The 53,825-nt window shown below is 36.3% G+C and overlaps 1 protein-coding gene across 3 annotated transcripts; it reads left to right on the plus strand.

Annotated features, from left to right (window-relative positions):
- The first annotated feature begins 6,547 nt into the window (after positions 1-6,547).
- abcb6b (ATP-binding cassette, sub-family B (MDR/TAP), member 6b) lies at positions 6,548-53,590 on the plus strand. 3 transcript variants are annotated; one of them, XM_051119596.1, is made up of 18 exons: positions 6,548-6,959; positions 7,052-7,250; positions 13,523-13,615; positions 13,714-13,906; positions 14,022-14,143; positions 16,113-16,222; positions 16,323-16,388; positions 16,678-16,803; positions 16,893-16,969; positions 17,591-17,654; positions 18,221-18,306; positions 18,406-18,463; positions 18,577-18,681; positions 41,023-41,197; positions 41,500-41,612; positions 41,689-41,783; positions 48,356-48,424; positions 48,542-49,383. In XM_051119596.1, the coding sequence occupies exons 1-18, from the start codon at positions 6,873-6,875 to the stop codon at positions 48,564-48,566; spliced, it is 1,863 nt and encodes a 620-aa protein (XP_050975553.1). In that variant the 5' UTR covers positions 6,548-6,872; the 3' UTR covers positions 48,567-49,383. The 3 variants fall into 3 exon arrangements, with proteins under 3 accessions (XP_050975553.1, XP_050975552.1, XP_050975555.1); XM_051119595.1 differs by lacking the exon at positions 48,542-49,383 and adding an exon at positions 51,453-53,590 and having other exon boundaries at positions 6,549-6,959; XM_051119598.1 differs by lacking the exon at positions 48,542-49,383 and adding an exon at positions 51,453-53,590 and having other exon boundaries at positions 6,549-6,959; positions 7,052-7,174.
- Positions 53,591-53,825: the final 235 nt, after the last annotated feature.

Below are 53,825 nucleotides of genomic sequence, written 5' to 3' on the forward strand. Positions count from 1 at the left end.
ATTTTCATTAAAAAATGCAACAATTAAACAATTTAAATACTTTTTAATCTCAAATGCTCATCTTGCCTTTCTCTCCATGAACTCTTTGTATTCTGACTCAAGACAGTAAGGGTATGTCGAAAAACTCCAATCGTATTTTCTCCCTCAACTTCAAAAATCATTTTAAAATCATCCTACATCGCTGCAGAAGTACCGACCCAGTCTTTACAACGTGAACATGCAAAGAAGATCAAACACCCTTAACAAAAAAGGTAAAACAGCGATATAAGATGATTTCGAAGTTGAGGGAGAACATGAGTTTGAAGTTTTTCGACATACCCTAACTGTCATAAACCGGAACCAAAACAGTCCAAGCAGAGCAAGATACAACGAGTGTTTGGCATTAAAAAGTATATAAATTATATATTTTTTTAATGAAAATAACTGATAGTTTCTCTAGATAAGACACTTCTTCCTCGGCTGGGATCATTTACAACCACATTTGGGATCGTTTGAAGCTGCATTTAAACTGTATTTTGGAAGTTCAACATCGGGGCACCATATCAGTCCATTATATGGAGAAAAATGTTGAAATGTTTTCCTCCAAAACATAATTTCTTTACGACTGAAGAAAGAAGACATGAACATCTTGGATGACAAAGGGGTGAGTACATTATTTGTAAATTGTAGTTCTGGAAGTAGAGTTTTCCTTTAAGATTAAACTCAGTGCAATAACAAATAAAATCAATTTATTTTATGCAAGGCAAAAGGTGTTTCCATCCTGCAAAACAACCACTGCTGATGCAGCTGACTGACATCTCTTCCTGATGTTGCGTTGTGTAAAATAATCAATTTACAGCACAGTTAAGGTTTTATAAAAGAAATAAAATGTATACAAACCTTTCAACCTTTATTTCGCTGAAGAAGTGCAAATCAGCAGCGCTGAGAATTGCTCTCTCCTGTAGAGGACTCAAAAAGCCCGCTCTCTGAATGACTGTAACTCAGCAGCTGGGTTGTTTCGTCAGAGACAGGCTCAACCCAGCGGTTGGGTAGAAAAAAATCCCAACTTTAAAAATGACCCAGCAACTTAGTTACAAAAAAGCTACCCAGCACCTGGGTAAAAAATATTAAAATTAACCCAATAAAATGACCCAACAAGTTTAACCCAGCATTTGGGTTAAAAAAAATAAACCAGCATTTTTTAGAGTGTAGGAATTGATTTCAAACTTCTTTTCTATTCATAGTTCTCTCTCTTCCAGATAAGTAGAAACTGTCCACAAAGCTTCTACTTGTTGCAGGTCCAAATCAAGACAGGTGGCACATTCAAGTTTCGACTGGAATGACTTCTTCAGCTGCTCCAACATGATACATTTTTCTTTTTCACCCTGGTCAATAGTTAAATTAGACTCTTTAGGTGCTCAATTAAGCATGCACTGCCTTTAAATGCCGTTTGACACCCTGGAATGGGCCTACTAAGCCTAGTCCCATAATATGAACAGCAGACCAGGTGAAAGACACAGGACATTATGAGGTAACAGCTCATATGTTGGAGCTGAAGAAATTATATCGCCCAACTTGAATCACATTTCTTGATCACATCATAGCATTGACATCATTGAATTTTCCCATGAATTATGTGACAGTTAATCACTGTTAATTAGATATCACTGTTCTGTCAAACCTACCTGTCACCAAAAATCGACTTCTCTTATAAAAACAGCATTTTATTCTGTGTAAACTCCAAAAATAGACCAATCCAAAATGAATGTTTGATGGCAGAAATGTTGAAGATAGTGTAGTGAAACCTCTCCTCCACTGTTATCCTTTCAAAAGGAACAAAAACGAGGTTTTTGTCTCCTTCTCTGTGTATCAGAGCATTATGTTTTTGTTTTGTTTTGTTTTTTGCTAACCTTGGATGCTTGCCTCAAAGCAGCTTTGTCAGAATCCTGTGTGCAGCGCTTCTTAGCTGTTTATAATTGAACTATTACTCCCTATCATTTTCAAGTGACAGATAATATTATTGCCAGATGTTTGTTATTCAACTAAATAAATTAAACACAGTATGTCGAAATAAAGCCTTGAATAGGTGTGGGATACCCGGGATGCCACTAAAAAGCTTTAGCTGCATTAATAAGATGTATCCACAAGGGGGCGATACACACTTTAAAATAAGTGTGGAGCTGCTCCTATCAAAGTGTTACACTCAGTGATGACAGGAATTTTTCTAAGACCAAATACAGTGTAAAATAAACTACTGATGAGATTGTGATTGAAATCATTTATAGACCAAGACAGTGATATAGAAATGTTCAATGTTGGTTTGCCAGTTTGGGCCAGATGTGGGCCTGAAAAAAAAAGTGTTGAGTCTAAAACTCCAGTCTAGTCATGTCTAAAGTGTCTCTCTCTGTTCATCTAGATGGCTGTTTTCTTCAGTCCTTCTGTAGCAGCTGTTGACATTAGTAATGACAGGTAAGTGATGCTCTACACTCACATGCTGTTAGATGTTTTCCTCACTGAACAGAGGCTGATCATTTCTACACACATAGACAAGTTCCCTCTTCTAAACTCTCTGACAGCCTATTTATTGGACAATCTATTCGTAACTGTTAATCATGAACCTGAAAATAGTTTGAAGGTCTGTATCACGTTCAAAACCGAGTGCTGAATCAAGTTTGTGAGTCAAAAGCATGTTCATGTCGTTCCAAACCTGTATGACTTAATTTCTTCTGTAAAGATGATGTTTAGAAGAAGGTTTGGAAAATTCCTTTTGTCCATATAATGAAAGTCAGTGTCTCCAAGACAACATTAGACCACAGTGAGTTCATATGGACAGAAGAAAAAAAAAATTTTTTTTTTTCAAAATATCTTGTTTTATTATGGGTGAACAATCCCTTTAGGGGCAAACAGAGTAATATCTTGCCTTTTACCTTGATGCATAAAGACAGATTTAAACATAAGACATTATGAAATTAAATGAAAGTCAGAAAAATGACAACTTGAATGAATCTTTTTTATTATTTTCTCACATATTCCACCACATAAAACACTCAGACAAACAACACAACATTATAGTTTTGAGCCTCTGTTTTGATTGTTTGCATGCTGTTGTTTATTTTAGTTTATTTTTTCAGTGTTTTATAGCTTTACTTTCTCATTATATTTATTTATTATTAAACGTATTTCACTTTTAGCAAGGCTTTGTTTGAATAAGTTAATAAAAAAAACTTTTTTACATATTTTGATTTCGTTCCTTGAGATAGAGCTAAATGGATTTTGACATAAATACATATACATTTCAGCACTTTCAAAATCTGTGATTAATGTTGATTAACTCTGAAAAATCACCTACACTGTAAAAAATAAACACAATTTGTTGAGTCAGCTTAAAATAATTTGTTACCCTGCTGCCTTAAAGTTTTAAGTTCAGTCAACTTAAATAAGTTTAGTCAACTTGAAATGTTAAATTGTACTAAGTAACAACTTAGATATTTGTGTTTGCTAAACTTAACAGATGGGGAAGTAACCCAGCTGCCTTAAAATTTTAAGTTGATTCAACTCAAATATCTAAGTTGTCACTTAGTATAATTTAACATTTCAAGTTGAATAAACTTTTTTTGAGTTGACTGAATTTAAAATGTTAAGGCAGCCAGGTTACAAATTATTTTAAGTTGACTCAACAAATTGTTTTTTACAGTGTAGTTAATTGTTATTAAATAGTTTTTAGCGACCAATCATAAATTGAAACCAAAATTTTACAGATTTCATCATTTTCAAATTCTAATAAATTACTAACTTCAATTGACAACTATTATGTACTGTTTGTCTGTCTGACTTACCCGTAAACAGAAGATTGTGATCTTTTGGCAGGAACATCAGGTCAATCTTCTGCTGTCCAGTTCAGGTGGTTTGTCTTCGTCTGGCATCTCAGCTGAGACCGGTCCACTAGGGGTGACCCTACCAGTAGTTGTGAAGTACCAGTGGCGTAGCTCTCAGCATCACTGATGCACACAAGCCCTTACAGCACGTCAAGCTGCAAACCGTGTGGGGGACCCTAACCTACCCTAACCCAACTGTTTGAAAACAGCATGTCAACCAGCCGCTCAAAACATCCTAACAACCACGTAACAATGCATGAAAAACAGAGGAGTCCAGCAACTGCAACGCAACACGCTAACAACCGCACAGAAAATCTTGGCAAACGCAAGACAACACACAGGAAACCACCAAAAACATCACGACAACCACAAAGCAAATCAATAAAAGGAACCACACTGATAACCACCAAAAACACCCTAACAGTCAAACAGCAGTGTGATGAAAACTTGGGTTAGAAAATAAAGTTTACTCAGCAAATTATAAACTTACTTTATAACTATAAACTTACTCTATAACTATGTACAGTATATACAGTATTTACATACGTAGGTCCCGCTGTGTGATGCTCCATGTGACACTGTGATGACTCAGTGTCTGGGCTTCTTCCTTCGGGGTTCCTCAGGCAGAGGCTCTTCACTGACGTCCACGTGGATTCGTGGAGCAACGCTTCTGCTGGTCGTGAAGCTCTCAGTGATGAGGACGCGTCCGTCTGGCTGCTCCGTCTCCAGCAGTGAAGGGCAGTTGAGCGTCTCCCACAGGCGCTGCTTGATCTTCAGTCCCAGCTCAAGGCTGTAGGGACACTGTCGACCGCTGCGTGTCTTCATCATGGGCTCCACACAGCGGTAGATGTCCTGATAGCCCTGCACGCTGCAGCCGTGGATGGAGACAGGCTCTTCCTGCTGATGCAGAGGTGCCGGACGCTCATCATCTGAAGAGGCTGATGCTGCTGCACGGATGTCAGGAAGGACAGCAGCATTCTTCAGGTAGCACTCCTCCAACCTGTTGGGACTACAAACTTTGGCAGAGATGCAGCTGTAGGTGTGATCTAACCTGATTACAGCTGCCAGCTGTGAAAGCTCACAGGCCTCTTGAATGGAAGAGACGCCCTCCACCAAGAATCCCCTCAGGTGTCTAGGAAGAGCCCTGCTTCGTCTAGGGCGACGCTGCTCCATGAAGATACCTGGAGAAACACTTTACAGAATTGGACAAATTGATGAAACTCACCAAACTGTAGAGTTGAAGAGCTTGTAGCACGTGTGATCAGCTTCAAGGCTTCAGAGACAGTTTGTTGATTTCAAATATAAACTCAAGCTGCTGTTACTGACATAGAATGTTGAGGTTCATTTAAATGTAAACAACACTTGACATCAGCAGTCAGTCAATTAGAGCAGCTTGAGCTCTATGTTACATGTGCAACATGCTTCTCATGATCATCTTCATTTACACCAGGGGTCACCAGACCCGGTCCTGAAGGGCCGGTGTCCCTGCAGAGTTAGCGCCAACCCTAATCAAACACACCTGAACCAGCTAATCAATGTCTTACTAGATATATTTGAAACTTCCAGGCAGGTGTGTTGAGGAAAGTTGGAGGTAAACTCTGCAGGACACCGGCCCTCCAGGAACAAGTTTGGTGACTCCTGATTTACACCTATATATATCTTAACGTAGTGGTCTCTGTTAAGGCCAGCATCACTGTAAGGAACTGCTCTATGTTACTCGTTTTGAAATGATGAACCATTCTTGCACTGAATCATATTCACTAAAGTTCACTAAAATCTTTTCCTTTTTGATGTGCTTTGGTGGCTTTTCCTACCTTCACAAACTGTCAGTCATCAGCTGAGAGTCTCAGGTCTGGCAGGGATTGTAGGTGGGGGGAGTAATTAAGTTACCAGCACTCTCTCCACCCTCAATACCACGACTGAGGTGAGGCACCAAACCACCAACTGCTCCCTGGGCACCGCAGCATTGGTTGCCCACTACTCCGGGTGTTTGTTCACTACTCACTACTGTGTGTGTGCATTTGGATGGGTTAAATGCAGAGCACAAATTCTGAGAATGGGTCACCATACTTGACACACTTCACGTCCTTTTTTTAAATTGACTGTAGTTGTAGACTGTGTAAGTTGTTAAGATTCGACTGTGTCCTGTGAAGAAGCATTTCATACTGAACAGAGTGGCAGTTAAACATTGTTTTAGCTGACAAAGTGAGACAAAATGTAATGTCTGCGTCCACTAATCTTACTTATTGACTAGGGCTGGCTAATTAACCCAGCCTTGCATTAATATTAATTAATGTTATTTGGAGATTTTGACCAGTAGAGTGGAGCATATGAAATTAAAATATAATAAATGATGATACTAAATAAAAAAAATAAAAAATAAATAAAAAACGAAAGAAACGAAACAATAATAAAAAAAAACTGTGCTATCATGTGATACGTGTTACTTTTCTCAGCGCCTGTCAGACTGAGCCAATCACAGTATTTTATGATGACTAGGTAAGACATTTAATAGGTGTAATTTAACGAATTGCTTCTTTTGTGTTTCAGTTACCATTCCTTAGAAATAGAATTGGTTTAAAATATTCTATATTGTAGAGTTCACAATTTTATTAAGAGAAAAAAGTTTGTTTTGAATGCCGTCAAGCGCCCCCTAGAGGAATCTTGTTTTAGAAACCGCTAGCGAGCAACATTTGCTGCTCGAAAACGGTTCTTTCACAACACCTAAGAGAGGAAAACAGCCTTTTCAGTGTTTAAAAGCGTCAGCGTTTTCATTTAACATCTGAGCCACATGACCACAAGTCTAACAGTCATGTGAATGCTGCTTCCCATATGACACGCAGACAGCGTTTGCCGTTCGGCTAAATACAAACGGTTAGTGTAATCATTGGAGAAACCGCAGTCGAGCACATATGCACTTTAAACCCCCTGCAAATCCTTGTACTTCAATACACTTCGATGGAATAATGCATTCAGACTGTATTTTTGATAGCTTGTTTGGTCATACGAAGTCAGACAATGGCAAACAAGTACTCTAAAAGACACACGAAACAAAACGCACTGGGAAATGAAACTGAGCAAGCATCACTTGCACTGACTGTAGAGGTAAGAATAACAATCACTGTAGTTTTCATTAGTCTCAGGTTTTATTACACCTAAATTTCTAAATTGTATTTTTTTTTCTCTCTGTTCATCAGAAGCATCAAAGACAAGCCCATGTGGAGGTGACCTCTGGGTCAGCATGGCAGGACTTCAGGAGGAAAGTGTCTCTGCTGGTGCCGTACATGTGGCCCAGAGGAAGTGTGAGGCTGCAGGCTCTGGTGATTCTCTGTGTTGGGCTGCTGGGACTTGAACGGGTCATCAATGTGTTTGTACCCATTTACAGCAGGAATATAGGTGAAACCAGACTCGTCTATGTGTTAAGGATTCCTTCAGAGTTTAAACTACACTGTGTGCATAATTATTAGGTATGTTGATAATCTGGTCATATTTTTTTACCATGCACATTTTACCAATTCCAAACCGCAACAATCGTAATAACTACTATTAATTTCGTACTTAATCATATATAAGTGATCTATAACTGTACATGAAGGCTGGAAATGAAAAACTCCTTATATTCAGGTGTGCATAATTATTAGGCATGTTTTCTTTTACAGATAAAATTAGACAAAAAAAGATATTTAACCCAGACTGAAAAGTCCAAATTATTAAATGCCCATGAGAAGAATGCAATACTAATACATTACAAGAATTTGCAAAGTTCAGGCTTGACCAGTGGACAGAGAAATGCTTGTTGAGTCTGCATGGTCAGAAAAATCAGGTGGAGAAGAAAAGACGCATGTTAACTGCAAAAGAATTAGGAATTAAGGTGAAGAATTAGGTGTGACCCCAACAGGAACCGTTTAGTCTCCAGCGCCACCATTTTCCAGAACTGCAACCTACCTAGTCCTCAGAAGTGCAATGTGTCAGGTTCTTGGAGACTTTGCTTGGTAAAAAATCCTTAGAAATGACCCTGACTTATTAAGAATAACAAGTTGATGTGTTGTGAAATACATGAAGACAGTTTAGGCTTTATAGACTGATAAGATGAGAGTGACTCTTGAAGGACGAGCATCACATCCTCTTGTACCTCTGATTCAAGAATTTATCTTCCAGAATGGGGCAGTACATTTTTGGAGTTCATGTTTAGTGTCCTATCCTGAGAAGTCTGACGTGCAGAGATGGACTAAAATGAACTCCCAAAACTTGCTGCCTATAAAAAAAAAACTGTCTTCATGTATTTCACAACACGTCAGCTTGTTATTCTTATTAAGTCAGGGTTATTGTTTAGGATTTTTTTTTACCAAGCAAAGTCTAGATGAACCTGACACATTGCACTTCTGAAGACTCCAGGTAGGTTGCAGTTCTGGAAGATGGTGGGGCTGGAGACTAAACGGTTCCTGATGGTTTCACACTTTCTTAATTCTTTTGCAGTTAGCATGCGTCTTTTCTTCTTCACCATTTTTTTCTCACCGTGCTGACCCGACGAGCATTTCTCTGTCCAATGGTCATGCCTTAACTTTGCAAATTCTAGTATTGCATTAGTATTGCATCCTTCTCATTGGAATTTAATAATTTTTGACTTTTCAGTCTGGGTTAAATCTCTTTTTTGGCTTATGTATGTGTAAAATAAAACATGCCTAATAATTATGCACACCTGAATATAAGGAGTTTTTCACTTCCAGCCTTCATGGACAATTATATATCACATATAAATGATTAAATACAAAATTACCAGTAGTTATTAAGATTGATGTGGTTTGGAATTGGTAAAATGTGTTGGGAAAAAAAATATGACCAGAATATCAACATGCCTAATAATTATGCACACAGTGTATTTTATACAGGTCTAGCATGTAAGTGGTGTACATTAATTCTACAGCAGGGACAAAAATGTCCCACCTAAAAATGGACTTTGACATATTTCATAATACTCGGTTCTGTGCCTGTATAAGTTGGTTTTAGCACTTTTATTCTATATTCTGTTCAATATCTCAAAGGTGAGATTTTATTCCTGTGTAGCTTATAAGGGCCATTCTACAGTATTGGTGTAAACTGCTGTATCACAACCAAAAAACACATTTAAAAAGCATTGAAGTATTACAATTTTAGATGTTTAATAATATCTTTCTATTGTCTTTTGAAACCTGCAATAATATTTTTTAAATATCAATAAGTTTAATATATATAAAATCATCATTTATTGGATACTTTCAATTGAGAGGTGGCTGCTCTGAACCCTAATGTCTCAATTTCAACTTATGAAAATTATATTGAAATAATTTTTGCTTTTTATTCCATTGTTGTTTGTAAAAATATAATTTTGATTTTTTTTTTTAAAAAAGATTTTAAAAGAAATCATATTTTCTTTGTAAATCAGGAGAAAGTGTCCCGCATTTTCATGTCGCTACTGAAACAGTGTATGTTTTAGTCTATTGGCTGAGACTAATTTTAGCTACACCCTTTCATTTATGATCAGGAAATTTTCATGTCCCCCTCTCTCTCATAGTTGCATGCTGAATTGATAGGTCCTAATAAGGGGGAATAAGCAAAATTTTAGTACAGGTATGCAAATTTTTAGTTTTGTAATGTGATGTGGTTGCTACCAAAACATTGCAGTCCCGACCGAAACATGGGATATTTTGTCAAAAAAGTATAGTGAATTGTCAACTCAGATGATATTATAGTTTTGTTTCAGTAAATAATCAAACTAATGAACTTAAAATCGGTATGATTAACTTCAAGCCTTTTACAAAGAAAAATTGGATTCAAAATACAATGAAATATTGTTTAAATTGTAATTGTTGTTTTTTTTCTTGTGAAAACTTTTTAAAGGAGAAGTCCACTTCCAAAACAAAGATTCACATAATTTACTCACTCCCTTGTCATCCAAGATGTTCATGTCTTTCTTTCTTCAGTCGTAAAGAAATAGTTCTTTGAGGGGAAAAAAATTCTGCATTTTTCTGCATATATAATGGACTGATATGGTGCCCCGATTTTGATCTTCCAAAAGGCAGTTTAAATGTGGCTTCAAACAATCCCAAATGCAGTTGTAAACGATCCCAACCAAGGAAGAATCTGGCAAAACGATCAGTTATTTTCATGTAAAAAATAAAATTTAAATACTTTTTAATCTCAAACGCTTGTCTTGCGTTTCTCTCCCTGAACTCTGTGACTCAAGACAGTTAGGGTATGTCGAAAAATTTTCTCCCTCAACTTCAAAAATCATTTCAAAATCATCCTACATCACTGCAGAAGTACCGACCCAGGCTTTGCAAAGTGAACAAGCAAAGATCAAACACCCTTAACAAAAAAGGTAAAACAGCGATATAGGACGATTTCGAATTTAAAGGAAGAACATGAGATGGGAGTTTTTCGACATACCCTAACTGTCATGAACCGGAACAAAAACAGTCCAGGCAGAGTAAGACAAGACGAGCATTTGACATTAAAAAGTATATAAATTGTATTATTTTTATGAAAATAACCGATTGTTATGCTAGATAAGACCCTTCTTTCTCGGCTTTACAACCGCATTTGGAATCATTTGAAGCCGCATTTAAACCACATTTTGGAAGTTCAAAATCGGGGCACCATAGCAGTCCATTATATGGAGAAAAATGCTGAAATGTTTTCCTCAAAAGACATAATTTCTTTGTGACCGAAGAAAGAAAGACATAAACATCTTGGATGACAAGGGGGTGAGTACATTATATGTGAATCTTTGTTTTGGAAATGGATTTTAGTAAAACAGCAAAAAAATATGTATTTACAAGGTGGATGTGAACAATCTTATAGGTCAGTGTAACCCTTCTTATAAAATTATATATAACTGTTTTGGTAGTGACAAATTTGGAGAGAGGACAAATATTCCAAAACTTTCTGAAAATACAAGAATTAACTGCACAACTACTAGAAATATTATACTTGGATATTGTACAATTTGCATTCATACAAAATTTGTGGAAAAAAACACTTTTTTTTTTCAAGATTTTTCCAACTCTGACTTTGAACTACTTCTGTAAAATGGCCCATCTTTTGACTTTAAAGAAAACACTCCCAACCTCCAAGAGAGAAAAAAAAATCAGGATTTCTTGAAAAATAGAAAGTTCAAAAGAACAGTATTTATATAAAATGGAAGTGTTTTGTAAAAATTTAATTATTGCATTTCTTTACTGTCACTTTTGATCAGTTTAATGCACCATCAGCTGAATAAAAGTATGAATATCTTTAATAACAAATCTTATTGACTGAAAAGCATTTAATGGTAGTGTATATCAAAATGTGCAGCTAGTTATTGAAAATGTGTGCTAGCAAAATTAACACTTCGCAAACAGCTTGATTGATGGGCGATCTGACAAATCATAATGCAGAATCCACCATTCTGTCCGACAAACGAGTCAGACAGGAGAGTAGATTAACTTCAGTGGATTCAAACTTGAAACATTGTGTGTATTGACGTCTTTCTGTGGTTGAAAGACAATACGTTCTGATATTCATTCATGTATTTGTCACTGCGTGAGAACGTGATGTGTAGTATGAGAGCGGAACTGTTAGTCAGACATAGAAAAAGTAACCAAGGAGGGCGGGTTTTTGTGAAGGGTCAGTTGAATTACTCGATAAAAAAGGAATGAAATGTTTTGTTTTGTGGTTCATAGGAAAAGAAGTCTTATTAAAGGTTAAACAAAATTCCCCTGAAAATAATTTAAAAGGATAAATTCTGCCCCCCTAATAAAAATAAACAAATACAAAGTAAGTTAATACTCTACAGCATTTAATAGCCAAAGGATTTGCATTACCATACATGACCAGTAGAGGACAGCAGCTTTCAACATTTGCCTGTTACCTGGGAAGGTGGGAGCTGCTCAACATGCGTTTTTTTTTTAAATTTTATTTGTTTGTGTGTTTTTTTTTTTTTTTTTTTTTTTTTAAGATGATCAGTATTATTTATTTATTTATTTATTTTTGTGTAGGAGTAAATGATTGAATTTGTTTGCAGTAATTAAAAATGCATTAATTGGTTTGAAACAGATTTACATAACCTAAAAAAACCCTTAAAATAATATTTGTTGATAAAGAATTATATATACATAAAGGTAATTTTGAAACGAGTCAAGCATGTATATGCGGGAGTGTTCTTATGCTTGTGAAGTCGGATTGCCCCTCCCTTGCCAGTTTTCTCAGCCCCTTGTTGTTGTGGGCCAGCTGGATGGGTGAGCAGCCCCCAAAACCTCTCAGAGAAGTCAAAGCCTTTGGTTCACTTAAGCCAAGAAGTATCGAACTTTTACAAAAGAAACGTGGGACAAAACCCAACTATGCTAAACTCTTCTGCGGCTCAAGACTTTGTTTCCATCCTTCTTTCTCTGCCCTTTTTTTTGTTCTGTCTTACTTTCACCCATTTTTGAAATTCTCTGTTTTGATTCATTCATTCATTCACTCTCTTATCATCCTCGTTCTTCAAGTGTACGTTGTTCATTTGATCTCTTCCTGAAGTTGGTGGTGTGTATGTGCTTCATTATCAGAGACAAGTAACAGCTTTGCATTTGGAGGCACATGAAAGCCGCTCTGGGAGAAAAGTGAGCTTTTGTGTGGCAGAGAGAGATTGAGAGGGGTAATAGGGGAGGTCACCAACCCTGCCAGTCACGATTAGGGGGCATTAGGGGCTTTTAGCCGAGTTAACACGCTGGTACAAGGGCCTTTTTGTCCGCAGCTCTCTCTGCCCCCATGCCAAGGATAAAAATCAGCTCTCTCACCATCCATTTCTACGCCCCCAGCTCAACAGAGAGGAAGAGAGTTTTTGCTTTTGCCCCTGGCGTTTTCTTGCATTGTTTTGAATTTTTTTTTTTTTTTTTGCTTCAACCCTCCACCTTTTCTTTCCTCATTTGATTCTGAGTGCACAATCAAAACGGCCATGAATGTAAATGAATTGGATTGAGGATCTTTCTCAGCTCCCAGGACATTGCAGTGTGTTCGCTCTTTAGATACATTATGCTGTGGCTCCTGGCTCAGATTTTTTTTTTTTCCCCCCTGTTGTTGTTGTGGATTCACATATAAGTCAGTGAGATGGCAGTTTTGGGCAGCTGTTAAATTTTGGTGTATTGAACTTAATTCATGTAGTTATGCATGACTCAGGATGTTAAAGTTTTATTGTCCATGTGTGATTAAAGGGAAGATGATCTGCACACACTCATTAATAGGAAAACACAGCAGTGAAATGTGTTGTCAGGATGTGCTTCCTAAAGCCTTGGGGTTTTGCATACAATTAAAGGGATGGTAAAGCAAAAGTCATACTGTTCGAAAGTTTGGGGTCAGTAAAGTTGTTGTTGCTTTTAAAGTTGCTACAGTATAAAAACATTTATAATGTTCTTTTGAACTTTCTATTCATTAAAGAATCGCAAAAAAATGTACCATTGTTTCCACAAACATATTAAGCAGCAAACCTGTTGTCAGCATTGGCATTAATAAAAAATGTGTTTGAGCACCAAATTATTAGAATAATTTCTAAAGGATCATTGTGTATTTTTGAGTTAATACTAACAAAAATATTTGCCTGTGGATGCATTCACATTCACTGCAAGTAGATGCATTCACATGTTCTCTGTGTTTTTGCAATTATAATATTCTAGTGAACCAGCTGTCATCGTCAGAGAGCTGGAGAATCCTGGCCATCACGGTCTGTGTTTACGTCTTCCTTAAGTTTTTGCAGGGCGGAGGGGTAGGTGAGGATTGATATTCGAAATTATATTGTAAGGATGTTTTAAGCTTGTTTTTTTTGTTTTTTTCTGATCAAACTATTAACTGGTTTTCTCCTTTTTAGGGACATCGGGGTTTGTCAGTAACTTGCGCAACTTTCTGTGGACTTATGTCCAGCAGTACACCAGCCGTGTGGTGCAGGTCCGTCTTTTCGCTCACCTGCATGACCTCTCTCTACGCTGGCACCTGGGGCGGCGTACTGGAGATGTCCTGCGCAGCATTGACCGTGGAACCTCCTCCGTTAACAACTTGTTAAGGTCTGATGATTTCTTTTGATTTTGTATCACCATACTTGATGTTTTAAAGAACATGGTTAGTAAGGCATGCAGTAAAATGGTTGATGACAATGATGTTCATTGATTTGTTTTACAGCTATATTGTGTTCAGCATTGTACCCACTATTGCTGACATTGTCATTGCCATCATCTACTTTGTGACGTACTTCAGTGCCTGGTTTGGCCTCATTGTCTTTATTTGCATGTTTCTCTACCTCAGTAAGTGCAGCACAAACACTCATTTTCATATTGTTGCTGATAAAATAAAATATTGACAATTAAAATATGTTTAATATTTTTAATAACTTTCACTTATGTTCACCAAAGCTGCATTTATTTGATAAAAATACAGAAAACTCAGTAATATTGGTGAAATATTATTACAAACTAAAATAAGTTTTCTGTTTTAATATACTTTAAAATATAATTTATTCCTGTGATGCAAAGCTGAATTATCAGCATCATTACTCCAGTCTTCAGTCTCGCATGATCCTTCAAAAATCATTCTAATATGCTGATTTGGTGCTGAAGCAACATATATTTTTATCTGTGTTAAAAACGGTTGTGCTGTTGAACATTTTTGTGGAAGCCTTTTTTCCACGATGCTTTAAAGGAGAAGTAATTTCAAGAACAAAAATTTACAGATAATTTGCTCACCCCCTTTGTCATCCAACATGTTTGCTTTTTTTTTTTCCTTCAGTCAATAAGAAATTATGTTTCTTGAGGGGAAAAAAACATTTCTGGAATTCTCTCCATATAATGGACTTCAATGGTGCCCCCAGTTTGAACGTCCAAAATGCAGTTTAAATGCAGCTTCAAATGGCTCTAAGCGATCCCAGCTGAGAAAGAAGGGTCTTATCCAGCGAAACGATCTGTCATTTTCGAAACAAATTGACAGTTTATATACCTTTTAACCTCAAACGCTCGTTTTGTCTAAGTCTGCGTGAACTCGTTTTTTTTTCCGGTTCAATACGGTCAAGATAGTTAGGGTATGTCGAAAAACTCCCATCTTGTTTTCTTCCCCAACTTCAAAATCATCCTACATGGCGGCAGAAGTACCGACCCAATGTTTACAAAGTGAACATGCAAAGACGATCAAACGCCGTTTACAAAGAAATAGTAAAACAGCGATGTGGGATGATTTTGACGTTGAAGAGGAGAACGAGACAGGAGTTTTCCACATGCCCTAACTTTACTGACCCGGATTACACAGTCTACACATGCCCATCGCAGAGATGAGACAAACCAAGCATTTTGGGTTAATAAATATATAAATTGTCAGTTTGTTTTGAAAATGACAGATTGTTTCGCTAGATAAGACCCTTCTTCCTCGACTGGCATCATTTAGAGCCATTTGAAGCCACATTTAAACTGCATTTTGGAAGTTCAAACTTAAGGGCACCATTAAAGTCCACTGTAGGGAGAAAAATCCTGAAATGTTTTCCTCAAGAAACATAATTTCTTATTGACTGAAGAAAGAAAGACATGAACATCTTGGATGACAAGGGAATGAGTAAATTATCTGTAAATTTTTGTTCTGAAAGTGAACTTCTCATTTAATTAAAAGAAAGTTCAAAAAAACAGAATTTATTTAAAATAAAAATGGAAATTATTAAAAAAACAGCATTGATTTAAATTATTATTGATTTGAACATTATACTTCTGTGACTTTTGATCAGTTAAATGTGTACTTTCAAAATAAAATATATTTTTATATATTTTTTTTATATATTTTATGAAGCAAAACCAGCTAAAACCATCTGACATTTTTCTTTAAAATGAGCGTTTCTTTCTGGCTGATTTGTATAGGTTTCTATGTAAGTACTGGCACTTCTGATTGGGCTGAGGCTGAAATTTAGCGAGTTTGAAGTAAAAGTATTTGATGGATGCATAATATGTGTCAGGAGCATTCACTCATTATCTCATTTTTGACCGAGATGGCTTTTAGCTGGTTTTGCATCTGAACTCTTCATACATTTCTTAAATAAATACTATTGATCCCAAACTTTTGAATGGTAGTGTATGTCAGGACACAGCAGTGTTTTAAATAATGTTGCAAAGTCATAACTGAAATTGGTTCATTTCAATGTCTAGTTCAATTTCGCCTTTATTATTATTATTATTATTATTATTATAATTATTTTATTTTTTTTATTTATTTATTTATTTATTTATTTTTTTTTTTTAGCTCTTACCATCATCATAACTGAATGGAGGACCAAGTACAGGCGGGAAATGAACACACAGGACAACATTGCCAAGTCAAAAGCTGTGGACTCACTTCTCAACTTTGAAACCGTAATGCATGACCAAATGCAATAGCCAAGTTGCCCTAGATTGGTCATGGAGTGTAACAGTATTAACATTGAAATACAACAAAATTTGTCTTTGCATTCAGGTGAAGTACTATAATTCAGAGGGTTTTGAAGTCAGGCGCTTTGAGGATGCTATCCTGAAATATCAGGTAATAGCGATCACTTGAAATGATAGTTCACTTAAAAGTGAAAATTCTGTAGTTAATTACTCACCCTCCCGGTGAGACCTTTGTTCATCTTCTGAACACAAATTAAGATATTATTGATGAAATCCGAAAGCTTTCTGACCCTGCATAGACAGCAACACAACTACCATGTTCAAGGTCCAGAAAGGTTGTGAGGAATTTTCATTTTTGGTTGAACTATCCCGTTAACATACTTAGACTTCATTAGCTATTGAGTGGAGAGATGCTGAGTTGGATTGTCTGTCTTGCTCAGGCATGTGAATGGAAGACCAATGCTTCCCTCGCCCTCTTGAACCAAACCCAGAACATGATTATTGGATTGGGGCTGTTGGCCGGATCCCTGCTTTGTGCATACTATGTTACAGTGGACAAGTTTCAAGTACAGTAATTACTACTCATAACATTTGGAAATCTAGTTTTTGCTGATTATTCTTGAGCGTAATTTTTGTTGTTCATGCTCTATAATAGGTTGGCGACTATGTTCTCTTTGGAACCTACATTATCCAGCTCTACACTCCACTCAACTGGTTTGGTACATATTATAGGTGAGATTAGAAACAGAATTAAATCTTCTTAACAAAAAAGAATGAATAATCTCTTAAGTTTGTAAGAATGTTCTTAAGTGTACTTCTTGAAAAATTAAGTTCAAATGATTTCTTATGTTTTTTTTTTGTTTGTTTTTTTTTGCTGATCAACTCAATATAAAGTGTGTATGTCTGTGCATATCCCTAGTAATAGTAAGATGTTATATTGTAATGCTAGTCATATTGCTAGTGTTATATTGTAATGCTTTAACGTTAAAAAAAGACATTCATTAAACATGATGTTTAGGGATTTAAGATAAATTGGAGGCTATACTAACTTTAAGAGATTATTTGCAATTATATTTAATAACATTCTTTTCAGGAATTCAAATTCCTCTCAAATATTGTATTTAAAAAAATCTTGAGGAAAAACATTTTAGGAAATATTGTGATAATATAAAATATTCATAACTTTAATACGAAAGAAGAAAATAGCAGGTAATCAAAATTTAACTTTTAAGCATGCTTCATGAATTCAGCGTCTGAATTTTTAGTTTCATTTATTTTCTTGCCTATATATTTACAACTTTATTTATTTGTTTATCCCTTGACTTATTTCATTTCGCTGTTGTGTTTTCACAGAATGATCCAAAGTGCATTTGTTGACATGGAGAGCATGTTTAATCTGCTAACAGAGGAAAAAGAAGTGAGTGGCCACTATGGACATTTTAAGTCATTTTGTAGTCAAGTCAAAGGTAAATCACTTTCAAATAGTATTTTTACTAGTCAACTAGTTTGTACAGAACCAGCACTCATCTAGTCAATTCCTAAAAGCCGCATTGCGGCCCAGCATTGATCTTGGTGACCAGTGAGTGTTGATTTATTGTCATGACCTCCTGCACTGACTCAAGTTACCCCCGTCCTTTGGGAACCCTCTCCCCAAAGTTGCACAACCAACAGCCGGCCATTCCTTGACACTCCCAGTCCCTTTAGACTCTATTCATATGCAAATATTCTTACTAAAACCCTTATTTGATCTTCACATTTCTTTTTATATATTCGCAAAAGCTGTCTGAGCTAATTTGCAAACTGATTCTTGAATTTGACCAGAAAGAGGCCTCAGTATTTTTGCCGTAGATTTAGTTTTAATGCATTCTTCAAGTTTGCTTAATTCACTGTCAGCCCAGTGCCATGAATTTCTACATGTCTCATGTGTCCTGCGATACATGCCAAAATTGCCCTTTCTAACGTCCAGACTCCTCTCCGCTGTAGGTAAAAGATGATGTGAATGCGGGAGACCTGTTGTTCACAGAAGGAAAAGTTGAATTCCAGAACGTGTGCTTTAGTTACACTGCTGGGTGAGTCACTGTGTTTTGTTTTTGGAGAATAGTGCTTTCGACATCTGTATGTTTTTGAGACAGAAGTTTTTATTTCCTGTTTTTTTTTTTTGTCTGCAGGAAAGAAATTCTCAGTGAAGTCTCATTCACAGTGATGCCTGGTCAGACAGTGGCACTGGTTAAGTCACATCTAAGTTGTTCATTTGTTAATATAGTGTACTGAAATGTTTATAGAATAAGGAAGTGTGACATGTGAAAGACGTTCACCCCTGCTAATGTCTTATTTAACAGGTTGGTCCATCCGGATCAGGAAAAAGCACCATCATTCGTTTGCTTTTTCGTTTTTATGACGTGCAGGGTGGCTGCATCCTCATCGATGGTCAGGACATCTCTAAGGTGAGAAAACATGAAAACAGAGACTTTTATGGTCAGATAGTGAAACTTTTATAGAAAATTTTGTAAAACTACCAAAGCAGAAACTGTAAGATTTTAGAGAAATACTTGGAATTTGAATTTAAGGTTAGTTACATTTTGTTATCATTGGTTAACATTCCAAACCCAAAAGACTTATGTTCATCTTCAAAACATAAATGAAGATGTTATTAACATTTTCAAGCCTTCAATCAGAGCAAGGTTACAGCATGAAATGTTGCATGCACTGCAGAAAAATAAAATAATACTGAGAAATATATTCAAGTACACATATCTAAACATTATTAAGTCAAGACACATTTACTTGAGATGCAAAATTAAGATATGAAGTCTTGTTTTCTGAGAAATTGACCCAAATTTTGTGAGTTAAACAAGAGCCGATATCTGAGTCGTTTATGGAAACTGCTTTTTCCGTTAGAATCAAGATATTTGTTCTTTTTTTTTTTTTACCATAAACTCAATTAATTACAGTCAATTTCTCATATAAAAGACTTATTTTGCCATTTTGCTTCTCAAGTGCATGTGTCTTGAGTTTAGAATGTAGACATTTGCACTGAAAAACAAGACAAAAAATATTGAAGAAGAACATCACTTTTTTTTTTCGAGTGTGAGTAGGTACAGTAAAAGTAATTTCCGTATTCTAGTGTTTTATGCAGAGCTATTCAAGCTTCAAGTTTTTGTTTTGTTTTTTTTAATAAAGTAATGGAGAGATCTGTTGGATGTACAAGACATGTACATTTAGAGACCATATTGACGTATGTATTGACGTATTGTGTTTACTTCAATTTTCTTTATTTTCATAAAACCTGCAGGAACTCTGAGAAAGACATTGTACGATTAATCTATATGATTTTGACTATATGAAGTAATATGTGACCCTGGACCACAAAACCAGTCATAAGCATTTTTGAAACGGTGATTTATACACCATCTGAAATAATAAATTATACATCAGCTGAATAAATAAGCTTTCTATTGATGTATGGTTTGTTAGGATAGGACGGTATTTGGCTGAGATACAACTATTTGAAAATCTGTAATCTGAGGATGCAAAAAAAAAATCAGAATATTAAGAAAGTCGCTTTTAAAGTTGTCCAAATGAAGTTCTTAGCAAAGCATATTACTAATTAAAAATTAAGTTTGGATGTATTTACTTTAGGAAATTGACAAAATATCTTTATGAAACATGATCTTTACTTATTATCCTGATAATTTTTGGCACAAAAGAAAAATCAATCATTTTGACCCATACAGTGAATTTTATGCTACAAATATACCCATGTTATGTAAGAGTGGTTTTGTGGTCCAGAGTCACAAATGAACATGAAACCAAAATTCTTTCCAGGATGTATGGGAGCGAGTAAGCTGAGTTCACCTTTGGCTACGTCTACTTTAATCCAGATACATTTGAAAACAGAGTTTTCATTTTAAAACGCTCTCCATCCACATTAGCGTTTTCCAAAGGTTTCATCCACACTGAAATCGTTAAATTCACCTTACTGCGCATGTGAAAAACCTCATAAAAGCTCACTGAGATGATACAGATGTAACAGACATAAGTTTTCAAGGAATTCTTCTGGCAGGACCATTTTATTTACAGAAATATCTCATCATTTACTGACCTATCCATGTCGTGCTCACTCATGTTTGGTCTAAAAAAGCAACTGGCCTCATGTTTTGCCGCAGAACGGCAATTGTGAGTACATTTTCTGTCATCTTTTTAGGACTGTAATATGAAGAGTGTACAAAGTAAATATCTTTAGCAACAGTGTGAAAGTGAATAGCACATAACAGGAACAATTACTGATATAAACATAGATGTTTATTGTAAATGCCATTTTCAAATTTATATACTTTGGAGAGTTTTTTTCAAAAAGCTCCTTTTTCCTTGACAAAAAACGCTGTTTCAATGTGGACGGAAGGCCAAAACGGAGAGAAAAATATTAGGGCTCAAACGATTAATCGCATGCAAAATAAAAGTTTGAGTTTGCCTAATATATGTGTGTACTGTATGTAATTATTATGTATATATAAATACAAACACATTCATGTAAATATTTAAGAAATATTTACAAGTATATGTATTTATTATAATTTTTATATAATTTATATTATATATAAATAAAAAATATTTTGTACATAACATATTTTTCCTAAATATATACATTAATTTGTGTGTATTTATATATACATAATAATTACACACACTACACGCACATATATTAGGCAAACTCAAACTTTTATTTTATATGCAATTTAATTGCGATTAATCGTTTGACAGCCCTAAAAAAAATGCATTTTCAAACGAAAAACGTATTAGTGTGGACATGGCCTTAGCTTCACAGGTTGCATTGTTGCCTGTATTTCTGTATTTCTCTTCGTGTTTTTAAAGTGAACGTCATTTCTTTGTTTTTGTTTTTTTTTTAAGATTTATTTTTGGGCTTTTTATGCCTTTATTTGGACAGGACAGTGTAGATCAGACAGGAAAGCATTGGGTGAAGAGAGAAGGGAGTGGGATAGGCAAAGGACCACGAGCCGGGATTCGAACTCAGGTCGCCGTGAGCACAATTGTACTATATGTCATCACACTAACCATGAGGGTATTGGTGCCGACAGTGAACGTCATTTCTATCATGACAACTCTCTGAAGATCTTAGCATGGTAAAGGATATGACAATGTTAATGTATTTGGTTTTGGCAAAATAGATCTGCTATGCTGCTGAATTGCTGCTGCTATTGGTTATTGGTGTGGTTGCAAAGCAAATACAGGAACTTGCTACTGCCAATACACAATATGGTGCTGTGAGTATTTAAGACATAATGCTGCTGCACAAATAGCATATATAATAACCCGTAGCAGGTCTATAAAGGTGGAGGTGGAGGTTTTCAGAGGAACTCTGAAAGCGTGCTACAAACTGCTCTAGTGAATGTTTTCCAGCCGTTTAAATGTAAACGGCAAGCTCATTGACTGCTTATGCAACATGAACCAATCCTGCTTGTGCCAAGTAATTTAAAGCTGTGAAAATAATCGGTTTGCATTAAAGGAGAAGTCCATTCCTGAACAAAAATTTACAGATAATGTACTCACCCCCTTGTCATCCAAGATGTTCATGTCTTTCTTTCTTCAGTTGTAAAGAAATTGTTTTTTGAGGAAACAATTTCATACATTTTTCAACATTTCATATAATGGACTGCTATGGTGCCCCGAGTATGGTACCCTAACTATCATGAACCGGAAAAAAACAGAGTTCAGGGAGAGTGAGAGCGTTTGAGAATAAAAAGTATTTAAATTGTATTATTTTCATGAAAATAACCGTTCGTTTCGCTAGATGAGACCCTTCTTCCTTAACTAGGATCTTTACAACCGCATTTGGGATTGTGTTTGAAGCTGCATTTAAACTGCATTTTGGAAGTTCAAACTTGGGTGCACCGTAGTATTCCACTATATGGAGAAAAATGCTGAAATGTTTTCCTCAGAAAACATAATTTCTTTACAACTGAAGAAAGAAAGACATGAACATCTTGGATAATAAAGGGGTGAGTACATTATCTGTGAATCTTTGTTCTGGAAGTGGACTTCTCCTTTAATGACCCATCAACCTGTACAGTTCTGTCACTGGGGTGGTACCCTAAGGTAAAGAAGTGAAAAGGTGCAAATATGTACTTTTAAAGCCTTTAAGGTACCAATATGTACTTTTAAAAGTACTAAAATGTACCTTTAAGGTACTGATATGTACTGTTTAGGGGTAGCTAAGGTACAAAGATGTACCTTTTCAGTTTCACTGTCCCAGTGACAGAACTGTACCTTTTTTCTGACAGTGTGTGTGCCATCTAGAGTTTCATGACAGAACTTGGCATTTCATGCATAAGAGAAGCTGCATATTTTATAGGTCTAGACTGTGGCTATAAAAAAACATTTTAAGATTATGCCAGATATCTCTCTCAACCCCACCTGCATGTCTGCTGACCCCAAGTTAGCAGACTGACAGGGCTGGTGTTAAAAAGCAAGAGTGTCTGACTGACTAAAGAGGACGAAGAGATTGCATTAAAATGTGAAAAATTAATTTCCTACCAAGCTTACGTCAAGACAGTCTGCTTAAGAAGAAATCGCCCATGAGTTTTAGTCACAATTTTATCTCTGAGTGCTCTTCGTAGTGCATTAGTAGCATTGATAATGAATAATGTTGTTATTGGTGTCTCGCATATAAAGTCTTATCAAGCGCACAGTGAAACTTTTAATACTCTGGTCTCACACAAACCTGACTGTTCAGTTTACCTCTCTGATTAGCTGGGGAATAAAAATGCTCAGTTATTGTACAGCATAGATTAATGTGTAACAGTAGCCTGTTTGTGGTGATGTTATACCACACCGTACAAGCTGACCCACTGTTAACTACAATGCAGTGACACCAGTGATGTAAGATGCAACCATAGATCATATAACCTCCACTACACATGACAAGCTTCTAGGAATATGATTTAGTATTCCCTCTTATTTCCAAGTAAACCTGCCCCCTGTGAATTAATCATAGTGAGAGAGATGTAAATAATGAATATGGAGCTGTAAGCTGCTTTTACTCCAGTGTCCTGAGGGAGATGGTGGCCTCTTGCACAGCACTGGTCTCTGCTCAGAGCTGCTAGATTCACTTTTGGACTGCTGGTCTGATTCAAGACAGAAGGTTGTTTCTGGTGCTCACACGCCTGTGCAGCATGGCTTAAATTTATTTCGTTTTGGTGCTTTAATAGCGACACTACCTCAATTGTAGTTCAGGAAACATGGGTTTATGCAACCTCCTGTTTTTTCTCCTCTTGAGAGAGTTGAGATAATCGATTGGCTGAGAGTGTTTAGAGATGGAAGCTGTGGTTTGTCATTTAAATGGAGGAAGCACTGCTGACAAGCTGTGCTGGCAGAAAGAAGAGTAGATGGAAAGGGAGGACAAGTAAATTGTTGTATCTCTCTCGCCCTCTCCTACACTCGCATTCGCAGCCTCTCCAGTATCGTGTCAAAATCTATGAGAACCGCAACCCAGCATTCAAACAAGCGCCTTTACACTTGCACACGATGGCCACACATTCCTGCTGCGTTAATGTGTTTGGAGCGCAGCAGGAAGCATGAGGTAGGTCAGCGTGCCAGTACACTCATAGGGAGTGAGCGCTTTCTCACAGTACAGGCATGAGGGGAGATTTACTTTTATAGAGCAGCTGTCATCGGTTCAGCATCTCATCCCTCTCACTACTGGCCAGATAGAACTCATTAAACTCACTGGAACATTAGCGTTTGGACTCCTAAAGCATGAGCTGGCAAATGAATAGATCTTTCGCCAAGTATTGCACTATATGAAGTATGGTGCGTGAAATTACATAACTATCCATGAATGCCAAATATTTATTAGACTGAGATGCACTCTTTGACTCTTGGGACTTGTTCAGACAGGCATCAGAAATCAGTGGTGCTTTGAAATCTGATTAAGATCAGATTTTTCTTAATGCTTCTCAGTTGGAACGATCATATCGGATTTGATGTGGGGTTTTTGTCGTTCGTTGTGCAATGGGTTGTTAGGTCAGGTGTTGCAACAAGAACACTTGAAACAACATTACTGCTGAAGTCTCACGCATAATATTAAATCACGTTTGTGTTGTTACTGTCAATGTGTTCAAAGGTGAATACAGTTTGAACAGAAAAATAGTTCGATTTTAATGTGTTTTTTGACCCAGAACTGTTTAAATAGGGTTGTGGAGATCAGGGAAAGACTAAATGTAAATGAAACTAAAATTCACCAGCCAGAGGTCTGTACTCCCGTGCCATTACTGACAGATCTTTAGGACCTGACTTAACTGCGTGGGACAAATTTTGCGAGTGCAGTATCTTCGGGGTGGAAGATACTTGTATGTGACCCTGAACCACAAAACCAGTCATGAGGATTTTTTTTTTTTTATTGAGATTTATAAGTTTTCATTCGATGTATGGTTTGTTAGGACAGAACAATATTTGGCTGGAGAAACTATTTTATGAGTCTGGAATCTGAGGGTGCAAAAATATTGAGAGAATTTCCTTTAAAGTTGTCCAAATTAAGTTCTTAGCAATGCATGATACTAATCAAAAATTGTTTAATGCAGGAAAACTCCCATCTCATTTTCTCCTCCAACTTCAAACATCTGTGGTGCCCCTGAGTTTGAACTTCCAAAATGCAGTTTAAATGCAGCTTCAAAGCGCTCTAAACGATCCCAGCCGAGGAATAAGGGTCTTATCTAGCCAAACGATCTGTTATATTATTATGTTTTTTTTTTGTTTTTTTTTGTTAAAAATTACAATTAATATACTTTTTTAACCTCAAATGTTCGTCTTGTCTAGCTCTACATGTACTCTGTTTTTTTTGGTTCAAGACAGTTAGGTTAGGCCAAAAAACTCCCGTCTCGTTTTCTCCTCCAACTTCAAAATTGTCCTAAATCGCTTCAGAAGTACCGACTCAGTATTTACAAAGGGGACATGCAAAGAAGGTCAAATGCCCTTAACAAAAAAGGTAAAACAGCGATGTAGGATGATTTTGAAGTTGGAGGAGTTGGGAGTTTTTCGACATACCCTAACTGTATTGAACCAAAAAAAAATAGTTCACGCAGACCTAGACTAGATTGTTCAAGTTTAAAAAGTATGTAAATTGTACATTTGTTGTTGTTGTTGTTGTTGTTGTTGTTGTTGTTGCTGTAGTTGTTGTTTTAAAAAAAAATAATTGATTGCTTCGCTAGATAAGACCCGTCTTCCTTGGCTGGGATCGTTTAGAGCCCTTTGAAGCTGCATTTAAACTGCATTTTGGAAGTTCAAACTCGGGGCACCATAGAAGTCCACTATATGCCGAGAAATCCTGAAATGTTTTCCTCAAAAAAACATAATGAAAGAAAGATGTCAAGAAAGACATGAACATCTTGGATGACAAGAGGGTCAGTAAATTATTTGTAAATTTTTGTTCTGGATATTAAAATCTTCTTTAAAGTTGGCTTGGTGTGTCTCGGCCTATACAATGTATTGTTGGCTATTGCTACAAATATACCCGTGCTACTTACGACTGGTTTTGTGATGCAGGGTTACATATGTGTGCGAGAGAAATAAATGACTTGTGGTATTTCAGCAAAATATAATTATCCAGAAATGTTAAGTACATTTATTATTATTTGTTTATTGCACAACTAAAAATAAATGATTTACAAGTGCAGGGTTAGATATTCTCATCAAAAACACTTTTTTTGTGGGAGAGGATGGGAACGGGATGTCAGTAATTTTATGATCATGCATAGGTGAGAAGTCAAACGTAAAGTGGACTTAACCACTTTAAAATGGAGGAGAAACCCCTTAAAGGGATAGTTCACCCAAAAATAAAAATTCTGTTATTAGTTACTCAACCTCATGTCATTCCAAACCTGTAAGACCTTCATCTTTGGAACACAGATTAAGATATTTTGGGTGAAATCTGAGAGCTTTCAGACCCTGGATAGACAGAAACGCAACTTTCACCTAAAAAAAAAGGCCCAAAAAAGGTAGTAAGAACATTTGTTAAAATAGTCCATGTGACATCAGTGGTTCAACCGTAATGTTTTGAAGCTACAAGAATACTTTTTGTGTGCAAAGTCTTATCTTCTGTGTCAATCTCTACTATGCGTTCACAAGAGTACCACGACGCGTGTGTGTGGTGCTGCTGCTGCTGACGCAGGAGTGCCTTGTTTACAAGTAGAACGCGTCTCGAAGACTGACCCTGAGGAGAACAAATTGTTGAATAAAGTCATTTTAACGGGTTTAAGCACGTAGCGCTGAAACCCTATTGTAATTGTTAGAAAGGTCATGGATCAGCGATCTCCACGTATAACTGATTGTGCAGACCAAACCTTAAGTCGTAAAGACTTGAAACTTGGAAGGATGGTAGTACTCACACTGCCTACAGTTTGACCAAGGCATGCCTCAATCGGTTTGACGGGCGCTACAGCGAACAAAAGTACGAAATCACTCCTAAACTCGCAGGCTCAAGTGTTGTATGTCGTCATTGGTCCTTTTGGAAAAATTTACTTTTGTGAACTAGTCCTAGGTTTTTTGCCCAATCGGAACCAAACCAGTGCAGAAAGATTAAAGAATGAATATAAATACTTGGAAAAAAAAATAATAATAATAAGTTGGACTTCCAACCAAAACATTCCAAAACATTTGAAAGAGGCAGGACCACTTTTAGTTAAATGCATATAACTCCTGAATGGAATGAGATATCTACACCAGAATACATATGTATGATACAAGAGGTCAATCTGAGGTCACATGGAAAAAAATCGTAGAGCTTGGCCACTTGGTGGCACTATTAGAGGGGAAAACATAAAAATGGCAATAACTGCACAGCCATTTGTCCTTTCAGCATGGAAATCTTTGTGCACGGTCTTGGTCCAAATTGCTACAAGTGTATATAAGGACATTTGTGTATCTCAAAAAACATGGCCGCCATTGGCCGATGACGATTGAGCACCTGTTACACAAGGTTAACGGAGGCCGATCAGATTGAAACTTGGTGGACCTGTTCGACACATGGCCCCAAAGGTCTGAGAGAAATTTGAAAGAAGTCGGTTACTTGGGGGGCAATATCACATTTTTCAAGTGCGTAAAGCCTAAAGGAAAATTTTTTTTTTTTTTTTTTTTTTTTGTGCAACAAAAAATATTCTCATAGCTTCATAAAATTAAGGTTGAACCACTGAAGTCATGTGGACTATTTTAGCAATGTCCTTACTACATTTCTGGGCATGAACATGTCAGTTGCATTGCTGTCTATGCAGGGCCAGAACGCTCTTGGATGTCATCAAAAATATCTTAATTTGTGTTGTGAAGACGAACGAAGGTCTCACAGGTTTGGAACGACGTGAGAGTGAATAATTACTGACAGAATTGCATTTTTGGGTGAACTATCCCTTCAAATGTATGCATGTTTTATATCAGCTAATATTTCATAGATTTCCTGTAACTTTAGAAGTAGTTGTCATCATGACCCAGCAGTTGTGCAGCAAATCTTGTAATATTCCAGATATCAGTCTTAGGACACATGTGTCAGCGAGAAACATCTGTTGGTCATTCTTCATGCTCATTTTCTCAGGTAAGCACTTTGGCAGAAATAATAGATCAACATTTGAATTCCATGGCCTTTGAATGCATGGATTCTTAGAGGCAGTTTTCATTCTGTCGGTCCATGATTCCACATTCTCCATGCAGCATTTAATGCCCTCGTGGTGTGAGAGCTGCACGTGAGATGGGAATCCATCCTGTGACAGACGACAAGGGGAAAGTATGACTCAGAAATATCAGAGCTATTTCTCATCGACTTCACAGCTGAATGAGTGTTGTTTTATGAATGTTGTCACTGAAATAAATGCACAAGTGCATTCCGTCTCTCTGAATTTCCCGGCTCGTAAAGCAAACAAAAACGGTTCAAACGCAAACAGGATGGAGAGAACAAATAATGTCGTAGGAGCAAGGCAGGGAGGACGGAAAAGATTGTAGTATGCTAATAATGACTAACATGAAAGCTTTGTTGACAGCGATTTCGAATAAGAAACTTGGAGGGTCGTAAATGGTTCTTTTCAAAGGAATTACAAGTGGCTTTTGATGGTAGAAAATTAAAGTTGTTTGCCAGCGTGTTTTAGGGGAGGGTGGAGTGGAGTGCCCGCTGGGACTCATTGATCTTGTAAGCGATGGGAGCAGAGCAACACAGACACCATACTGACAGCTGACGGACCACATGTTCTGTTGCGCTCACACACGCACAAATGTACGTCATTCCTCTTGACAGGCGGCGCTGCTCACGCTTAAAAGCTGTTTCTGTTATGCCAACAATGTGCTTGAAGTGGAAGGTTAATTTCTGTATGTTACGTTCAAGCGCGTGTGTGTACACGAGAGCACCTTTTTGTAAAATGTCCTTCAGTTCTTGAAACTTTAACCTGTTGCAAGGTTTGCATAGGCTACTAGATTTATGCTACTGTTCAAAAGTTTTTTTTTAAGAAATTAATTTATTCTAAAACAGCGCAGGTGCTTTAAAGGCGTAGTTCTGCCAAAAATAAAAATTGTCATTAGTTACTCACCCTCATGTCGGTCCAAACCCGTAAGACCCTTGATGAAATCTGAAAGCTTTCTGAACCAGCATAGATGACAACACAACTACCACATTCAAAACCCAAAAAGTTAGTAAGGACATTGATAAAATAGTCCCATGTGACATCAGTGTTTCAACCATAACGTTATGAAGCTACGAGAGAACTTTTTGTGTGCAAAAAAAAAAAAAACTATTTCTTCTCTTTTGTGTCAGATTTCATAAAAAATATCTTAATATGTGTTCTGAAGATTATTTAAGGTCTTAAGGGTTTGTAACGACATGAAAGTGAGTTATTAATAATGTAACAAAATATTTCTATTAATATTTCAAATAAATGATATTCTTTTGAACTTCCTGTTCAAGTAACCTGAAAAAATGTATCACAGTTTTCCATAAAAATATTGAGCATCACATTTTTAACATTTTTAAGAAATGTTTCTCAAGCAACAGCGTATGATTTTTTTGAAGAATCTTGTGACACTGGAGTAATGGCTGCTATCGATAGCTTTACTAGGACAGTAATTTGAAGGAGAAGTCCACTTCCAGAACAATAATTTACAGATAATGTACTCACCCCTTGTCATCCAAGATGTTCATGTCTTTCTTTCTTCAGTCATAATAAAATAGTTTTTTGAGTTAAACATTTCAGGATTTTTCTTCATATAATGGACTGATATTGTGCCCCGATTTTGAACTTACAAAATGCAGTTTAAATGCAGCTTTAAATGATCCCAAATGTGGTTGTAAACAATATAAATGTGTTTCCACAAGAATCCAAACAGATGATAAAAAGCATCACAATAATACAGCTAAAAATCAAGTCCTCTGTTTATAATGTTGTTTTCTCCAGTAGAAAAAAAAAGTTGTTTTGTATGAATCAGGAGAGAAATTTGCACAGACCAAGCACCACTTCCACGCAATAAACATTGTAGACAAAGATGCCTGTGGATTTTGATGTGAGAGGACAACAAAGTATACATTTTTAGCAAATTTTCAATTTTCGGTAAACTATTGTTTTATTGTTTACTAATTGCTGTCTATTTTTTATTTGGGTTGCTTCATTCTGGTTTGCATCTGACTGCTTTTCTCCATCTGTGGTATGGGAGCTGCGAGTCCTTGTGGTTTGTATTATCACTTCTGTAGGTTTACGGTTTGCAAAGCACCTGGAGCAGTGATTTAAAGCGCTTTAGAAGGTGAATATATTTTTGTTTTTATTAGTAGTGCTAGTAAGTTTCAACTGAATAACACAGCTGGTCATGTGATTTCAATACGGCGGCTCCCATATGAAATAAAACAATTTTTTTTATGCCACTTAAATATCTTAAGTCCTCATCTCATGTGTGTGTACATCATTTTAAACATCTTTCAATAGTATTATTAATGCCTTTTAAGTTTTAATTAGCAGAAACAACCTTTAAAATACATTTAAACAACTTGCTTCACCAAGCTGCTTGTTTTAGAGTACGAAAATCTAGCCTTATTGATAGCAACCATTCATCCATTTTTACTGCTGGAGTTGATGACCCTTCCTGCTGGGATCCAGCAGTGCTTCTGTCATACTCCACTATATGGAACACTTCATAAAAGGAGGTTATTGATCCAGTTGTGGTTGGTTACAGAAGGCAAGTGGTCACCAGAGACGTTCCTGGTTTCAGCAGTCAATCTGTATTGATTCATTTTTCTGACTGTGGCATTGTCTTCACTTTACGTAACATAATAACATGTAAATGTAGGAAGAAACTGAAGACAGAAACAAAGGCTGGAAAAGCGAGCGAAGGAGAACGACCCCTTGCCCTTGTTGAACCTCTCTGTTTCTAAGGCACTGTACTTCATTGATGTTACGTCTGACTTAGCGGAGTGGCGAGGAGAAGAGACTGGAGTCTATAACAATCCTGTGAAGTGTTAAACAGAGCAGCATGTGGAGGTTCGTGTAAACAAGATGTTTTGCGTACATTTGGTCCAGGTTAGACGCACATGGGTAGTTCCCTCCCAGCCTTTTTTGTGCCTTTCAAGTAAACGGTTGCAGCCCTGATTTGTGCGCACATCTGGTCGGATATGCAGAACAATACTCGTGCCTGCTCCTCGCCAAGTGGATTCAATTTTAGGATGTTTTATGTTTTGCATATCACAGTTTTGCTTGTGTTTTTCCTCAAACATCTGATATGGCCTGTTTTCCCCGCCTGAGGGTCTAGACTTGTTTTGCCTTGGGCATATGTGACAGTGCTCAGGTAGTTACAACATATGACCAACTGATGTAGTGTGTCATGTGTAATGGAAGCTTGTGTATCAACGTTGATGCTGCTTTTGTCATAAATGCTGCATAAGTGTTTACACAGAGCAATAGCTATAAAGATAACTATAACAGCTATTTTAGCATCCACACCAATGCGTAATAATATTTTATTATATGCATGCAAGCAATTATGTTGTCTGCTGCTTTGCTCTTTAAACTTGGGTGGATTCTTATTGGCTGTGGTTTTAGTTCTAGTGTGGACTTCCCTAATTCCCTCTTTGAGTTTGGACGATTAACTTTATTGTTAGAATTATCATTCTTTTTGTTAATGGGCCTTAAAGAGGTAGGAAAATTACCCCATGATTTACTTGCCCTCAAGCCGTCCTAGGTGTATATGACTTTCTTTTTTCAGGTGAATACAATCAGTGTTGTATTAAAAAAATGTCCTGGCTCTTCTAAGTTTTATAATGGCAGTGAATAGTGGTCGAGATTTTGAAGCAAAATAAAGTGTATCCATCTATGATTAAAAAGTACTCCACACAGATCTGAGGGGTTAATTAAGGCCTTCTGAAGTGAAATGATGTATTTGTGTATTCTTTATAAACTATAATCTCTAGCTTCCTCTAACTGTCATACTCACATTTACTAGAGAATGGCGTTCCAGCGGATTACGTAGGATTACGATTACATAGTGTAAACTCCGGTGAAAATAGTCTCGCGAGAGCCAAGTTTTGTTCACAGCAAAGGAAAGCCAATCTTCCTTTGCTGTGCCAATCTTGCCTTGCCAAGCAAGTAAATCATTCCAATCTTTCAAAGTCCTCCAACATTTTTCTTTACAAATCTTTTTGTTCTTCTAATTTGTGACCAGGTGTTTTGTTTTGCTCATTTTACGGCGCTTCCACGTTAGTCACCGTGTTCATGTCAGGGTTCCCACGCTTTAGTAGAATGGTGCTATTTCAGAAATGGATAAATATTAATTCTGCAGTTTGTTACATATTAACCGCTGTGTCGTGCTGCTTATATTAATGACACAGTAAAAATGCCCCTCCCCACACCTATAATCAGTCGTCTGTGGATGAGCTGCATTGATTATAATGGAAGATCGCGATGAACAAAGGAGAGAGACAGATTTATTGATTAAGGGAGTTTGCAAATGATATTGATTTAATGCAACAGTTCATTAAACAAGAAGTTCATATTAAGTGACTTGCATTGTCTGAACACTATTGCCTGATTTTGCTCTATTTTGTCAGCGAAAATGGTTTCAAACAAAGTAACAGCTGAGCTGCTGCGCATCTCCATTCAAACACAGCGTTATTTCGTTTATGCATAATTGGGCGTTTTAAATGAATCAGATTTCATTATCCGTTCATAAAAACTGGATACGTACCTGAATGAATCAGCTGTTCGAACGAATCAATTCATTGAATGATTCAGTGATTAAAATCATTGACTTGCCGCCACCTACTGGCAGTTTTACTTTCGTTTTAGAGTATCATTTCTTTTTAAATCATTTAATATTTCTATATTCAAAATTTTATATATAAAACAATAACCTCAACATGAAGTTATGAATTTCATTGCACTCATGCGACCGCTGAGCCTCATTAAACCATCTGAAAATACACCTACAAGCCACTTTTGTGTTTTTCTGTGCCACCTCTGTAGTACAATTTTTTTTAATATACTGATTATATATGATTGGTAACTTATTCTACTTGTTTTTATTCTGTTGTTTTAAGTAGAAATAATAAAAAAACTTATATATATTTTTTAATTTGACGAAAGATGACATACTTTTAATAAAGTTAGAAAAATTCCATTACGAATGTAAAAAAATTTCCTGTAAATCACTTTGAGTCAAATATCGTCTCGTAATGGGAACGCTAATATTTGATCAGAATTTGATTATTGATTTGAAGGTGCTCCTGAAATTTTTGACTGTGCTCCTAAAAAGAAAAGTAATCGTAGAGCTCTGTTTAACCATTTTTAATTAAAAAATTGGGAAATTCTTTCAAATTTAAATCTTTTAGAAGAATTACAGTAAAAAATAGTTTGATGCAAGAATATATATTTTTATCAATATTTGAGAAATTCAAAATTCCTTTGAACACGACCGCTCAAAATGACGTAAATTGATGAAACCTACACATTCAAAACCTTGTTACTCTGAAATTTTTAATGTAAATGTTAAGTGTGAGTAAAATGTCAAGTACTGTAAGAGGTCTTTAATGACGCTACATATGTTGGCGTGTGAATTTGATAGGTGCTTGATATAAAATAAATGGTGCTTTAAAAAGTCCTTGAAAGTCCTTGAATCTGGTGTTCATGAAAGAGTGGGAACCCTGTCATCTTCACCAGGAGTGCTCAACCATGGTCCTGGAGTCCGACCTTCCTGCAGAGTTCAGGTCCAACCCTGACCAAACACACCTGAACCAGCTAATTAGGATCTGAAGGAGCAGTTGATAATTTCAGACAAGTGTGTTTGATAAGGGTTGGAACTAAACTCTGCAGTAAGGTTGATCTCCAGGAACAGGGTTGGGCACCCCTGATCTACACCTTCCTTGCACCATCCACTAAAACGCCACTTTCTCACTTTCTGTTTTGTTGCGAAAGTAAAAGTACTTACTTTGGCCTTCCAAATGAGTACACGACTAGAAATCAGTGGTTAAGTTATATTTACAACACAGTTCCAGAACAGTTCAGAGTGTGTGCAGCACATTTTACGGAGGACAGTTTTCTGAACCTGGGAGAATAGCCTACAATACTCACTATAAAGTGGGGCAATTCCAACATTGCAAGGACAGTCTGGCACTTCTGACTCACAGCCTGTAAGTACGTTTTCATATTTAAAGAATTTGCTACTGACTATTAAAACGCCAATTTTGAGCAGTGTAGTGTAGTTTGTTGTTTTAATAATCACACATGCAGACATGGTGTTATGTTTATATGGTGCTGCACAACGCAACATGTAAAAAGACAGTATGAGTCATTATAATCAGTAATTATGTCCTCACTGGATGCAACAAATGTCTCATTTATTGTTTTTGTCTCGTCGCGCCGGGACACGGCATCACAACATGGTAAGGGGCGTAATATTTCTGTCACACGCTTGAGGTATTCAGCCAATCACAATGGCTAATCGGAGCACACCGTGCTTTTCAGAACAATGAGCTTAGCAAAAATCGACGTGTTTCAGAAAGGTGGGGCAGAGAGGAGCAACAATAATGTACAGTATATGGAAATAATGTGTTTTTTTGAACCTCAAACTGCGTAAACACATTGCATTACACCAAATACACAAAATAATGTTCTTTTTAGGAACATCATATGACCCCTTTAACCCCCCGGAGCTGTGTGGAGCACTTTTATGATGGATGGATGCACTTTATTGGGCTTCAAAATCTCAACAGCCATTCACTGCCATTATAAAGTTTGGAAGAGCCAGCACTTTTTGTTTTTTCGTTTTTTTTTAATATAACACTGATTGTATTCATCTGAAAGCAGAAAGTCATTATACACCAATGATGGCTTGAGGGTATGGGGTGGTTTTTATTTTTGGGTGAACTATCCCTTTAACTCGTTTTTATTTTTTTTGACTCTGGGAAACATGTAGTTAGTTTCAGGGTCTTGGAGTAACAGTTCTGGCTTGTATGTCATATTAGAAGTCCTCTGAGTAGTTTGCTTACATGCAGTCTTTGAAATGTTAGTGCTGCAATTTCACTTCTTGTGAATCCAAATGTATTGGAAAATTAGAAACGGGTCACAAATATACCACCACACCTTTAGTCAACTGAGTAATTTAGCTCCTGTCAGCATATAAAACAAGTGGAACTAAATATGCTGAATATGTTGACACAGGATAGTGGTAGAACTGCTGTATGTGAATCTGGACAGCGAAGATAGTGTTCCTTACTGATTGAAAACTTAACCTGCTCAGTCCATCTCAGATAGTAGTGTTTATATTTAGAAGGAGGAGATGCTAAAATACAATCAATATTTAAATACATAATGAAAACAAATGTCTGAATCATCTGAGAGAACGGACATCCGTGTTTTTTTTTTTTTTGTTTTTTTTTCCTTATCAGGCAGACTAAAAGTGCAGTCTTTCCTAAATATTGTAATGTATAATTTGTGCTACTAGTCAAAAGTTAATGAACTTTTTTTTAAGGTTTTTAATGTTTCTTAAAGAAGTCTCTTCTGCTCACCAACCCTGCATTTATTTTATCCGAAGTACAGCAAAAATGGTAAAATTTACAATTTTTAAGATTTTTTCTATTTGAATATATTTTAAAATGTAATTTCTAAAATTTCAAAACTGAACTTTTTGCATCATTACTCCAGTCACATGATCCTTCAGAAATCATTTTAGAATTCTGATTTGCTGCTCAAAAAACATTTATTATTACTATTATTATGTTGAAAAAAGCTGAGTAAAAAATTCTTTGAATATAAAGTTCAGAAGAACAGCATTTATCTGAAATCGCAATTTTGTAACATGAATTCTTTATCACTCGATCAATTTAAAGCATCCTTGCTGAATAAAAGTATTAATTAGGATAAATGCTGATCTTTGGATCTTTCTATTCATCAAAGAATCCTGAAAAAAAAAAAAGTACTCAACTGTTTTAAATATTGATAATAATTGCAATAAAAAATGTTTCTTGAACAGCAAATCAGCATATTAGAATGGTTTCTGAAGGATCATGTGACACTGAAGAGTACTGGAGTAATGATGCTGAAAATTTAGATTTGATCACAGGAATAAATTACATTTTAAACTATATTCAAATAGAAAACCGTTATTTTAAACAGTAAAAATATTTCAAAATTTTACTGTTTTTGCTGTGCTTTGGATCAAATAAATGCAGGCTTGGTGAGAAGAGACTTCTTTAAAAAATATTTAAAAAAATCTTACTGTTCAAAAACTTTTGACTGGTAGTGTATTTTCAATTGAACAATTGTTCAAAACTTAAATGGCATAAATGTGCTAACGTCTTTTCCTTTTTTTTTAAATTCATTCTTCTCAAAATGATTGAGAATACTGTTGCAAATAGGACCGGAAACCGGAGCGAAAGTGCTGTCTCTCAGGATAAAAGTTGTATTGTGAAGGGACAGATGCTACACTCCCATAAAGACCTGGGAAGCCATTTGTGTTTCACATGGCTGCAGTAAGCCCTCTCTCACCCGGCCCAGTCTGATGTTAATTAGTTCATAAATTAAGGACATTGACTTTTTTTTTAAGAGCCAAATGAATGGGAAGAAAGAATGGAAAGACGGCGAATTAAGCACACTAAAAAACAGGCGAAAAATAAACAAAAGAAAAAACAAAAAAGCAAACTTCAAAGGGGGATCTAATTCGTCAGGCGTTTGAAGTGAAAACACTGAGGCTGGTTCCACTCGCCACATGGATTAATGGTCGAGTGAACAGCCAGAGCTCCACACGCTCTGCTCTCTCTCACTCTGTCATTATCAGTGCTCCGAGACGGGGTCTTTGCTTTAATGTGATCTTAGAATAATTTTGAGTTTCTCTTGTTGTGGGTAAGATTACGGTCAGTTTTTCTTACAGCTGTTCGTACATCAATGAAGTTTGTTGGGTCAGTTTTCCTGCGCTGAGTGCAAAAGAAAAAACTTTTCTCTAAGCACCAGAGACACTGCACTCTTAAAAATAAAGGTGATTCACGATGCCATAGAAGAACCATTTTGTCTAAATGGTTTCATAAAGAACCTTTCTGTTTCACAAAAGGTTCTTTGTGGTGAATGAAGGTTCTTCAGATTATAAAAAGGTAAGAAAGAGATGGTTCTTTAAAGAACCTTTGACTGAATGGTTCTTTGTGGAACCAAAAATGGTTCTTCTAAGGAATCGCTGTGAAGAACTTTTTAAAGGGGTCATCGGATGCTAAGTTCACTTTTACATGTTGTTTGAACATTAATGTGTGTTGGCAGTGTATGTACAAATCTACCCTATAATGATAAAAATCCATGCTGTGGTTTTTAATTAATCTGTAAAAATAATATTCCCTTTCTCAAATCAAGCCATTCTTAGATGCCTGTTGTTGTGGCGTCACATCGACAGAGGCTGCTCCCATGATAGTTGATTGACATGAGCGTCTTACCTCAGATCAGTTGTAACAGTCCAGCCTCCATGTTTTGATGCCGGAGCAGGGATGTAAGTTAGAGAATTTAGCGATTGAGGTGTCGCGTTGCTGGATGTAATAATGAACGTAGTGGTCGTCATTTACTCCCAACATCTGAGCCGCTGAAGATGCAGTGGATTACGTTTGTTTGTGAAGGGAATGCTGCTTCCGATCTACATATATATGTCTATGTTCGTGCAAATCATTCATGATCCAGCTTCACCTACAGCAGAATTGAGTATAAGGGTTTTTTTATGAATCTCTGCGATCGCCTTTCCTAATAATGTGCTAATTAGCAAGTTTAGCGGCTAAATGCGGCTAAAGTAAACATGCTCGTCACTCCACAGAGAGATGAGAGGGGCGGGGCGAGCAGAGGTTAATTTGCATTTAAAGCAGCCTCGACCAGAATGGGATGATTTTTGCAGAGCTGATTTTGGCAAGGTAAAAAGAGTGTTGTTTTACACTACCATTGAGAATTTTTAACCAAAGTGTATTATAGACTTTTCATTAAGACCCTAAAGAATCATATCAACTGGAAAATGGGCATCCAATGACCCCTTTAAAGCACCTTTATTTTTAAATGTAATACTCTTAATTAAATCAGAAATTATTTTTTCCGTCCAATCCAAGCTCAATATGCAAAGACAACTACATACCTGTACATACTAAATTGTCTATTTTATACATTTTGTTTTTGCTATTTTGTATATTGTGTATTATCTCTGTCTTGTCCTGTCACTGTCATTATGTTGCACTGTGGAGCTTGTCACTAAAACAAATTCCTTGTATGTATAAACATACTTGGCAATAAAGCTGATTCTGATTCTGACAGAAATATACAGTAGACTATAAATAAGCCATTTCAGAGAGAGCTTTAAAGTTGTCTAGAAGAGCCTCCACTTAAGTGCGTTTACACTGTAATGATGTTTTGAATCACACTACGTCATAATCAATTAAAACATCTGTGCTTTATATTTAAGCACCAAAGTTCAGACAGTAGTTTTGTTTATTTGCAGTACAACAGCCAAGACTCTTGTGGGACATTAGGACACAGAGAGGATATTAGATGTTATCACAAGTTCTTGTCTTCATTACTAATCATTGGGCTGGTAATACCTGTTCTGACCTCATTGACACAAGCTTTAATCAGAGTGGACAATCTCCCTTAATTGAATATTGATTTGTAGAGACTGTTTACACATTTCTGGTCATTCTACAGATAAGACACCTTGACGTTCCCTTTAATAGTTACATTCATCCTGTTTTATCTGTTTGTGATTTCTACACTCACTTATCTTGCTATTTTGTTTAAAATTTGTCCATAAAATTAGGACTGTTCTTCCAGTTTATAATTTAAAGTAACTCTTAATATATTTTAAAATTTATATCTGTGAAGACAAAGCTGCATTTTTAGCAGCCAATATTCCAATCTTCATATTTTATAAATAGTTCTATTGTGTTGTTTAGCATTTTTGTGGAAGCCATATTTTCAGGATTCTTTGAATTTGAAAGTTCAGTATTATTTCAGTAAGCAGTATTATTTGAAGTGGAAATCTTTGGAGCCATTATAATGTCTTTTAATGTCACTTCTCGTCAATTAAAGGCATCCTTGGTTAATGAAAGTATTCATTTCTTTAGAGAATCTTGCAGACGGTAGTATATGTTGTATGGTAGTGATTTTGAGACTGATATCTCAGACAAAGTACATGCAGGTGGAACACGACTCTGGAAATGTACCATACTAGTTCAGTTTGTATTGGTAATTTTATTATTCCATGTTTTATTTCTAATTTCTGATCTTTATAGAGTTTTATTATTATTTTATAGCAAAGAAAGTTGACACAAGCCTTGAGTGGCCTGCTTTTTACTCAAAGATGCTAGAATAAGCAATCCATTTTGAGTGTATTGATAATGATTTCAAGACTCAGATTTAATATTTAAAAGACTTCATATATTTTGGGCTTAAACCAGGGGTCACCAGACCTGGTCCTAGAGGGACCCTGCGGAGTGTAGCTCCAACCCTAATCAAACACACCTGAACCAGCTAATCAAGGTCTTATGTATACTTGAAACTTCCAGGCAGGTGTGTTGAGGAAAGTTGGAGGTAAACTCTGCAGGACACCGGCCCTCCAGGGAGTTTGATGACCCCTGGCTTAAACTATATAGAGACAGTTGAAGTCATAAGTTTACATACACCTTGCGAAATCTGCAAAATAAGACCTGGCCTGAATAAGAAATTTCGCATAAAAGACATTTACATATAGACTACAAGAGAAAATAATAATTTAAATGATTAAAATAATCCTGTTCAGAAGTTTACATACACTTGATTCTTAATACTGTGTTGGTATGATGTGTGATAGTAGTTCATGAGTCCCTTGTTTATCCTGAACAGTAAAACTGCCCACTGTTCTTCAAAAAAAAAATCCTTTAGGTCCCACAAATTCTTTGGTTTTTCAGCATTTTTGTATATTTGAACCTTTCCAACAATGACTGTATGATTTTGAGATCCATTGTTTCACACTGAGGACAACTGAGGGACTCATATGAAACCATTACAGAAGGTTCAAACGCTCACTGATGCACCAGAAGGAAAAAAGACGCATTAAGAGCTGGGGGGTGAAAACTTTTGAAGTGAGAGATTGATGTGTTTTTTTCATTTAGTACTGCCCTTCAGAAGCAACAGAAGGTTCTTGCATGTTCCCCAGAAGACAAAATAAGTTACATTTACCCTAATCTTCAAATTTCAAAAGTTTTCACCCCCTGTATAATTATTTAATTGTAATTATTTTAACATACTTTAAAATAGAATTTATTCCTGTGATGAAAAGCTGAATTTTTATCAGCTGTTACTCCAGTCTTAAGTGTCACATGATCCTTCAGAAATCATTCTAATATGCGGATTTATTATTAGAATGATCAATGTTGGATAATATCAACAGTTGTGCTGCCAAATATTTTTTGGAACCTGTGATTTTTTTTTTTTTTTTTTTTTTTTTTTTTTTTCAGGATTCTTTCATGAATAACAAGTTTAAAAAGTACAGTGTTTATTCAAAATATAAATATTTTATAACAATGTAAATTATTTATTATTAACTTTTAATAAACTTTTAATTATTAACTTAATGCATCCTTGGTGAATAAAAGTATTAATTTCTTAAAAAAAAAAAAAAAAAAAAAAAAAAAGAAAGAAACAATAAAAATGTACTGACCCCAAACTTTTGAACGGTAGTGTATATTTTTAGACTAAAGCAGATCCATACCAGAATAGTTTTCGTATGGCTCCAGATGGAAACGGCGTAGATCATCTCTGCAGCTGGGCTCTTGATATATGGCTAAAAGGGGACCAGCTTAGCGCTTCCTTAAAATGTGTGCCCATTCCAGACCTACTTTGTCTTGTCTCTGCTCCTCTTTATGCTGTTCGAAACCCTTGATGTCAGCTGGCACTGCCTCACAGAGTTTGCCAGGCTTTGGATCTCGGCAGGGGTCTATCGCCGCACCCCTCCCAACAACAGGCAGCATGTGAAGATTGTCACCCTGCTTTATAATTGGGGTTTTAGATCTTCAGAGCTTGGGACCCCTTCATAGCCCATCAGCACCTGGCTCCTTAGCTTTCAAAGGCAGTGGAGACCTCCGAAACCTCAGGTGGTGAAACACTTTAAAGTTCGAGGCCCACCTGTCCGTGATTCACCTGTTGTTATAATGTAGGGCTCCGCAGAGCTAGATAGTCTTTGTGTAAAGCTGCAAAGAAAACAATCATTTATGCAAACAGAGACACTTATAAGAATAAGTTTATGCTTTTCTTTGTTTATCTTTATGCATATAGGTGAAACAGAACTCCCTCCGATCCTACATTGGCGTAGTTCCTCAGGACACTGTTCTTTTCAATGATAATATCCGTGAAAACATTCGCTATGGACGCATCTCTGCAAGTGACCAAGAAGTAGAAGAGGCTGCAGTGGCTGCTGATATCCACCATAAGATATTATCCCTTCCAGACGGTAGAGAATTTTTCATACACTTACATCTCTTATGCTCACCAAGGCTTTGTTTATTTGATGGAAAATACAGTAAAAACAGAAATATTATTACAATTAAAATTGTTTTCTATTTGAATATATTTTAAAATGTAATTTATTCCTGTGATGGCGAAGCTGAATTTTCAACAGGTATTGCTCTAGTCCTCAGTGTCACATGGCAGTGTGTATATTTGATTACAGTTTTGAAAGAACCGATACACTAAAGTAAGGATTGTAATAACAATTCACTTTTCTCTGAACAATCCCTATGTGATTATTGACAGGATATGATACTGAGGTGGGTGAAAGGGGTCTGAAGCTGAGTGGGGGAGAGAAACAGAGAGTGGCCATCGCTCGCACAATCCTAAAATCCCCTCGCATTATTTTGCTCGATGAAGTGAGTAGAGACACTCTTAAAGGTTGACAATTAATAATGCATCTACTAAATCCTGTTTGTCAAATTGTACTTTCAGGCAACATCTGCTTTGGACAGTCAAACAGAGCGTAACATTCAGGCTTCTCTCGCTAAGGTGTGTGCCAACCACACCACTCTCGTCGTGGCACACAGGTAAGTCTGTTTCATATGCCAACAGAAGTGCTAAAGCAACTCAAACTGTTGGACAGTGTTGGGGACAATACTTTAAAACGATGTGTAACCAAAAAATAAAAAAATATTGTAATTAATTACTCACCCTGATGACATTCCAAACCCGTAAGACCTTCATAGACAACAACGCTACTACATAGTTCAAGTCCCAGAAAAGTAGTAAGGATATCTGTAAAATAGTCCATGTGACATCAGTGGTTCAACCGTCATGTTATGAAGCTATGAAAATACTTTTTGTGCACAAAGAAAACAAAAATAATGACTTTATTCAACAATTTCTTCTCTTACCTGTCAGTTGATGCGTGTTCACAAAAGAACCACAAGGGTGTGATCAATGACAGAATTTTTGTTTTTGAGAGAACTATCCCTTGAAAATTGTTGCTTTAAAACCATAAAGCTGCTTTAGGGATCTCCACGTGTGTATAATAATAACATTTATATAATCATTTTACAAAAAATTTGGGTTGACTTCTAGGAACTTGCTATCATCTTTTTGGGAGGGTTAAGTAACTTGATTAGTTACTCCCCCGCACACACAAAATTACGCCGTAATTTCACTAATGTGGCCACACCTTTTTCCATCTGTGCTAATGCTCCACTATGGCTAGGCCCTAAAATATAGACGTGTCATCAGTGCTTTTGTCTATTTCTCTGAACTGTAGGCTTTATCCCTCAGATAACATCATGTATTGATGAAAGCTTTTGTTGGGCCATCTGGGCCACATCTCTAGCATTAATTAAATTAATCTATTTGTCCTTAAACTCACTGTCTTCAGAATAACGTCCTAGTTCAAAGAAATGAAAGGTATAGGAAGGATAAGCCAAACAGCAGCAATCAGCTGCCACCACTGTTGGGAAGGTTACTTTGGAAATGTAATAGATTACAGATTACAAGTTACTTACTTTTCAATTCCATTATTAAAGGAGAAGTCCACTTCCAAAACAACAGTTTACAAATAATTTACTCACCCCCTTGTCATCCAAGATGTTCATGTCTTTCTGTCTTCAGTCGTAAAGAAATTATGGTTTTTGAGAAAAGCATTTCAGGATTTTTCTTCATATAATGGACTTCAATTGTGCCCCCGATTCTGAACTTCTGAAATGTAGTTTAAATGCATTTAATGCATTTATTAAGCATTTCTCTAAAATTACCAAACTCATTGTAAAGGCAGTGAGTGATTTTCTGTCTTTCTTTTGTTGCTTGGTTAACATCAATGCCACAGACAATAGCAACTATATTGGCTGCTGTCCCTTTAAAACCAAATGCATGGATGCATTGTGCTGACAAATGTCTAATATTCTCCCAACTGTTTACCTTCACCTAAGACTTAACCCAGTGTGTTTACATGAATACTGTGAGAGGTGCTGCTTCGGTGTGTGTGCTCAGAAAACCAGACTGAATTGAGTTCTCTTTTGCATCATTAAATTTATCTATATGTCTGCTCTTCTCTTATTCCCAGATATTGACATTTTTGACCGATGTATAAGCAGTACATCATATGTATGTCAGTTTATGTCCCACTGGATAGATTAATGGGCTATGATAGTTCAAAAATTAAAATTATGACAAATTATTAGTCGACAAAATTAACACTGGCACCAACATGTAGCGCTGTTGCGCTTTGAGTCTCAAGATATTAGTCTTATCATACCAGGTGTTACCAAACAGGAAAAACAAAATATTTTACATAAAGATTCAGTAGTCTGCACAGTTTTACTATTAGGGTGCACTGATTCATTGAAGACCTATTGTTATTAACCATTATTTTTACACTGTAATCAACTGACCTGATTATTTATTTTTCATAAAGCCCCTTTTACAGTACTTTACAGCTATTAAAGACTTGTGTGGCATAATATGTAAATTATGTCTCTTAGTAAAAAATGTAGTAGAAAACCCATGACAGATTTAGACTTAAACCAAATGCTATACCATTGATTTTTCCCCACAAGGAGTCTAAACCCCCCCGGATATCAAGTGAAATCAACACTGAGGCCCCGATCACACCGAACACGTTTTTTAGGTCTGAAAACGCGAGGCAGTGCGTTACGGTTTTTTATGTTGCTAGGCAAGCATAAAATCAGCAGTCCTGTCAATCTAATCAAAGGGTTATAGCGCGAATGCTCTAGAATCTTTGGTTTTTGCTGTTAAGTAAAGTGTCATATTAGGTCAGAAACCTTAAATACAGCTCTGTGTAACCTGAACTGTAAGTGCTCCATCACTGCAGTCTCTGGACTTTCTAAGCAACAGTAAACTTTCGTCACCACAACAGACGGCCCGCCTCTATATTCATTTGACTGGATAATGGAAAAAAACACTGATGTTGGGCGCTCTTCTGCTTAGATTTGTTTTGCTTTTTTTCAACTTCAGGCAGTCAGAGCGCTCCAGCAAAAACACAAGGCGCAGCAAGCGGTTAAAACGTGAGCCACCCGTGGTGCATAAACAGCGCACATAACGCTCACTGACAGTAGAAAACAATTTAAAAAGGCGCCTCTCACCGCAAAAACGTGTTCTGTCTGACTGGGGCCTGAGAAACTCCTTCAGTATCTGCGGCATTGTGACAATGAAAATTACAACCAAAAGCCACACAATGTGGCGTCGTATCAGTATTTAATTTTCCGAGTTGTGTTGCAGTAAAAATAGCAACATGTTGTACCAGTAGCTTATCTAGTGCAACCATTTCACATTATCAAAATAATGGCGTCCCCTGAAATTATGTGGATTTTGTAAAATAGTACTACATATTTGAGTAAGACACATCATTTATGTTATATTAAGCCATACATGTCTTAATACCCAGGGTTCCCTTTAAGCCGTATGGTGCAACAGAATGTCGCTCATTTATATATATATATATATATATATATATATATATGTGTACAGATCACTGTTACTGACGACACAATGGCTAGTAGTTAAGTAACAATCACTAATAATTAATTTGGAAGAAGACATCTTATTGACGTCATTGCAGCATAAACTGTAGCTGAATTCCAATTGACAGGGTCCTTTTGCAGCATTGACTGCTCTCTACTCCCTGAACAAAGGAGATCTGTTGAAGTTCACTTCACTTGACAAAAATGTGTTCATTCGTAACACCCTGCAATGTCATCAAACGCAGGCAACACTTGAGTAATGCATATCAGAGAAGTTTAACGTTTGATGACAATATACTACTTCAAATACACCTCTGTTTAAAAGTTTGAGGTCAGTTTTATTCAGCAAAGATGCATTAAATTGATCAAAAATTAATTAAAATACATTTCTAATGTTACAGAGTTTTAAATCAAATGCTTTTATTTTATAAAAAGCACAAAAATATTAAGCTAGACGAGTTTTCAGCATTGATAATATGATTTCAGAGGATCTGATTCAGTGCTAAGTACTCAAGCTACAAATGGACATCGTACAATTTATCCACATTTAATATGCTTGTATTCAGAGGCGTTGTTAGTCGTGAGATGAAACACTTCACAAAACATTTTTTTCAAGAATCGTTTCACCTGTAGTCCACACGATAGTCTGCTGTGTCCTCGACAGAAAACACGTGTGCGTCTGCTAGTTATTAGCGTGGAATTATTTTGTATTGGTGTTTTATGAGACGAGCGAACACGTTTGACATTGATTCAGACGCCTTTCTCACTTCCTCTCCTCTGGTCACCTTTTTTCTCATCTTTCTGTGTCACATTCCACCACTCTCGTACTCCTAGAAAGCGACTCTGCCCGTCGAGCGTCTCTGTTTCCTTCTCCCTAATGTTTTTCCCTCTGTCTCTCATTGCTCTCCTCCTTAGAAAATTGTAAACACATCAGGATCAGAGTCTGCGAGCTTTGATCCTGTCCAGCCTCTGAGACAGTGGTGTCACTTTGATCTGTTTTGGGGTGGTGGTTCTGGGGTTAGCGATCAATAAAGAAGTCTCCGCTCCTTTGTTTGAAGATGAAGGGCAGCTGAGAGGATGACCTGCAGAAGGTTTTGGGTGTGAATTAAAGTAGTGTGTGTGTGGATTAGATTAAGAGGGATCTAGTGCTTAAAGACTCTGCTGCTGCTTTAAATTAGGGAACGCGTTTACAGTACGACGGCAGCTGAATCGTTCTGCTTTGTGAACAGGATGCAAACAGGGATTAAGTTTTCTTTTGATATGATGCAGGAATAAAGGCAAGCTTTAAGTGACCTGTTTCCTGTCTGTGCCCTTTAAAGGTGAAGTTTCTCCTGTCTTGCTAAAACTACCTAAATTGCTATGCAGACAAGTAGTAAGCTGTTTGTAGGTTGTAACCTGGACTTTCCCTCAAGCCATCCTAGGTGTATATGACTGTCTTCTTTTAAACGAGTACAATCAGAGTTATATTAAAAATGTCCCGGCTCTTCCAAGCTTTATAAAGGCAGTGAATGGCTCCAGGGGGGGGTAAATAAAGGCCTTCTTAAGTGATATATATATATATATATATATATATTTAAAACTTTATAACCATAATCTCAAGCTTCCGCTAACTTATGAGCACATTCACAAGAGAGTGGCGTTCCATCAGATGACGTATGATGTAGGCAGTTTGCGGATTACATAATCTAATAATATTTGTTTTCTATTTGAATTGGTTCTTTTGACATTTCACTCTCTGTAGATACATTTTTACGTCTATAATGCAAGAATTTCGAAGTTTCGCTCGAACACTCATCTTGTATCAAGTCTGCGTGAACTCTGTATTTTTCCGGTTCCGTACAGTCAATACAGTTAGGGTATGGAAAACTTCCATCTTGTTTTCTTCCCCAACTTCAAAATCGACCTACATCGCTGCAGAAGTACCGACCCAGTGTTTACAAAGTGAACTTGCAAAGAAGATCAAACGCCAATTTTGACGTTGAAGAAGAAAACAAGAGAAAAGAGTTTTTTGACATGCCCTAACTGTATTGACCCAGATTACACAGGCTACGCATGTGCATTGCAGAGACAAAACAAGACAAGCATTTGAGGTTTAAAAGTATATAAATTGTCAATTTGTTATGAAAATGACAGATCGTTTCACTAGATAAGACCCTTCTTCCTCGGCTGGGATCATTTAGAGACATGTGAAGCTGCATTTTAACTGTATTTTGAAGTTCAAACTTGGGGGCACCATTGAAATCCATTATATAGAGAACAATCCTAAAATCTTCAAAAAACAATTTTTTTTTTTGACTGAAGAAAGAAAGACACGAACATCTTGGAATTTTTGTTCTGGAAATGAACATTTTGAGATTAAAAAGTATTTAAATTGTATTTTCTTAATGTAAATAATCAATCGTTTTGCTAGATAAGACCCTTCTTCCTCGGCTGGGATTGTTTACAACCGCATTTGGGATCGTTTGAAACCACATTTAAACTGCTTTTTGGAAGTTCAAAATCGGGGCACCATATCAGTCCATAATATTGGAGAAAAGTGCCGAAATGTTTTCCTTAAAAAAAAAAAAAAAATTCTTTAAGACTGTCTGTCAAGTCAGGAGCGCTATACTGTATCATTGCACAAACGGACTAACATCTGTTTTCTGTTATTTATCATGGGCGTAGTGTCTAAACTTTCGCTCACCGCTTGTATGTTTCAATAGCACGAAAAGTGTAGCCTACCTTGTAGTTTACATTTAGAAATCAGACTATCATCAGACTCCTCCTCTTTAGTAACTGCTTCATCCGAAATAAAAATCTTTGCGTGCCGTAGTTTATACAGGACTGGCGGGGAATGTGCATTGATACACCTTTATTAAATATATTATGTGGTTTATTTTGATAGGTTAACTGTTTTTGTGGTGTTAAGAAAAAAGCACCTCTGCAGCTAAATAAGTATTGGTTCTCTTGTTGAGGCTTAATTCATTTGTTCGTTCCATAAGTTTAGTAGGCCTAAATAATAATAAATTAATTAATTAAATAAATAATAAAAACTGCTGATGTCATACAAACTAATTGTTAATTTGAATTATATTCTGAGCTCTGCAGTTATTAAATAATATGTTAAACTGTAGACCTAATATTATGTGTGCGTTTGTTTTTTTTAACAAGCCTGTTGTGAATGTTCTATTGCACAACAACAGCTGTTTTCACGAAAATAAAGTTAACGACAATCAAATACACTTTTTCAGTTTTTGCATTTTAGGTAGGTTTGCTAAGGTGGTTAAAACAACACATTTTTAGATTCATATATTTAATAAATTTTAATTAATACATTACAAAAGAAGAATGTAAAAATTTCGCTCTGAAACATGATGATAGCCAATTACCAGCATGCTTAATTTTAGACAATTATCCAAGAATTTCAATACAAACAGAAAACAATTAGGCCTACTGGAGAAATTTTATGTTGGACAGGGATCTGAGCGGGAATTGGTTTACGGGCGAGTGTGAGCAGAATGAGCGACCAAAGAGCGGAAAACGTAGCGGAGCGTCACACCGCTCCACTTCACTCCACTTTGCTCCACTTCGCTCACATGCTCTGTTTGGTCGGTGCCTAAAAAGCTTAGAACTCAATACCCAACCCTAAATGCAATAACGTTCATTTGTATTTTCAGATTATCCACCATCATCAACTCTGATCAGATCCTGGTTCTTCAGGACGGACGGATTGCAGAACAAGGAAGGTCAGTAGGATGTGTGTGTGTGTGTGCGCGCATTTGTCCTCCAGCAGCTGTGTTTCTGAGAGAAAACCTACTGTAAAGATTCAAACGACGCGCCCTGCATGGCCTTTTCCCCTTCAGAACGGCCAGATCCCAGGCGGTATAAAAGAGGAAATGTGACACCCTCTCTGTCCTAATTGAGTGAAATTCCTTTGGTTCGGTGGAGAGTGAACCACAGAAGACGTGTTGGGACAGACGGGGTCTTCTTCATCCTTAGGAAACCTAAGATCTGTGTGTGAGTGTGCGTCCCAGAGGCGGTGTTCTTGTTATCAGTTGATCTGTAGTCTTAACCTGAGGGCCGTCTGAGTGCGTCCTCATCTTCCTAGAGACAGGATATAGTCTCTCAGTGTCCGAGCGGTCCACGCCCTGCCTGATCGGTGTGTCCTGTCTCGCTGGAGGCCCTCAGGTGGTACACACACACACACACACACACACAGAGATCCTCCCTTAAACCTGGCGGACACACACACAGAGCGTCCCACTAATGGACTTTTCCATTCATCCTGGCCGTTCAGCCCCGGTTTTAACCCTGTGCTCACTGTCCTGCGCTTCGGCCCTTTGATATATGAGCTACAGCCAACAGACCGTCCGCAAGACACACACAGCCGTTAGGGATGTAACTCCACACCTCGCACATTCAGCCCTGACTGACACTGCGATGTAAACACAACCCACACAGGCTTTTAACCCACAGGAACGGCGTATCGGAATACACGCGTTCACAGGAAGAGAGCGAGGTGGGAACGTCCATTCGGGGAGGTGAAGGGTTAATGCTTTCAGAATAGAGGAATTAATACATACACCTTGTGCTGCCCCTTAACAGGCTACTTCCTGAAAAGAGACTTCTGTGGTCTGGGAAATCTCTGGGAAAAGGTTTGACAAGGAGGATGTGAGCTTCACATGGTCATGGGAAACCTGGAAGTATCAGGGAATTTTAAAGTATAGATTTTTCAGATCTGGAAAAGTCATGTAAATTATTAGTGACTTTAAATCATTTGGTTATGTTCATCTGTAATATATAATATAATATAATATAATATAATGAATGTTTTAATATGATATAAAATGTTTTTAAGTGAAATATATAAAAAGTACTTAAAATCCATATCCAGTACGTGAAAATTTTGGAGAAATCATGGAAATTGTTTTATTGAATAGAAATTTTCATTATTTTCAGCTAAAAACATTCAGAGATGATATATTAAAGTCTGTTTTAAGTGCAATGTATTGAAAATATTTTAACAATCCATGACCAGTAAGATCCAAAAAAAAAAACAAAAAAAAAACACACAACTGGAAAACATACGGAAATTTCTTAAATATACACTACCAGTCAAAAGTTTTTGAACAGTAAGATTTTTAATGTTTTTAAAGAAGTATCTTCTACTCACCAAGCTTGCATTTATTTGATGCTAAATAGTAAAACTTTGAAATAATTTACTATTTAAAAAAACTGCTTTCTATTTGAATATATTTTAAAATGTAATTTATTTCTGTGATCAAAGCAAAATTTTCAGCATCATTACTGCTGTCATCAGTGTCACATTCAGAAATCATTCTAATATTCTGATTTGCTATTCAAGAAAGGTTTTATTATTATTATTATTATTATTATTATTATTATTATTATTATTATTATCATCAATATTTAAAACAGTTGTGTACTTTTTTCCCCCAGGATTCTTTGAATAGAAAGATCCAAAGAACAGCATTTATCTGCATTATCAGCATTTATAAACTATATCATTCAAAAGCTTAGAGTCAATACAATTTTTTTTTTTTCAGAAAAATTACAGAAATTAATACTTAAATTTAGCAAGGATGCTTTAAATTGATCAAAAGTGATGACAAAGACATTTATAATGTTTTAAAGGTTTTCTATTTCAGATAAATGCTGTTCTTCTGAACTTTCTATTCAGTTATTTTAAACAGTAAACATATTTTAAAATTCTACTGTTTTTGCTTTATTTTTGATCAAATAAATACAGGCTTGGAGAGCAGAAGAGACTTCCTTAAAAAAACATTAAAAATCTTACTGTTCAAAAACCTTTGACTGGTGGTGAATTCAGACATGTTATGATCTGTTTTTAAGTGCAGTATTTAAAAAAAGTATTTAAAAATCCTTATTCAGTAAGGAAAAACAACTGCTAAACTGGAAATTTCTTATTGACCATAATTTTGTGTAAGCCTAGTATAAAATATTCAGACTTCAAATAATATAATATATTTTTAGGTAAATATATTGTTAATATTATCCAGTAAGGATGAACAACTGGAAAACAAATGTATTTTTATTGACCAAAAGATGTGGTCGATTGGGGAGGATAAACACTGGCCATGTTATTAATTTATACAGGTAATAGGTTCATTTGAAACTTCTGGTGTGATCTTCCATTACGATGAGAACATTTTCAACACTCTCATTCCCAGAGCTCAATGCCCCATACTGCTTCTGCTTCACTTTTGATGTCATACTTCCAAGTAATTGATGCTTCAACAAACTTGACCTTAGACCAACCCTCCCAACTCTGTTTTAGCAATCTAAAAGGAAAAGGAATGGAGATGGTCCTGAGAGTTTCCTCGCCCTTAAGTGATTTCTAGCGCCAGAGGGAAGCTTTCACTTGGCTTTTCCGACCCCCTGTGAATCTGAACTGCTCTAAAGTCCCTTAAATGGATTGTTCACCAAAAATGAAAATTCTGTCATTAACTACCCACCCTCATGTCATTCCAAACCCGTAAGACCTTCGTTCATCTTTTGAACACAAATTAAGATATTTTTGATGAAATCCGAGAACTGTGTAGTCAGCAGTGCAACTGACAAGTTCAAGGCCTGGAAAGGTTGCCGGTCCATTTAGGCAACTCACTTTTTAATTGTAAAACTTTTTAAATATAAACAAAAAGATGCGACTTCCTTAAATTCCAATTTCTCTTGTGCGCTTTTCTAGAAGTGGTCTGTCTGCTTGTGTTGTGTCTGACTGCTCTCTGTCTGTAGGCATGAGGAGCTGCTGGCCATGGGGGGACTGTATGCAGCCATGTGGTTAAAACAGCAGCAAACCCCAGAGTCAGAGGTCTCCACAGAAGAGCAACCACAGGAGCCACAGCCGAGTGGCTGAAGCCGATGGAGCAGCGATGATGAATGCTGATGGGTGAAATCAATCAGGAAAATGGTAAAAAGAGCCCACTGAGCTCCAAGGTTCATCTCAGACACAGGGGCACCAGACTGCGCAAAAGTAATGAACTACGAAGAGTGTTTCTCAGGGAAAGGTGTCATTAAAAATCAACCAAACATTGAGTACCTCCAAATATGCCAAAGGGTTAGTTCACCCTAATATGAAAATTGTTACTCGCTCTCATGTTGTTCCAAACTTGTATAACTGTTTTCTTCTGTGCAACATGAAAGGAGATACTGTGTTTTGATTTCGAGTGTTGTCAACCAGTGGACTTCAGGCATTTCTCAAAATATCTTCTTTTATGTCTCACGGAAGAAAGTCATACAGGTAAATAATGACAGAATTTTCATCTTTGAGTGAATTTTCCCTTTAATGCTTAGGAAACAGCATTAGTATATCATGTGATGACTATATTCAGTCATCTGTTACATAGTTTATTTTATATATTACATGTAACACTTTGTTTACACTCCTATCTATCATCATAGACTGAGGAGATGTGGAAGTATCTCAATCATCTACAGATGGGAATTGTAGGTAACATGCTCAGGGTCATGCTGCTTTCATTATAATGCTGGCACAAACTTTTTAGTCACACTTTGTTTCGGTGTTCATGTTACTCTGTATTTACATAAGTATATAGTGAATCTAATGAACAACATGTACTTTTCTTGTACGGCAAGGTTGTTTTGATGCTATCTATAGTATTTAAATTCAGTAATAGTAGTACATGTGGACTGTAAAACATAGTGTTCTCAGTTTCTTCCTTCAAAAACAGTTTCATAAAACCATCAGACCTCTTCAGGCTGAGCCAAAATTTTTTACCGAAGTGTGGATGCTTTACCAAACCACATAAATTATCTGTCCCCCTTCGCAATCAATCTATCATATCTATTTTGTCCACATTTCTGATTCAGCTGAACACTGAAAATACTTGCCATGTACATTAAACCAGTTTTTTTATATTAATGACATGCTGAATTTAAAGGTATAGTTCACCCAAAAATGAAATTCTGTCATTAATTACTCACCCTTATGTTGTTTCAAACCTGTAAGACCTTTGTTTCGTCTTCAGAACACAAATTAAGATATTTTTTATTAAATCTGAGAGCTTTCTGACCCTCCATAGACAGCAAGGGTCCTGTGTACCAAGAAATGTACCAAGAACGTCAACAAAATAGTCCATGTCAACAAAAATTAACACTGATATGATGGTATTTTTCTGGACCTTGTACATGGTGGGACCCTTGCTGTCTATGGATGATCAGAAAGCTCTTCAATTTCATCAAAAATATCTTTATTTGTATCCAAAAAGGGACCATAAAAGTGAGTAACTAATGACAGAATTTTAATTTTTGGGTGAACTATCCCTTTAAGAGGTGTTTGATATAACCTTTCTCTCTGTTTTTCTTAAATGTTCATTGCTTTTTAGAATTGAAACAATTTATACTTTTGAATGTACTAAAATGAATAAAGCATTGAATTAATTTTAAAAGATAAACTGCTTTTCAAAAGGTGACTTAAGGGACTTTCATGAACCACAGAAATATTCAGGAATATAGAGGGGAAAAAAAAACATCTGTAGCATTTGGATACTCTTGAAACAACATGCTTTATGAAGAGTGGCTGCTGCCTTTCATGGAAACATTAGCTAGGTGTTTTATACCTTTTTGTGGGATGTGCACAAGTTGTTCAAGTGCTTCATTTTAAAATAAAATTTGTAAATAAATGCAAACCTGACTATGTACAAAAGTTAATTTATTTAGAGTATTTACATCTTTTCACTCCAGCTATGGTTTAACACAAACATCGGCATGTATAATCCTTTAAGACAATTGACATTAAAATTCATTCATTAAGTAGAACATGACAGAAATATTTACAGGATAACACATTTCTGAACTATACAAAAACAGATATTTATCTAATGATTTAGGCTTGGAGTTAATGATTGGCTACAATGCACTGAGGGTTTGATAGGGCTTTGGCCCACTCACATCGACATTGTGAGAAAAGCATGAACAAATGGGAGTCTGTATGAATGTTTAAAAGTTTGGGGTCAGTAAGGTTTTTTATAAATAAAGTAATACTTTTATTTAGCAAGGACTCATTAAATTGATCAGAAGTTTCTTATTGTTTATTTCTGTTTTAAATAAAAGCAGTTCTTTTGAACTTTCTATTCATCAAAGAATCCT

The sequence above is a fragment of the Labeo rohita genome, chromosome 9, assembly GCF_022985175.1.
Source record: "Labeo rohita strain BAU-BD-2019 chromosome 9, IGBB_LRoh.1.0, whole genome shotgun sequence".
NCBI lineage: Eukaryota > Metazoa > Chordata > Actinopteri > Cypriniformes > Cyprinidae > Labeo > Labeo rohita.

Excerpts from the sequence above, each read along its gene's own strand:
- abcb6b (XM_051119595.1), top strand. The coding sequence starts at position 6,873 with ATGGCAAACAAGTACTCTAAAAGACACACGAAACAAAACGCACTGGGA. Across the intron at positions 16,389-16,677 it reads ATGCTATCCTGAAATATCAG|GCATGTGAATGGAAGACCAA; the intron begins GTAATAGCGATC and ends TGTCTTGCTCAG. Across the intron at positions 16,804-16,892 it reads TTACAGTGGACAAGTTTCAA|GTTGGCGACTATGTTCTCTT; the intron begins GTACAGTAATTA and ends GCTCTATAATAG.